Source organism: Vidua macroura, chromosome 6, assembly GCF_024509145.1.
Source record: "Vidua macroura isolate BioBank_ID:100142 chromosome 6, ASM2450914v1, whole genome shotgun sequence".
In the NCBI taxonomy this organism is placed as follows: Eukaryota; Metazoa; Chordata; class Aves; order Passeriformes; family Viduidae; genus Vidua; species Vidua macroura.
Genome location: NC_071576.1, coordinates 27,960,209 through 28,014,887, shown reverse-complemented (window position 1 = coordinate 28,014,887; position 54,679 = coordinate 27,960,209). Strand labels below are relative to the sequence as shown.

The following is a 54,679-nucleotide window of genomic DNA, read 5'->3' as shown; positions in this document are numbered from 1 at the left end:
AGTGCTAATTCCACATTGATGCAGAAGTTTAAGTTCCAAAACCTCAGTAAAATGTTTCTTTAAATTTCTTGCCAGTCCACGGTTACTGACTTACTGCTCATTTTCCACCCTTCTCAGCATTGGCAATGGCACACTGGGTGATCTGAAGGAGCAATATTGTGAGTTTGAACCACATGCAGGCAGAGGAGAGTTATATCTCTCATCTTAGGATGGGTATCTTGCATAAGGAAAATCATCTTGAGGTGCATACAGGAAAGAACTCAAAGAACCCCATATAAACTCAGCATAAGAGCAAATATTACTTTAATTTCTGTATTAAAAGACTAAAGATTAAAGACTATAGATGGGTTGATTCCATCTAATTTCCGTCTCTGCGTGGAGATCCTCAGAGGAATTTGGGAAACGTCTAGACAGTCAGGCATGGTTGCACCGACATTGTGTGTTGCAGGGAGCCCCCCAAGGTTTCACCAACATTTGCCTTGTTCCTGGATTTGCCTGGTAAGGAAAAGTGAGCATGCAGCAGGGAAACACAGGGACATCCAGCCCAGCCACTAGTCTGTATAAAACCAAGACCTTGGGGCATCTCACAGTGTCCACCTACAATTTAGACATAGCTGCTACACTTCCTCTAGTCTTCCTCCATGGTCGAGAAAGACAGAGAGGAGTATCTGGAAGACAGATTCTGATCTAACCTATCTCTGGTCCAGCTCTGAAAATTTGGAAGAGTGAAGGGAATTTGTCTTTTGCCTTTCAAAAGTGCTTGTTAACACTCATATTAGAACCAGAGCTTCTTTTGTCATAAAATAAATCTGGATAGCAACAATTTTTGTTTACTTATTTTAATTATTTTGTTTTAATGTACCCTGAAAAGTATGAATGCATATGTGTGTATGTATATCTGTACAGATAGATAGATTTATATGTAGATCTAAATGTATCTACCTGTGTAATATCTTGTTTCTATATATACAGTGTCTTAAATACAATATTGAAGACTGTTCAGATATAATTATCTTTTAGCTAAAAATATGAGGAAGAAATTGTAGTCATTTTAACGGAAAACAATGCCTTTGGAAAATATGGTAATATATTCTTTGACATTGAATATCTAGTTCATGTAGGCAAAACATTTATATTTTTAATATAAAATCAAGATTATGTTTTAAAATATTTTTAATCATTCTAAGTCCTGGTTTTGAATGGAACACAGATAATTTTCATCTCAGTGGCTGGTATGCTGTTTTTTGGATTTATGCTGAAAACAAGGTTGATAATATAGAGAAGTTTTTGCTACAGCTGAGGGGCACTTACGCAGACCCAAGGCCTTTTCTACATCTCATACCACCCTGCCAGTGAGCAGGCTGGGGGTGCTCAAGATATTGAGAGAAGACACAGCCAGACTGACTGGCCACAGCTGACTCCAACTGGCCACAGGGAGAGCCCATGCCAAACAGCATCATGCTGAGCATACAAAGCTGAGGGGAGAAGAAGAAAGGGGGAGACATTCAAAGTAATGGCATTTTTATTCCCAGATAAGAGTTACACATGATAAATCCCTGCTTTCCTGGGGATGGCTGAGCACCTGTCTGCATTTGAGAAGCAGTGACTTACTTCCTTGTTTTGTTTTGCTTGCATGTACAGCTTTTACTTTACCTATAAAACCATCTTTATCTCAACCCAAAAGTTTTCTCACTTTTCCTATTCCCTCTCCCATCCCACTGGTGGTGGGGTGAGCAAGAGTTCCCTAGGGCTTGGTTGACACCTGGAGTTAAACCACGACTTTTTAATAAGAATTTAGATATTCAACTTTGTGGGAAACTAACCAGCCTGAATATCCAAGGCTAGGTGCAACATAAACTGTGATTCTAAAGGTGCAGTGTCTGAAATGTAGCAATGGCAACTGGAGCTTAATTTCAGCAAAGTATTGATTTTTTTTTTCTCACTTCTTGCTACAAACTGGCAAAGTACCCTGTCTTGCCATGGACAGCAGTAAACATGGAAAAAATCTGAGATATTCCTAAAAACTGAAATTTAAGTGCAGTCAGATCAGAGGGGAAAAAATTTAACCCTAACTAATTTCATCTGAGTTTATTCCATGCCTGAATATTCAACTTAGTCCAGTCTCTATTGCTGTGATAGGGCTTTTATTGTAGCCACCTGTACACCCCTACAAGGTCAAACAGAGAATAATCTATTGGGAGCATCCTGCATTCTCGCTGCTCAAGACGGCATGTGCCAGAACAGAGATCTGCTCTGCAATAAAGGCTCTTAAAGACTGAGGTGAGGAAGAGCAAAAAAAGAAATAAAATCAACCCACAATCACTCATTATCTAATCTGTTTTGCTTTATTATTTTTAATTCGTATGTTTTTAACCTCTCTGTATTTTCCCCTTCCCCCTTATTTCTGAGAAGTGTTTTCTTCTAAAACATTGTGTAACACATGAGCATTGGAGAAATCTGGATTTGTTTTTCAGAGCTAGATCTTCTGAGGATTCAGAAATTGCTGCAAAACAAATCATTATTAATTGATCTGTATAATACTACAAGCTTTGGTACTTTCCTTTATAACAAGTTCTCTTGTTCTCTTTTTCTGCACCTACGGTTTAGTATTTTAAGGTCTCAACACCTACACCTTTTAATTCTGCCGTGAAATGTTCTGCAACTTCATTTTTCTGTTATCTCTTTGTGTTTTGCAGGCAGAGTATTGATTTAATTTGCAAGCATTCCAGCTTTCTATAGCTATAGTTCTTCATTTTGTAACCTTTTTATATGAATATGTCTAAATCTCTAGAAAATTGAAATGTCACTAATAATACCTGCTTCTACTTAATATGTCAAAAATGTAGCTTTACCACGAGGTATAAAAACGACATTCTGATTATTGATATTTAACTGTAAAGAATATGAGACTGCCATTATTTACAAGTGCTTTATTACATTCTTTTATGAATAGATTTAAAGAACTTTGTTAATTATATGCTGTACGAGTGCAAAAAAAAGCCTCTACTTATACATTTTAAATGCCCCTTTTTCTATATAATTACCTTTAAAGTAAGATGAGCATTGCTGTATTGCATTAAATTTATATTCTGATATGTCTTCTGAATGTGCTGTAAATGCAGAGGTTCTTTCTTTCTTAATAGAATTTCACTTTTCTCATCTAGAGTTTCAATATTTCAGAGGTCTTTTCATTTGATTATACATGCAAATCACTTGGGAAACCTAATATCCTTAGCTAAAAATTACTCATTTCTGTATAACAATCTCATCTACAGTGAAAAAGACTTTCAAAAGTGTTTCCAGTTCTCCACAGATTTGCTCTGTTTCCCTTGAATACAGACCCTGCCACCCAGCCAAACTGTAACCAGAGCACTCCAAGGCCACAGGCAGATTAATGTTTATGTGAAATACAAAGTTTAAACCACCTTTGAATATTTCACTCTTTCTGATTTGGGGGCAGTCATCTGTATGAGGCATGACTGACATAGATTATGCTGCAAAACGTACCACCAGGAGAATATTCCTATTGGGGTGTTGTGAGTTGATGCTGGCTGGATGCCAGGCACCCACGAAAGCCACTTGCTCACTCCTCTCTGCAGCTGGACAGAGGAGACAAAATTTAGCAAAGGGCTCATGACTTGAGGTAAGGACCATGAGAGATCGCTCAGTAAATGCCATCAAGGGCAAAACAGGCTTGACTGAGAGATACAAACTTATTACTAAAGAAATTATATCAGGATAATTAGAAACAAAATAAGCCCTTAAAAAAACACCTTCACCCCCCCACCCCTCCTTCCCAGCTCTACCTCTTGCCCCAGCAGAGCATGGAGGCGGGGATTAGGGTTTATGGTCAGTTCATCACTCGAGGCTTCTCCTGCTGCTCAGGGAGAGGAGTTGCTGCACTTGGTGTCCTTCCACAGGAGACAGTTTTCCATGAACTTCTCCAACATGTGTCCATCTCATGAGCAACAGCTCCCTGTGAACTGCTGCAGTGTGAGTCCATCCCATGGGGAATAATCCTCCCAAAACTGCCACAGCATGGGTCATTCTTCCATGGAGTGCAGCTCTCCAAGGACTGACTGCTCCAGCTTGGAAACAGGGCCCTTCTCTCCACAGATCTCTCATGGGGTAACATCCTCCTCTCAAGCATCCACCCACTCCAGCATGGAGCTCTTCTTCCACAGGCTTCAGGTTGATCTCTGCATCACCATGGACCTCCACAGGCTACAGGGGCACAGCTGCTTCATCATGGTCATCACCATGGCCTGCAGAGGAATCTCAGCTCTGGCACCTGGAGCACCTCTTGCCCCTCCTTCTGTACTGACCTTGGTGTCTGCATGTTGTTCTGCTCACATATTCTCACTCCTGCTCTTCCCTGTGCAATGTTTGTTATGATTTGATCTTAAATGTGTTATCACAGAGACGTTGCCACCATCTCTGACTGGCCAGCCTTGGCCAGCGGCATGTCCATCCTCAGAGCCATAAGGGATTGGCTCTGCCGGACATGGCAGAAGCTTCTGGCAGTTTCTCACAGAAGCCCCCACTGTGGCCCCCGCTGCTGCCAAAAAGCCAGGCCGTGCAAAACCAATACATGGGGTGTCTGTGGTGTCAGGTAGCCACAGCCATGCTCCTTTATTGCGCCTATGCTAAAGAGACTTTCTCTTGGATGAGATACACCAGTCTTGCTCTTGTAGCAAGATGCAAAGAATAGGCAGGCAATGAGCAATATGATACCCAGCAGGTACTGGGAACATCATAAATTTAGGCAACCTTCTAGTAGGATTGCAAAAAACTCCAGACAACTAAGGCACAAAGCAGTTTTATTAAAGTTCTGGAAAACTGATACTTCAGAGTAAAAGTAGGAAGTATAATCATTACACAGCTGTCTTAGGACCAGTTTTTAATTGGCCAGGTAGATGTAGACTCATTTTTTTCCATCCTTCTTTTTGAGAAATATTTCCTATCCTCAGCAGTAGTGAGCCTACATGCCAAGATACTCACATAGTAAGCAGAATTATGTCAAAAACCAATGAAAGTCAAACTGCGAGGGAACCATGGGTAGATATAGTTAAGGTTTGCAAATGCTGGAATAGAAAACTAAAAGCCAGGTGCTGAGGAATAAAAATACTCCTGAATAACAAACAAACTGAATCTTCCAATATTTCCCACTGGAAAATAATAAGAAATACAAAAGCTTTTCAAATTAGTCTAATCCAATAGAAATATAGTTTTAAGGAGGAGATACAGCTATTTTAATTGTATTTCATGATTCATAATTTTGGAAAAGGCTAGTTGATCATGCTGACATTTTAAAGTCAATAGGATATTTTTTTACATATTAACCCATTTGCCTCATACACAAATACCACTACAAAAGTATATAAATAAGAAAGTATCCATTCCTGACTTCAGGAACTATATGCATTAATAAAAAGATATAGCATGAGGAATATGTGTATTCCATATTTCCAAAATAGAAATCATCACTTAGAACATGACATTGTACAGAATGGGAAAACCAGCTTTGGACAGGGAGTTGGTTTCCTCACTGAGAAGCATCAGAGAGAACTGGAGGGAAAATGATCCATCTCTAAACCACACTTCAGCAAACTTCAACTGTAGCTCTTCTTTCACCTAAAGAACACCAAGACACACTACCCCCTTCCAATTTTTACAGGAGCTGATTTTTAATTATTTTCAAATTGAAAAAATATTTGTTCTATTTCCTTCCAGAATTTGGAAGTCTTCTTTATCTGGAGAGTTAATTTTCCTGTTCTGAAAAAATAAAGATCTTGCAAATGAATGAAGAGAGCAAAAATATGCCTCAAAATAAAGTATGTCAAAATTATTGGTCTATATTAGACACTCTTGGATAGAGCTATAACCTGAAAAAGCATATCGTTTTCCCAAGGAAGTGGCTGACAATCATCTGACAATTTTTTAATCGTTCCTTTCCTCCCTTTTTGAAAAATTCTGATATCAAAAATATGCAACATTTTACATTGAGAAATATTTAATTGCACTTGTTTATTTCACATTATTCTGAGAGTTTCAGGGAGTTTTCTAAGTAGAAAAAGTTCTTTCTTGGGTAGCTCTGGATAGGAAACAAGGGACTATTAACGGGTGAATTAATATAATTTTGTTGAGGACAAAACAAATGATCCAATCATTTCTAAATGGACTACTTTCTGTTCTGAGAAAATGCTAACATAACTGAATAGAGATGATCAGAAAAATGAAAGAAGAGTACATATTGGATACTTTCAACTTTCCCACTACAGCACAATGTACTTTTGAATTTATGACAATTTGTGATAAACTAACATCCCTTAACATAAAAAAAAAGTTAAAATTATCAGTATATTCTAGAAGATATACTGGAAATTTCAACAAATGAGCTGCAATCAGCAAGTAGTATAGTATATAAAAGCTGTTGATATTAGAGGAAATGGTTCTATAAAAGGTAGAGAAATAGATATACCAAAGGTGTTCAGAAAAGGAAAAAAGTTTGAAAGTACATGAGAACTTCTGAAATGAAAATGACAAATTCTAACAGAAAAGGGCTAAAATAATTGGAAAATAATTTTTAAAAGCCTAAAACACTGCAGTTGCATTTAAAGGACTTAAAATAAAAAATACAAGTACAAAGATCTGACATTTATTAATTCAATACACTATACATGCCTTATTTGTGCTTTGTTTATAACATAAAATTGCTCACCTCTGCCTATTTGTAAGTAAGAGCTCCAAAGACCTGGGTGATAGATTATATTCAGTTAACAAGCTTCCAGGACCTTCTGCAGCCAGCCATGATCCCTTTCACTCTCGAGCTCCATCCCACTGCATATGATTTACATGGGTAGTAGCCAAACTATTTCTGTCCAAGAAGGTGACCATGCCCAGGGCACAGTACCTGGACCATCTTTGTTTTCCAGTCTCAGTGGTTGCACAGCTGACATATGGAAGACTGTTGTTCAGATGCTCATACTGACCCTGCAGACCTTCCAAAGGTAGGCAATAGAAGTGTCTCTGGTGTTGAAGAATCTGTACTGTCTATCAAAAACAAGTTTATGCCTATACGATACCAAGCAGCTTTATGCCCTATTTTCTACAGAGTTGTCATGAAATGTACACTGAGTTAATAAATTAATTCAAAGTATCTATTTTAATAAGACAATCTGATGAACACCAAATTAGTAGCTGCATTCAGTAGTAAAACACTGTAAGAACTGAGGTGCATAAGCACCTCATCAGTTTTCCTTGTGGTCATTTTGATGCTATCATTAGTTAGAAAATCTATTTTTCATAGGATATTTGCTGGCCAATATACAGGACAGAAAAAACGGTAAGACATCACTGTCTATAAAAAACTTTTCCCTTGGCAACTGTAACTCAGCGGCTGAAAGAAGAGGAAGAAGAAAAGGAAGGATTTCTGAGCTGATGCCACCAAATATTGCCATAGGAAATTGCAAGCTCCCTTCCCTGCAGGCTCAGGAAACAGAAGAATCATGCCTTCTCATGCATCTTTATGGATGTACAGATAGTCTTTCACTATTAGTGGATTAATATATGCAAATATATCTGCACTGTGCAAGCAATGGTGTTTGGTGCACGGGTACACCTTGGTTTTGGAAAGCTCCACACTGTCACAGACTGTGGTAACACCCAGCATATGCTTGCTGTTGCTTCCCTAAGCTCGTAAATCCCTACAGGCCTGAATGCGTTCTTGTGCTGAAGAGCTTTGTTGTGCACAAAAGGAATTGAAGGCTCACCCTCCCTGTGGCTACAGCACAACAAGAAGAAGCAATGGTGTCTCTAAGGCTTCAGTGTTTTTGTGTACTTCTGCCAAGGTTTCTGAAGGAAAAGCAAGCCCCTCTTTAGTGATAATTTGGTGTTCTGGTTTCTACTGTTGTTGTTGTTGTTGTTGTTGTTGTTGTTGTTGCTGTTGTTGTAGTAGTATTATTATTAATTATTAAAAAGCACTGTTTGGATCCTATTAAGGATTAAACACTCCAGGGAAAGCATACTTGATGTTAAGAAATTGTAGGATTTTTTCATTGTAGGATCATTTCAATTGTAGGATCTTTTCTCATTTTAAGTATTGCTGTACTTCAGTGATATATTTTAATCTAAATCACTTGAAAAACTGTCAACAGTACCACTAATGGATTTAATTACAAATAATACTGTTCTGACCTTTCTCCATCTAGATGTAGACATTTCACCCTCCAAAAATGCATTTTTAAAATTCACTGATAACATATTGTTATTAATAGTCAAAAGACCATTGATGATCTCCACAGATCTCTAGCTTTTGATTTAATCATCATGTTCGCTTGATTAAAGAAACTGCTATTCTTTGGTCAATTATTTCTGCTATTATCTTGATTTCATTTTCATGGGCCATTGTAAAAATGTGAGAGAGACAAATTCTAATAAAATTGGCACATACATGTGTTATTTGAAAATGTTGATTTACCATTATTTGAGCTGGAAAAATAAAACATTCAATAAGGAACAGCTCTCCAAATCAAATACAGAGACCTGGGAATCTCTGTTTTTCCAGTTTGGCAGAATCCTGTGTTTCAGCAGAGGTTAATGGTACCTTGGGGTTGCTGTAAATCATGCCAAGTGTCTTCTGGAAGAGCTATACATTAGATGAACACCATTGAGCACTGTTTATACTAAGAGTCTGTGCTGTGACTGATGGCAGGGGTCTGTCAGAAAACAGCTGGAGCTTTATCTCTGTAAAAGGTCTTTCCACTTGAACTAGGCACTATGTAGGAAGTCCTGGGTGTGTCTCCCAAAACTCTCAGTGCAGCAGCCTAGCACACTTGAAAGGAAAAGATTTTACCCTCCCTTCACAGCAGCTCATCTGGGTCTTTCAGGACCAAGAGACCCTATGCACAACACAGAAAGTGGCCTGTGCTTGATCAAACCTACTAGTTTTCCTTAATGCCTTAAATGCCATAGGCCAAAACACAGTAAAAAAAATCTTATTGGTGGATTTCAGAAAATTTCTAAAGAGCACCCATGAGACTTTGTGCCATCTAAGAGAGTGACAAATCCAAATGACAGAAATGAAACCAGAATATTTTCTGCAACGACTTATATGACATTATGCCAAGCAAACTTCAGGTCATAATCCCAGAGGAAAGCTACATTTGCATCCTATCTGTTTACATGAGCATATTTGCCAGTGAATTCTCTGACAATGCAAATATGTTATTTTGCTTTTACAAGCTCAGTAAGACCTTACAAGCTTACTCACTTACTGAGTTAAACTACATCTGATTCAAAAATCTTGTTCTTCCTGTTATGAGCTGACACTCTTTTTCATGTATCTTGAAAACATCTCTAAATCAAGTGACTTTAGTCATGTGGAAGTTTAGTCATGTGGATGTATTTAATATATTGCACATTTATAAATCTGCAGCTTTGTTCTTGCTGATTTTGTTCCTACATCCTGCAACTGACCCCATATCTTTCCAAAGAGAAATTATTTACTTTCAGTTATGCTAAAACATGATCTATAATTGCAATTCTTCATTAAAGGAGATATCTATCCATATACAAGGTGGGTGGGTGTGTAGGTGGGAGGGAGCATGTGTATGAACTTTGTTCTTGAGGAGAGATTCCTGAAGTAGTTGTGTTCTTGCAGTATTCCCTTGGAGATAATAACACCATTTCAGAACATAATAGTCACCAGCTGGAGTTCAACCTACTTTAAATAGAGAATTTGAAAGAAATTTACAGACCGTTGTCCTAACAGCAAAAATACTTTGTGGCCATGCTATGCAAAAGCTAACCTGACCGCTTATTTGCTATTATATACATGCTTATTTTATCTGCTAGCTAGCTCCAGGAGAGGAAAGGTACCTCAACAGGAGATTCAGTCATAGAATAATAGAAATTAAAACTGTGAGTGAACAATGAGGCAATCTAAGTTTCTCACTCCAAAGTTAGAATATTTCTCATTACATACATTTGATAATGCAGCCAAACTTTTCCACTTCTTCCAGATAATGAAATCTTTGCTGACATTTTTCAAGTTACTTCTCTGTCTAATAAATTTTAGCTTTTAGGAGTGTTTAAACACATGATTTATTTCTTTCCATTATTTATTTCTTTCTTCTCATGACTATGTACCCTAAAACTGGTGTTTTAAAACTGTTTCTCTTCTACATATGTGAAAACTGTTACCATGTTGCTCTTACTCACAATTTAATAAACTCTATGTTTTCAGCTTCTAAATTAGTCCAATATTATTTTTCCCATTGATAAAAGTGAATTATATCTTCTAGGGCTGGCTTAAAAACTTGAAAGTTTTACACACATTTTTCTTTGCTGAATTTGCCACTTGTTTCCCTATGAAAAACGCTTATCCAACTCAGTAGTGAGTGAAATTCATTATCATATAATGACAGCTGGTTTTATTACATATTTCTTTCCCCTGTGGCATATGTTTTCAATACTGCTATTTATGATACAGCTTGAATGCTCTAACAGATAGTCAAAATCACACAACAAAAGTGCAAGATTCTGAGCCAGGTGAAAATTCAAAATAAAAAAAGCATTTCAGTGTCAATGCCACAATTCAAATGTTCTTTTCTCAGCCTAGATGGACTCATAACTAGCATATTTTGTTATCATGCCTTTAAAAGATGTGTTTTTCTCTCACTCAAACTCTTATCAAATATCTTTCCTAGTGAAATATGCAAAGTCCTTGTATGAATTAGTAATACAAGCCACAATAATGTAACAGCTACTTTGTTTATGAGAGACAATTTGGTTTGGAAATTTAACTTTTTATTTTAAATTAGCCCTTATAAATACTGTATTATTGATCTACCTGAGATATATTGTCTGTCTGTGCTTGTACTCCTCATAACCTCCAAAACTCCTGGCCAAATTCAGAAAAAGATAAGAATGGGGTCAAAGCGTTAAAGAGAAGTCTCACAAGTTCCATTGAAATAGATGTCTAGATAGAGGACACAGAGCCAGATTGCTGTCCCACTAGGAATAAAACATCAGTGACAGCTCAGCAGTTACCTTTTTTGATTGACCTCTTGCTACCCAGTCAGCAAGTATTCTGCCAGCATGTCAGTGCAAAAGTAGCTCTGAGCTATGGAGAGCATATAATGTCCTCTGCACAGCTGATATCTGCAGACTTGAAAGGCAGCTGAGCAGACTGGAAAGGGGCAAGTCTAATAGAGTTGGGCATAAACCTCAGTTTAAATAGTCAAAGCTGCTGTAATGGGACAAAGGAAGGGATATAAGACTGTCAAATACAAATCCTCAAAACATGACTTCAATAGCTCTGCTGTTCTCAGAACCATTTGTTTCATTGTTTTTATTAAGACAACAGAAACCAAAACACAACCAAGGAGCCACAACAATAAAATTACTCCTCATTACATTTTCCTTTTAAATTGTTTAGCTTGTACACAGCCAATAAAGTGATCTCATTATAGAATTTGGCAGAGGAGCTTGATGGGACATAGAGCTACATGATACTGCAGTTACAGTGATAGCATCTGAGGAGTCTATCTCAGCACCCTGCTGCACTCAGCGCAATGCAAATATATGAAGGAAATAAATATTTTCTTCTTTCCATCTGATTTTGTTTTCACCCATCTTCTTTTATGTCTCCATCTGTATATAGGATAATCCCAAGGGCTGAAAAGGAAAACCTCATTCATAACAAACACCTAAAAACACACACTACTGTTAAATCAGTTCCCTATGACAGCTACTCTGGTGGCATAGTTGTTGGATTTTTAGTGAGCTTGTTCAGTGGCATAGGGATAAAATGACTCTGAGATGGACCCCTGAGGAATAGTCCTAGTAGAATTCTGTCAGCTTGCCGTCAATTTTCACTCCTTCTCATGCCACCACTGTCAAGCCAGTGAAACTGGACACTCTGTTACCAATGCAGTGAGATCAAGTTGCACTGATCTTGCAGAGGTAGGTTTGTGAGTCGCTAGAGAACACTGGGCTACTGGGCTTCTGATTGGTACTATCTTGTGTAGTAAATTTATCTCAGAGCAGAACTAAAAAAAATAAAGTTTGTTAGGCTAGTTGTTTTGTTGGCTGGTTCAAAAGAAAAAGGGAAAAGGAATGAAGAGGGGGGAAAAAAGAAAAAAAAAAAACAAGGAAGGGAAAGAGAGAGGGAGAGGGAGAGGGAGAGGGAAAGAGAAAGGGAAAGGGAAAGGGAAAGGGAAAGGGAAAGGGAAAGGGAAAGGGGAAGATTGTGTCAGTCCAGAAAATAAAACTGAAAAATAATTCAGGGACAAGACCCCTTAAAACCCCTAGCTAATTCTTACTAGACATTATTGATTTTTTTAAACAGAGTAAGACCTAACAAAATCACTCAGTAATGGAAATATTTCAAGAGATGCTTTTCAATTTTTTTTTTTTTTTGTTATTCAGGATAAGTATGGGGGAAAATTATACAAACACCAAAAAATAATAAGCCAAATATTTTCCCTCTCCTCCCTAAATATCAAGAGATTGCTTAGAAAAAAGTGATTTTCAGAAAACAGCCTAATCTGAATTTTAATTTATGTTTTCTGAGAGTTTGGGTAAGCTTTTTACTAGCAACCTAGAAATTTTCTTTTATAATGCCACTTCATAAAAGGCATGGAGCTGAGTTTTTATGACAATGGGGACCAGAATTGCATCCAGCACCAAATATCCCTCCAGCTTGTGGTGAGGTGGTGAGAGCTCCATTCTTAGGAATTTTTCGCTGCTGTATTGGTTCACAAATATCTCGTTCGCTTCTCTTTGTCCTCTCTGTTTCAAGGGTATCAATAATTCACTAGGAACCCATACCAGCAAGACAGTATTCCTGACCCAAAAGGCTACAAAAGTCAACTGTAAGGGACCAGCCTCCATCTAACCTCCTCCAGCTGCTTTTGTAAGGTACACTGTGAGCACCAAACAGGATCTTTTCCCCAGAACTGGGGATATAGGCAGACCTCCTTCCCTTCAGTCACGGGATAACAGCATGGACAGTACAGGTGTGGGGTGGTACAAAGCCTTGTCCTTACCTGACAGAGAGGAAAATTTTTATCCATTTTGTGTCACTTCACTGTTACATGGAAAGAAAAGAAATGGCAGACTACTGTCAGAGAGCATTGAAAAATCAGCACTGTAGAATCTTATTCAAAGTATTTCCCTTTAAAATTTTCCAGGAATAAGAATGCTCCACACTCAATAGAAAATAGCCACAGCTTGGTCATAACTGAGGAAATACAGCAGAGAACTGTTTGCAATAAAGCTAAAGATATCCTTTTTTCACCTTTTAATGACCCCTTCCTTTTGTGCTCTAGAGGTTCTTAATGAAAAATGTGCACTCAGAAGATATATATCTACTTTTCACAATCTAGCATGTGCAAAGAAGAAGCTATTCATAGAGGCAAATGCCCAGCATCTTATTTGAAATACTGTTCCTGCTGATAGCAGAGTGGCACTCAGAACAGGGAGCTTGTATTTGGACAAAACATTTTTTACAGTTACTATGTGATATGGCAAGAAGAGAGTACAAAGAAAAGCAATGAGAGGAAGGCAAGGACAAAGCTGATGTGGTTTCATTAAAATTACTGTAATTACAAAAGTTTTCAGCAGTAGCGTGTACGTGGGTGCACAGTTCTTATTGAATACTTGAAATATATCACCTGCTTCCCCGAGAATGATGACTCCAAGTTCAGTACTGGCAGGAAGATATGGGGGATCTGATGCCATTTCTAGTCAGGCAGTTATATTCCCCAATCATCATGGTTTCTTCCCCTGCTCTTGTGCATCAAGTTCCAACTCTCTAAGTGGAGTTAAACCACTCAAAGTCACTTTCAGAAATGGTCCAGAGCACAGCATTTAGATCTCAGGAACAGTTTTGTTGGCTCCAGAAGACTTTAAGCTGGGTAGGTGTTTTACTGCTCTCTGGAGCCAGACACAGTTCTCATACTCAGGCTTAAAGATGCCACAAAACATTTCCAGAGAATACTTCTTTGTTTTTTAAGAAATGTGTTTCGCCAAAGAAACACAATTAAGACAGCATGTTTGGACTTCATTTATTTTTTTTTTTTTATCAGATTTCAAGGAAAAGCAAGCAAAAGAATTTTTCCATCACACAAAGTGATAGAGCCAGGAGAGACCATGTCATGACATTCTCACATTTTGATACTGTCCATAAACACTAAGGGGCAACTCCATTTGCTAAAATGTTCTTTCTGACTTAAAGAAGAATTTTTTTAAGGGTAATGAAAAGTATTTTGCTGGTGTGGCTTTATTTGCTTTCTCTTTTTTGCAATGGAGCCACTTTCATGTCACAGCAGCTAACAGAGGAATCATCCTTACCATCAACTCACTTGATTCTGTCTTTGTCATAAAATATGCTAGTAACATGATAAGTCATAGAATAAGCTAGTAACATGTCAACTGACTGATGTGCTATGGAATATTTTTTTTAAATAATTATAATTTGGGGAATTTTTTTCTCTGTCCAAGCCCAAAGGGTCTTGTATGCTGCTTCCACTAATGTAGCTACTTATGTCATAAAATACTGCTGAAATCAATGGGACTATTTATGGAGTCATTTTCATTCAAAGGGCTTCATTCTCTGATTATTTATTCTGTTTTTTCACAAGTGTTACTCTGCTTACTTGAACAGAGTTACTTCTATTTTAGCTGATGCAAAAGAAACTACAGTCAAAGGTGACAGAGTCTGGCACTAAATGTCTTTGAAAATAGTTGCTTCAAAATAAAGAAAATAATATCTTTGGATAAGAGCAAATCACAATTTAACAAAAAACCCAACCTGGACTTTGTATGTTCAGTTGGATATTCCAAACAAAAATGAATGCTCAAAGGTAGCATTATTTTTGCAGTTCAAATGCTCCCTATATGCGTGATAAATAGCATCTGTCTAGAATTAAATCTTGCCTTGCTGATGTCATTAAGAGACCTTAAACAGAGATTAGATTTCATCCTGCAGAAACAGGCATACAAAGGCTTTTGTTAAGAAAGTTCTTCATTTCATAATGCTTAGATGCCCAATTTATGGGCCACATTTCAATTATTTAATTGAGTCCACAATCTGCTTCCCACTACCTCCTTTCCCAAGCACCTCAAAGATGTGGATGGAGACCAAGCCCTTGGTGAGATGGATAATCCTGATAGCTGCAACTTCCTATTTCACAGCTGTCTTCATGGTATGGTCCCAACACAGGTATCCTGAATGCCTGACATGTACAAAGCTTATCCTCTTGTAGGGTAACATTCAAAAGCTCCCTTTTTTCACATTTCCAAGGCAGGCAGGGAGAAAGAAATTTTCTACAACTGCTTGTGTATGAGCTATTGCGGGAAATAAAAAGGCTTCTAAGAAGCAGCAGACTTATTGTGCCTGCTTTGCATGGCTTCTGAGTAAATGTGTGCATACTTTCAGATTTTATGCACATGTGAAGATCAGCTGTCCCAGTTATGCATGGTGGGTGGCATGCTGTGGCAAGAAGAATGGGCTCCACAGTCATAATTGGTAAGCTTCTGATTGAGCTGAGCTGACTGAGCACAGTACACATCATGTAGCACTTTTCACATTGCCAAGTTAACAGCTATCACCAGAGGTAGAATTTAAACTGCTGGAATAAACAAAGTCAAGGGGAAGTATCTTGCTGAAATGTCACCTCCCACAGAGCTTGTGGAAAGGCATTACTATTGTAAAGGTGCATATATAAGATTTCAAAATTGATATTATGTCTCAAAATATATACTTCAAGAAAGCAAAGCATACATCAAGGGCAAACAATTATCTTTCCCAGAGATTAAATAAGATTGGCATTTTTTTATATGTTGAAAACTTCCTGGTAGGTTCCAGATGATATTTTATTATCCAGTGTGATCTATCTAAATCAACTAAAATAGTTCACTTGAGGAAAAAATGTAAGCAATTTGTGGTTATATAGTTTTAACTTACCTGCCTTGCTTTGTCTGAAATACAGGGCTATAATCTTGGACAGCTACCAGGAGAATTAACTGGCTCACAAACTGGAAGAACCTTATTTAAGTGGGAAGTGTACTGTAGTTGGAGGTAGAGCTGCTCAAGCAGTAACACTGTGCCAAAGTAGCACCAGAACTGTGGGTCTAAAGACCAAATGTCTTCCTCTTTTATTCTGTCCCATCTATCAGGACTATAAACATAAAGGTACCTGAGAGAACAGAGGAACTCTCCAGCTGGAGCTGCTGCAGAGCAGGGCTTTGAAAATGTGGACTGAAGAGCAGGGTCAGAAACAAAGCAATCTTTGTAATGTCAGCCCTATAGGTTTTCTTGGGAATGTCTGATGCTGGAGTCCTGAGAAGACTGTGCTGCAAAAGGGAGGGCTGTGCTGCATGGAGGGATCTGCAGGGCTGAGACAATGGTCCAGCTGACTGCTGAGTTTCATCTTTGGCCCTATTCTTTGTACTTCAGGATCAGGGCACAAGGCAAGGGTCCTGAAGTGCAGTGACAGTGGGTATCTCTCAGTGCTGGTGGGACTTTATCTAGGGGCAGCCCCACCAACAGAACAGGAAGATGTTGAAGGCTCTGATTTCAGCTAATACTGTCTGATATATTGTTTATGGACGCTGCATACAGACTAGGTATCTAGGGAAAAGGGCAGAATGTTGCTGCCCCCAAAGGAGACAACAGACTGGAGACTGCATATGTCACAGAGGCTGATATAAAAAACACATTTCCAAATTGATTTCTGTAAGTATTGGTGAGGTGCCCTGCCCTCTCCAGAATTTCTTGCTCTTGCCCCGGCAGATCCCACAGCAAGGTGCCATGGTCCATTAAAACTGTCAGTTTTGACCGTGGAGCAAATAGAAAGAGTGGGAATGAATGGAGGACGGGATGGTGTCATAAGCATGGGTTGTTGGTCAGAGAGCTCCTCAAGATCCGGAGCAGACCAGCAGGCGCTGTGGCCAGGTGGTGGGGAAGGTGGCAGTGACTGCTCCATGTGAGAGGGACCAACTGGGCTGTCACACAACTCACTGCAGAGCGTTTGCGGGAAACCAGGATAATTTTTTGTTTGCCAGTGGCTATACGTGTCACCCAGTCTGGGGCACTGCCACACACAATCGCTGGTGATAAAATAAATAGCTAAAATATGAGAATTGAAGCAATTCAAAGACCAAGAGCCCTCAACAAGGAAGTGTTGCTTGGAATAATTCACTATTCTACTTTAAATCCTTGACATACACAGTAGAACTGCATCTTTTTGAAATTCTTCCCTCCCCAGCCCTTCCCTGTCCCCCTCGCTGAGGTCACCCTGATGTCAGCGATGTATGAAACATGTGCATGTGCAAGCATTATTACTAAGACTGTGAAATCCCAGAGTGGTGTCTATTTCCCTGCCTCTGTCATCATTCCCCTCCTTGAGCTGGGGACAGTCGAAGTCCTGCTAACAAATTAGAGAATCTATAAAGCTTCAAAAGGGACAAAGCCTGGTGAGGAGGTGTTAAAGATGCCTGCGCCCAGGGGGGAAGGCGATCTCCGGCAATTCTTGAAGGGAGCGAGAATAAGGGAGTCCGCAGGACTAAGCAGAGAGCAGGAGTACCCTGGCCATACCCTCGAGAGACCCAAAAGGGCTCCTGCCCTCCTGGCTGCTTTGGTTTTTGATTGTTCTTCATCCGTAATTTGAAGAAAGGGGGAAAAATTAGTCTTTTATGAAGGGGGCAGACAAGTAAATTATTATTTTGCTTCTTGCTTGACTTGAGGGCTAGAGATTAATCTATGTAGCCCTTTCGCTGGTTTGAATTAATGTCAGGAGCGAGAAACGCACCCGGGAAAATTAGACAGGAGAAGGATCACCTTTAGCTAAAACCGTACTTTGCGTGTATTAGTTTATTTGTGCTTATTTTTCCCACGTCAGTTCTCCGATTGTAAGGAAATATACCAAGTGCGAAATAAACGTTTCGACAAAGTAAATAACTGTTATTACTACTACACGTCCATAAATATGGTCTAAAACTAATAATTGATCACAGTACTTTTCATTTCTCTGCTTCCACTCACTGAAGGACACCGTGCAACGAAAACCGCGGAGGGCACGGAGCGAAGGAGCTGGGGAGAGAGGGCAGCCCTGCTCGAGGGCGGTGGTCCCGCCGGGAGGAGATGACACGAGACTTCTTCCGCGCAAGAGAGCTCGGAAGGGCCGTCTGAGGAGTGTGGCAAAGAAGAAGCTGGTAAAAAAAAAAAAAAAAGGGGGGGGGGGGGGCTGGGGAGATGCTGTCTAGGTGGATGGCAAGGACGGAGCTTACACCTGCGGTCGCAAGGTCTGTCCCCCCGGCTTGCAGGATCCCATTTTTCCCCAGAGCCCGGGGGTCAGCCGCCGCTTGACGTGGCAGCGGCACCCGGGACGGCGGTGGCTCTTGCAGGACATGCCGAGGGGCGCGGGCGGAGGAGGGGGACCCGAGCGCAGGGCCAGGGCTGCCGCCGAGGAGCCGGGGCTCCGTCCTGGCTTGGGCGAGCTCCGCCTCCGCTCCCCACACGTCGAGGGGCACTGCCTCAGGCGGCGGCGGGGCCGGGCGAGGCCCGAGGCTGCTCGCCGAGGCCAGCGGGCCAGTGCCGGGGCAGGCAGGCTTCCCGACAGCTCCGCAGCCCTCCCCGCTCGGCCCGGCCTGCTGGGGCGGCGGGGCCTGGGAAAGGGGCCTGCAGGGTTTGCTCATTCCCGTGGAAGCAGGGCATCTAAGGCGAGATACATGGGAATGCTCCCAGGTATGCCTTAGAGACCTCCTGTGGCGGCCTCGGAGTGTTTTAACCTCGTCTCCAAAGGAGTCGAGAGCAAGGACTCACTTCGTGATAGCCCTGCTAACACCAAGCATACTGGCGGGCACCTAAGAACCCCCGGAAAGGGAGGCTGGCATGACTGCTCGGACCTAGCATGACGCTAGCGGACACCTTTCCCTCTTAAGGGAACGGTGCTCTCGTTTTCTTTCACACCGCGGTTGCCGTGCGGGGCTGCCGAAGTGCGTTATCACCTGGGAAATTAGATAGTCAAACCTAACTTCTTCTTCCTGCTTCTGCGGGAATCGCAAAAACACAAGGAACCAAAAAGAGAAAAAAAAAAAAAAAAAAAAAAGAAAGAAGGGGGAAAAAAAAAGGGAGGGAAATTATAGGTTTCAAATATTCTTTCATTTATCTGCCCAGGCTTCCAAGCAGGAGGGAAAACGAGCTCTTATCTTTTTTTGCTAAAGTAATTTCTGTGCAATCCCGATCGGAGCCACATCTCTCCACTGCCAAGCAGCTCTCTTTCGAGTATGTTCACATTAGGTATGATGTTCATAATAATAACAACAACCCCGAAAATTATGAGACAAGAGCACGTTTGACAGTGTTTGAGAAATTCAAATACAGCTGCATCGGCTTTGTCTCTGGTTCAGTCACATTTATTTCCCTAAGCTAGGCAGACAGCCTGAGTGAAGCATGACAATGAGGTTTGTAAATAGCAAATGGAAGGGTTTGCAGGGTTGTTGGGTTTATGTTGGTTTTTTTTTTCTTCCTCCCCTCCCTGTTTGATTTTACTCTCAATCCAAATAACCTTCCTTAGTGAATGTTTCAGACAAGAGAATGTGAGCGGGAGGGGACGAGGGGGGCTTATAATTGCAGGTTCCCTTTGGAGCTGGAATTAAAACGCTGACGGCGTGTGTTGCAGAGGAAAGGTGCAGAGGCAGACTCCACTCTGACTGCAGGACGTCTGTGTTGTCATTGCTATAGCGTTTATTTACAGCTAAGCGCTTGAGAGCAAACGATGCTTCAAAAGCGCTAAAGCTGGGTGCCCTACTCTCTATGCCGAGATGCCAGGAGCACCCCAGGCGGGAAAGGGACCCAGGCCCAGAAACCCGCTCCCTCCGTTGGGACCTCGCAGCCGCCCAAGGAGAGCTCTGGGATCGGTGCTACCTCTGGGCAATTTCACATTCGCATCCTTCCTGGGCGTCCCGAAGTGGGGCTGGGGGTAGGGGGGAGATCAGCTGGAGATGGCTTTAAAATGTCTTAGTAGAGCGAATAGGTGGACATTAGGACAGCTAATTTCGATCAGTTACTCTTGCTAGGTTCAAGTGCCCTGTGCTTGGCACTGCGCACAGACCTGTACCTCAACGAAAGCACTGGGGATGGGGTGAAATTAATAATTTCTTTTCCTTATTCAAGTCAGGTCCTCACTTCAACAGACCTCTCCTGCTTTCTCTGGTTGAGAAATGTATTCCTGTCTTTTATCAAGCTCTTACTCTCCCCTTCCCGTGACCTTGTCTCAAGGAAAAAAAAAAAAAAAAAACCAACAAAACAAGCCAACAACCACCCAATTTACTTCAGCTACTTAGATCAGTTAAAATACATTTGCAAAAATGTCTGCAGCTCTTCAAAACTTTCTCTGCTTCCTTATCAAAGGCATCTTCCCAGTGGAAGATTAGGAGAGCTTGTTTATTTGTTTTGGGTTGTCTCAAAACTCTCTCAGTCTGTCGCTTGTTACTGCCTAGCGTGCCCATCTCCTCACGACCGGCTGAGAGATGCTGTGGTCCTGGCAGCTGGATCCGAGCGGAGAACTTCACTTGCTGCACACATAACCCCCAAAGATTCCCGCAGAGACTATTGTGCCTTGCTAAGTGTTACTGAACATACCAGTAACTATTTTTCTTGGGCTCTTTTTAGCCACCGCGGCTTCAGCGAAGGCCTTTTCTTATGACTGCCATTGCAGTCCCTATTCATGAGAAAGGGCAGGAGACGGACGTCGGAATCCTCATCTTTTCCTGGGAGGGCAGGAGGGAGGAACGAGTGGAAACCTTTGTCGCTTCGGGAAGCCTGTCACTAAGCGGACGAATCCTGTCCCTGCTCTCCGTAAGGCAAGGAACGAGACTGCAATAATAGAATACAAACATGTGTTTTGTTTTCCATTAAGTCGATAGACCGGACAAGGTCTACCCCGGGGAAAAGATGACTTGAACTGTTAATGAGAGCTGACACTAGGATTTAAATAGTGAAGCTCCTTTCGCCAGCAGTGTCCCCGCAGTATTGCTTTTTTTTTTTTTTTTTTCTCCTCTCTTCTTCACAGGTCTGGGAGGTGCCCCAGCAGTGCTCGCCGGGACGGTGCCTGCCAGTGGGGACATCTCTCAGGGTGAAAGTGGCAGGAGCTGACACTTCGGCGCGTCTGTTTTTTTTTTTTTTTTCATGGAAGTCCTTTGGAAGCGAGAGGGGGAGACGAAGGTGCGCATAATTCTCTTCTCGGTGCCCGGTGTAGGTAAACGTAAAACTGACCCGTTTTGTACTGGTACCAACACTGCACAGAAAACTTTAGGCCGTTTGAAGGGCAGCACAGCGGTGCCTAACGCTTAGAAAAGCGCCGGCGCGGCCCGTGCGGACGGGCCGGGGCTGCGGGACGAGTTCCCCGCTCTGGGGCCGGCCGGGCAGTGCCGCTGCCGCGGGCGCTGGCTGTTCCCCGGCCGGAGCGGCGCGGCGGGCGCTGGCGGCCCGTGGCCACTAGATGTCGCCGGCGCCGTTCGGATAGCGCTCGCTCCCCGCCGCAGCCGCCCGCTCCGGTCCGGGCGCGGCCAGCGGGCACCGCTCCGCTCCGCTCCACGCGGGCCTGCCCGGGAGGAATCGCACACGGCCCCCGCCTTCCCCGCGGGCACCGGGTCCCGCGGGGAAACCTCGGAGTCCCAGGGGCGGCAAGCCTTTCTGCGGCCCCGGCCGCGGCTGTCTCGGTTAGCCATACGGTGGCCTGCTGGGTGAGGGGCTTTATGGTGTGAAATTCGACGATGAAAGGGTCTCTGCGGAAGACACACAGGAGGTTCGAGCCGGGAACCTGGGTAGCGTGTTCCCGTGGAGATGTACGGAGTTTGTGCTTCGGCCGGTTTGCAGGGGCCAGAGCACTGCGGGTGCTTGGCTCCCACGGGAATACGGTCCCATCGGTAAAGGCTACTGCGCACACTGGGATCCCCCACATGAAGCTCCGGTGCCGCCAGAGGCAGATGCGAAGCACGAAGTCGGCGGCTGGCCCTGGGAAAAGCTCCCAAGCTGAGCATTTCTGTTGTGTGAAGTGCCCGCATTAGCAGCCCGAACACGTAGGGAAAGGCTGACATCTGCGATTTGGTACGAGGCACCCGAGAAATGACAGACCTCCCGGTGCAGAGGGGCGCCCCCGCCTCGGCTCCCGGCGGGGGAGGGACCCACCGAGCCCCGGTGGCGCCTGCGGGAGCGGCTTGCCCCAGGGAAGGAAACCTCCTCTCCTGAGATTTCCTCAAATCTGAAAACAGCTATACGACAGTATATAGTCCAAATCTAGAGATTCAGAACGTTCACGGTCAATGCGTCAATGCCCAGAAGTGAAAAGATAGAAGGGGACCTTAGGTATAAACTTTGAGCCTGATTCCAGTGGAAGTACAAATAACAATAGTTTCCAGGCTTTTGTCCCCGGTTTACAAAATAACACGTAAAATAGAGGTTGCACCGTGGGTCATTTTCCTCAGCCTTTATGCCAACGCACCTCTGCCTTTTGACTCCTCATTGTATAGTTTATACACCACTCCTCTACCACCCTCCCGAATTTTTCAAAGCCCATTCATATCACTGATCTGAAGTAGAAAGAAACCAGAGCTACTTTATTTCACAAGTGCTGGCGAAAGCCGCCTGGGCAGGAGAGACCCTTGGGAGCCGGCAGTGAAGGCGCAGTCGGACCGAGCTGCGCTCGCCTCACGGCAGGAGGGACCCGCTCGGATCGGTGTGGGGTCCACCCCGCTGTGAGCACGCACACACACACCAGGTGCAGAAATTTGGAGACTTGATGGGGCGGGGGAGTAAAGAAAAATTGAAAATAAGAAAAGAAAAAAACAAAAAGTCGTTCGGGGTTAAACCCGAAAATAGTAATTTTAAAAAGCCCCCTGGCAGAGGAGTCCTGAAAGTTTCTTCTAAGTCTCTTCGTATTTTCCGTAGTCTGTAGTTTGTACTGGGCTGTTGGAGTAGCGTCACGGAGGACATGTGCCATTCCCACTGATCTGTGTTTGTGTGGTCAAAACAGTAAAGGGCACTCTTGTTACTTCGATAGGTTTCCGAGCCCTTGCTGGGCTACGGCTACATGGCACCTCTAAGCACCAAGACACGGGGCATAGGATGTATTGTAAGAACGCATGGGAGTATGCTTGGCATAGCTGACATTTATTGAATTATCCAAAATTAAATAAATTAGTTACAGATAAAGAAATGCTAGGTATTCCATGACACAATTGTTGCACGAACTGCCTTCAACTAAGTTGTTTTGTTTTCAGGGCTGCTCTGCAAGCATCTTCCACACGGTTGGTGGAAATGAGAGATCCCATGGGCTGTTCTGCATTTTCAGAGACGATCAAATCAATCCTGAGAGGGGGAAAAAAAAGTCGCTTTAGAAGGAGAAAAACTGCTGCTTTGGAGAGTTCAATGAATTATTTTAAATGCCGTATATCAGAGAAAAGGCCTCCTATAACAGATTCCTAGATCGTGTCGAATTATAATGAATTGAAGCACAAGAAGCAATTACAAAGCAAATATTGTGATCGGTGTTGTGGGTAAAATCGGAGCCGGATTTATAGAGGAATATTAACTCAGATTTTTTTTTTTTTTTAATCAACATTGATTAGAACGGTGTTAAGCCTAGAGACCTCTTCCTGTAGATGGCGTCCTTTGGGTACTGAGTAATCAATAATAGTACAATCATACTCAGGAGACTTTATTAAGCTTTGGATAGTAAAATAATTAATATATTTTTAGTCATATTTTTTATTGAAAGTGAAAACCCCTGGATTTATCGTAAGCAAAAGTGTGTTTCTCCTTCACGCGGATGCAAATAAAAACTGTTTGAATAAATAAGTTCTTTCTGAACATTTTGTTGTCAAAGTGTTAAATGTCCCCGTCATTTTTATTCAAACACTAACATGATTACAGCCAATTATATATTCACCACTGTTCTTTATTTTAGAGTAATTGTACTTGTCACTAATAAAACAGAGACATAATGGATCGCTACTGTTCTGAATTTTAAAGCAATTTTCTGTAATTTGATTGAATTATACATCATCTCCACTACTTTTTTATTTCTATATTTTGAAATCCTATTTTCTTGAAAATTGCAGTTCTATTCCTGTTTTGTTGATCCTGAAGTAACGAAACCTTCTGTAACATTTATAAATAGAGCCTCGTCCCTTTTGAAATGTGGAAAATCATTATTTCAGTCCCAACATACTGAAAGCTTTAGATTGAAAATATGAAAGTCCAGAGAAGTGCCCAAACCAGATCGTTGGCTCAACACGCGGTCCTTGGAAATGAGAAGCAGAACAAGCAGTGAGGAAAAAATCTCCAGTGTGCATAGGAAGGATTGATGACTTTACTGCAATGATTTGAGGAGTTTCTTGGGGCTCAAACATAGAAAGACGTCAATACAAGCAGTTCAGTTGCTAGTATTTACCACGGAAGAAAAAAGACACGGGGAAAATACATGCCAATTACATTCCTCCAAGAATTTAGAGCCACTATACTGTCCATATGTTCTTTTAGTTAGGCGATTATAGGTGAGAAGCCTAGAATTGACTTGGCTATCTTTAGGAACAGACAATAGAGACGCAGAATGATACAGAAGTATATGGAGAGACCGTAAACACATACAAAATACTGCGGTGAGTTATTCTACTGCTCCTCATGTTGTTTCTCTGAGAATGAGCTCTCAGAGGGCTGGAGTTTTGTTGTTGTTTTCCGAAGCCGAAAGCATGCCTTTAATTTAGCAATTGTATCAACCATCAGCGCAGAGAGGTATGATCTGCCTTGTCGACAAACACAAATCAAAAAAATTATACAAAGGCTTTCACAAGTTAATTTCATATGACAAAACACGTGCCCACCACAGCAGATAAAGTTGAACTATCGTTTGCAAACCGTGGGATTGTGTAAAAAGATGTTTTTAAGTACAGTCAAACACGAATGTTTTCTCCATTATTCTGTAAGGTAAAATTAAGGGAAGGCGCAGGAACGAGCGAGTGGCTCGCTGTGAGATGCTTTCAGTGAAGCTTTAGCGGGACACGATACCGACCTTCAGTGAGAACCACGCTTGTTGTTTTGCAGATTCCCTCTCTAGTATAGCCACAGAAATTAGCTTGAAGTCGCCTTGGAAGGCAGGAAAAAAATAATAAAAAAGAATTATTTTTCGTTTAATTAATTCCAAAGTGTACAACGACTTGAGAGACTTTTCTTTGCCCTTTCATTGGTGTTTTGAAATGAATACGAAAATATAGTGTAATGTCATCCTCTGCAATATTCTGCTAGAAGACAAATGGAAATTACTTATTTGTTGGAGTTTCCGTAGCTACGGCATGATTTCATTACTTGGTAGCGTGCATAGCTCGTTTATAATAAACATTGTTTTCTAAAAACTCCTAGGAAACATAACCTCAGTGTGTGTGAGCGTCTATGTGAGTGCCTCATCTAAAAGACGGAGAGAAGAAACCACACCAGGGGGATGCATTCCGGGAGAAATCTTTCTACGTTTTTCCTCTCCGCATTGTCAATGCCGGGAGAGTCTGTCTGCAGCCACTTCATTTTCTTGGTCATATTATTAGCGAGGCAAAACTACAAGCCCCAGGCTTTAGCGAGTCATGGTCCGTGCTCGGTGGGAGGGACACAAATGGGATTTAACTTGTTGCCAGTCATTTTTGTGTGTTTGTTTGTTTGTGCTGGTGCTTTAAAAGCGAAACAAATTCCAGAAACAAAGCGGGGGGGAGGGGGAGGCCGGGGAGAGAGGGAGGGGGAAAACAAGCTCTATATAAAAGGCATATCATATTAAAATAATACATGGACACACCCACTGATATCAAGGGTACGATATCAGCCCTTCCCCAAGAAACTTATTTCTAAGTGGTAGCGGTTATAATCATCCAACAAGCCCCTTGCCATCACTCCCCCCTCCCTCCGCTAAAGAAAGGAAGAATGAAAGAAAGAAAACATGGAGACCACCCTGCCCGACATAAAAAGTATTCAGAACAAGCTACACAAAGAGGCAGATCCTGCGAGCCATACTTGTGCCAGGACACCAAGGAGCGGGCAGGGTCCACTTCCCGAGCAGCCTCTTGGCGCTAGCGCCAGCCCCATCATCCCGACACCCGCCAAGCTCGGGTGTCGGCCGCGAGCGAGGAACGAGGAACGGTACCTCGCTCCGGCACCTCCTCACGCCTGAGCCCTGACACGGGGAAAGTCAACAGCATCCTCACTCCGAGGCTGCCGAACGCCTTCTCCTAGAGTGGTGTACAGTCGATTGTGTCTTTCTTTGTACACCAGGCATTTTGCTGTGGTTACAAGGGGACCCCGGGGCGGGGGAAGATAGAAGGATAGGGGAGAATGATGCGCTTTTGTAGGCCCGCAGCTGACCCAGCCAAGTCCGAGACCCCGCCGAGCCGAGGGCTGCGGTGGAGGCGCGGTGCGGGGACTGGGCCGCGACGCACGGAGCAGCGGCGAGCGGGCAGCGGCGGGCGCGGCCCGGCCAGGTAGGACGGGCGGATGGGCACCCCCGGGCACCGGCGCCCCCCCGTGCCCGGATGCCTTTGGCGGAGCGACGAAATGGGAACAGCGCTAGGAGAAAGAGACAGACGCTATCTGTCCTTCTGCTGAGGAAGGGGTGGAAGCCGGGGAGGGGGGCGGGTGGAGCGGGGGAAAGGGCGTCTTTTCTCTCGAATCACCGAAAAACTGCAAAGCCAGACTCATGTGTCATTTGCCAAAGATTACGTTTATAGGAGGCTGAAGAGCTTTAGAACAACACCATGAAAATATTCCAGCAACAGTTTCTTAGGAGTCAAAGAGCAGCTAGAGGTCTTCTTCAAGCACTACTTGGGGTTTGTTTTGTTGTTTTTCTTTTTTCTCCCCAGGTTTTTCTTTCCCCCCCGTATTTTATTTCACATTCTTTGCTTCAATATCACAACGCCGACAAAGCACCGGCCTAGAACGTTTTAACAGTAAATTCAACAGAATATAAAACTATGTATTTAAATCTGGAGAACAGAACATGGTTTTTAACTTATTCATTTCTCCCTTGCATTTTATTATCGTCGTCTGCATAACGCTGTGGATAATTCTTAAAGGATATTTTATATTTTTGTTTCTGAATTAAGGAGAGCTTTTGTTACACAGATAGACCTATTGCCTATGCAGGTGCAATGGCTCTTTTCTGCACGCTGGCATATAAAAAAAAGCGATATATAGGATCTAAAAACCCGCAGGTCTTCAAGTTGGCAGTGAGTATAAAAAAAGTATTCTGTTCTGAAAAATTGCGGCAGTGGAAGCTGAACACAATAAATCTAGTGGATGCTCTACTAGCCTAGATAGGCTTTCTGTGGATGGCATTCTATAGCTACGGGAATAAATAAATAAAATCTTCAGCTTTTAATTAAGGCGATTTAATTCAGACCTCTCCACTCCGCGTAGTCGCCGTGGGAAATGTATACTCCAATGTTTACTCGGATCTCTTTCTGTCACTATTCTGTCTTGTTTTACGCTTACGACATCAGCAAAGCTTTCTGGCCCCTACAGCCATTGTTTCCCATTTCGACGTTCTCCGTTGAACCTCTGCTCGCCCAAGAAACTCCCTAAAGTTCAACAGGATGGAACTCAGTGCACTTAGTTTATTAATGTCATTGTTTTAAACGCTACCTCTCCCCTAGTTGCTCAGGCTTCTCTAAGGTATACAGTGCCCCGGTGGCGGTTCCTTATGGTACAGTGCAGCTTCTCAAAAGATCATCGGATGGAGAAATTTAGCTCTTTTTGAAACATTTAAGTAACTGAGCAATTAATTCTGAATGGGGTGGGGGGAGGGAAGACTAGAGACCTTAAATAAGGTGGGGGCAGCGGGGAGAGACACAATACAGCTAGCCCAAAAACAACAGGGATGTGTATGCATGGGAGGGAAACTTAAAAGGTTTGTATTTAAAGTGTGCTTGCAAGGTCTTCGGCACAATATGTGCTGCTCTCCTTAAAGGGGCACCGAGTGCCAATAACCATTAGTCATCCAGTAAGGACCTTTCATTACAGATTTATCTTTAGGGGGAGTTCCCCGAAGGGAACATAGCTGCGGATTTCAAACCCGGTCCAGTTCCAGTTACACAGTGCGTACACGCTGCAATAGAAGGTAGAGATACTTACCAGAGTTTCGGGAATGCGCGGATAGCACCAAGGTCTCTGCAGTGCTCCTTTCCTCTGCGGAATACTATCTTGCATCCGAGGCAGATCCCAGTCTATATTTGATATTAACAGCCTCAAATACGAGGCTCTCCCATAGACATTTTTTTCCAGGGTTTTCAAGCAAATTTCTCGGTGCCACAATGTTATGATGGAAGGATGCTGAAATGACAGGCCTTGTAGACGCTTGTCTTAATCATCGGCTTCTTAATTTAGTTTTAGTGCTGTGGTTTTGTGTGTGTGCGCGTGTGTGTCTGCGCTTGTGTGCGCGCAAGAGAAGCCTCTGACAACCTGCAGCTTCCTAATGACTGACGAGGCAGGGCTGCTGCAGCAAAGTAACACTTCCCTGGTGTGAAGACCTCTTACTGGGAAGTTTAGTTCACTACTGTTCTCGCAATCCTAATCGTATAACTTGTAACTAAAACCTATGGAAGAAGGATATAGCATGCTAAATAGACTAACTTCTAATCACTAGAAGCTGTTGAGGATTAACTGGAAGCTGGCTAGAGGCGGACACCTAAACTTAAATCTACAAATGCAGAGAGAAGTCTGGACCATTGAATGCTTCTTCCTCTCCCTCTTTGCCTCCATTCATCCATCCACCTTCAGTCCCATTCACCCCTCTTCAAAATGTTTGACTAACTCTCTCTCTTTGTTAGCGCACTGCTCTGTCCCCATTCGCCATGCCTTAGCAGCAGGGTATCAGTATCTGCTGAGCAGTCCTTACCTTAATTGCCCAGGTAACCTGGAATAAATAAGGCAAGCTTATAGTCAAGGGGGAATAGAATTATATAAGCGTATATGGAAGCATTTACTGTACCGAATGTGATATTACTGATTGTTAAACCGAAGTGTCCGGACTCGTTTCATGGAAGCATGATGCCATCGAAGCGTGGTTACTAAATACCCTTTCTTCATGGCTGAAAAAAAAATTCTCATTCATTTCTTAAGCTGTCAGTACATTTTAGCAGCTTAACCGCCATGAAAGAGCTCATGAGTACAGAGCCACTATACCCGTGTGAAGGGGGATTGAAGGCTGAAGCTGAGGCGGGGGGTGGTGCAAGGGAAGTACGTTATATCCATTAAGTGTACATTGGAGAGGGTCTTTTCTTCCTTTGGCCTTTAATTTAAACACGAAATAAAAATTAAAATTAAAAAAAAAAAAAAAAAAAGTACGGGGGAGGGCGTGGGCAGAAAAGTATGTGGTTGAAACACTATCCCTACGAGTTATACCCAAGAGCTGCACGGAGATCGCTGCTGAATGGCACTCCAGCCAGGACGTTTCAACTCAGCTATTCAGCCCCATCCTGACCCCGGAGTAGATACTCTCAGTCTATCCCCGCCGCTCGGTTCGGTGGATCCGCAGCGTCGAACGTGCAGGTGAGGCATCATTCACACTCTGCAAAGAGCCGGCTCCCCTCTGCAGACCCACCCGTATTTCACAGGGCTGGGGCTGTGTGCCTCCGTTCCACGCACAAGCTTCTATTCCAAACACTCCACAAAACCTGCCCTGTTAGAAAATGCTGCCATGAGGGACTTTCTTAAAAGAATTGGGGTTTAGACAGAGTTGAGCGGTCAAACCTGCTGCTCGTGCAGTGCCCCGATGCACAAAGGTACCACTGAAGTGGAGTTGTGTTCTGGGCAGAGCTCAGGAAGGAACTGGCGTTAGAGTAAGACTCTTGCATTTCCAAAGTAAATAGTTTTATATAGAATGCCTTTCCTGCCGAAGGAAAAAAAAAAAAAAAAAAAAGACTCGAAAGTTAAAGTCCAGCAGAAATTATAATTGACGTGGCTTCTCTCCCGTAAATAATGAATTAATCTTCATGGACGTAAAAAGATATGTACTGCATATTGGACAAAACATTTCCTTTTTTGGTAGAACTGTATATCTACAGCATTAAATATATATATATATATAAATCCTAAGTTTGTGCACAGAGTTTTATTCCGCACCCATGACAAATGACCAAATGTTAAATCTAGATCATCAAATGTTTTTAAAGTGTGCTTCTTGTGGTGTTAGCCTTTTGCTCAGAAATGCAAAAAAGATAAAACTTCTATTTTCTTCCCTGCTACATTTTCATCTCTGATCACAACAGAAAGTAAACTCAGCTTTGACCTAAGAAACACCTCAAGGCATTAAAATTTCAACAGGCAATGTCAGTGTTACATTAAACAAGAACTCCTCCAGTTCGCTACAGAGCTGGGATTTGAATAAAACGTTCAATGTTAACAAACAATACACACGTTTGGCACTTCGTGTATTAAATGGATCAAAGAGATTTGATAAGGCACAATACACCATTTGTACAGACCTGATTGAGTTAATATAATATCAGCAAATTTTACAACGAAATGAATCTGTTTCTTTTCTTTGTGTTTAAAACCAGCACAGATTACAAATTTTAATGATCTGAAAATGTTTGGTATACAAAATCATGCTTATTTCAGTATTAGCAAAAACACAAGAAATTTTTCAACACAAACACCCAGCTGTGTCTATTTTAAAAGCAGTTCAATGACAGCTTGCACTTATGAGCATGCAATCAGCTAATTTCGCTTTTTTTTTCTTCTGTGTTAATCAACACTTTCCTTCCTGCATATCAGAGTACAAATAGTATAGTTACTCCACATCAGTAAATGTTTACGTAACCTGTCCTTTCTCAAGAATCTGGTTACACCGAATCATTACATGCTAGACCGAGTAGGAAAACGCACTGGGCCCAACCACCCTAATGGGATCCTAGTGCACCATAATGACACATATTAGTTAATGATCATCATAATCATAATAATATGCAGGAAGCTTACCTTTCTTCTTACCCCTTGCCATGGTAGAGTCAGATAATATCCTCCTCATTGCACTCTTTGTCAAGAAATCCCATACATTGACTTCAGTGTTGAGAAATGAATTGTCATGATAAAAAAAAAAAAACCCAAACCAAACAACCTGAATTTCTAAAACAAAAAAAAAAAAAAATCCAAAACTAAACAACAAAGGAAAAAAGAGTGGTTGTTGATCAATAACTTGTGTGTGTGTCAGTAGCAACCTGTTATGAAATTGGTTAAATAAATACAATTGTGGTAAGGTCATTCGAGGTTAATCCAATGCCCAGAGTTCATGCCATCCCCAATTGCAATTGTTTATTACTGGTCCATTTTACTTGTCCTCGTTATTTACTCTCTCTTTCCCACACTCGCTTTTCCTCCCTCCCTCGTACACAGACATACACAAACACATATAGAAAACGCACGTCTGCACAGAACTACATTCACTGCATTATGCTCTAACCTGAATTTCCTTGGGATAAGTTGTTTTAGCTGGGGTTGAGCTGCACGTATTGTTTCTACGGAGCATCTTTTCCTCCAGCACAAACGTGAAGCGGCTTAACGCGGTGCTAGAGGTTTACCACAGCTTTGGTCTGAATGCGATCAGCACGCTCTCTGTCCATTACATTTCCCCTTCTCCTTTCCGAGTTAAGAAAGCTGCGCGATGTATTTCACTTTGTTTTCCGCTTGATTTTTTTTTTTTTTTTTTTTTTTTTTTTGTTCCCGTGTTGACAGTAAAAAACGATATGCTGTGGACGATTAATACCCAACCCTTTGGTCCCGGCAAAGCGCAGCCGTAAGCCCGAGCCTGTATCACCGCGTCTACTTGTGGAAAGCGGCGGTACCAGATCCTTTCCCTGCCCCAGGAGAACCCGGCCTGCTGCCGCCCGCCCTATCCCTTCTCCTAGCAAAACGAAACCCCGCGGAACTCAGACCCCGTGGCGGGGCCCACGGCCCGGGCGGGCAGGAAACCGCAGGGTCGATTTCATGGGCTACCAATACCAAGGTTTATTTTGTACGCCTGGCGCGCGGCCTGTGCGCGGCTGGCTCAGTCAGCCCGGCAGCGCGAAGGAGGAGGCGGCCGGAGCCCGACGCTTCTCGCGTGGCTCTGGCGGCCGCGCAAGGGAAACGGCGTCCGAGCGGGAGCTGCGTGGGGCTGAGGGGCGGCGGCGGGCAGGGAAGCGCGAAGCCCGGCTCCGGCCGCCGGTGACACGGGGCGAGAGCAGTGGAGGAGAAGGGCCGCTCGTTCCCGAGCCTCCCAACTCACAGTCCGGAGAGCGGCGGGCACGGCCCGAGCGGGCCGGAGCAGACCCCGTCTTCCCCCGGCAGGCCGCGGGCAGCGGCGTCCGGCCCCCAGCCGCTGCCGCAGCCCGAGCCCATCCCGCCGCCTGCGTCCCCTCCGGACGATTGTTTTGTTTTCTGCCTCGGCAAAATAACAAACAGAAATAACCGGGCCTGGGAAAAGAAATTCGCCGAGCGACTTCGGCGGGATCCGCGAAGTAGTACCTCCGCCGCCACCGGTGTGCCGCGGACGCTTCACCCACCCGACCTCCCACCGCGCCTCCTCCCGCCAGAGGAAGGGGCAAAGCGGATGGTGGCAACTTGAGTCCGCCGGAGGAACTAGGGGAACGGGCGGGCGGGCGGCCGGGCCGGGCCGGGCCGGGCCCGCCGCCGCGGGACGGGCGCGAGTTGTTCGGTGCGGGGGGGATTTGTGCTCGCGGCGGCGGCCGGGGGGGCACGGGGCGGAGGGCGCGCGCACCGCGCGGTGATGCGCCTCTGCGCCGGTATCCCTGCGCCGCGGGAGCCGCGGCGGCGGCGGGGGCGGGGCGCGCGGGGCGGGACGGGGCGGGGCGGCGCGCCGCCATTGGCCGGCGGGCGGGCAGACGCGCGGGCACGCCGCCGGCCCTGATTGGGCGGCCGGTGGGAAAGGTTAAACCAAAAAATGTTTTACAGCCCCGGTGCGTGCCGGCAGCTCTGAAATTAATTGCGGCCGGGGCGGGCTGTATCGCCCGTCTGCCTCGCTCCGCGCCGGCCCGCGGCGGCTGCTGCTCCCTCCTGCCTCCCCCTGCGCTGCCGTGCCGGGGGAACCGGGCACCATGAAGTAGCTTTTTTTTTTTTTTGGTGTGTCTGTGTTTGTGTGTTGTTGCCTTTTTTTTTTTTTTTTCTTTTAGGTTTCAGAAGGTTTTTTTCCTTTTTTACCTTTTTTTTTTTTTCTCCGCTCCGACTCGGTTTGATTTTTCTCTGATCGGTGATTATTATTACTATTATTTTTTCCCTCCCCGGCGGTTCCTGTCCGTGCTACATGACTTGCCAGCGCTTGAGACTGCGGTCCAACTGCGCTGCCGCCGCCGCCGCCACCGCCGCCGGTGGTGCCGCCGCCGCCTCGGCCACCGCCACCGCTTCGGCCGCCGCCTCCGCCGCCGCCCCGCGCGCAGCTCCCTCAGCCGCCGCAACTTTCCCCCTCAGACTAGTGTGTGATGTTGGACATGGGAGATAGGAAGGAAGTGAAAATGCTGCCGAAATCCTCCTTTAGCATAAACAGCCTGGTGCCCGAAGCCGTCCAGAGCGACAACAACCACAGCAGCCACAGCCACCACAACAGCCACCACCCCCATCACCACCACCATCACCACCACCACCACCACCACCCGCCGCCGCAGCAGCCCCAGCGAGCGGCCGCAGCCGAGGAGGAGGACGAGGAGAAGGGGCAGCACCTCCTGCCGCCCCCCACCGCCACCGCCTCTGGCGCCCTGGAGGTGGCCAAGGCGGACATGCTGGCGGGCAAAGGCGAAGCGGGCGCGGCAGCGGCGGCGGCAGCGGAGCTGGAGGAGAAGGAGAAAGCGGCCGAGGAGAAGAAGGGGGCGGCGGAGGGGACCAAGGACGGGGAGAGCGGGAAGGAGGGGGAGAAAAAGAACGGCAAGTACGAGAAGCCGCCGTTCAGCTACAACGCGCTCATCATGATGGCCATCCGGCAGAGCCCCGAGAAGCGCCTCACGCTCAATGGCATCTACGAGTTCATCATGAAGAACTTCCCCTACTACCGGGAGAACAAGCAGGGCTGGCAGAACTCCATTCGGCACAACCTCTCGCTCAATAAGTGCTTCGTCAAGGTGCCCCGCCACTACGACGACCCGGGCAAAGGGAACTACTGGATGCTGGACCCCTCCAGCGACGACGTCTTCATCGGGGGCACCACCGGCAAGCTCCGCCGGCGCTCCACCACCTCTCGGGCCAAGCTGGCCTTTAAGCGGGGCGCCCGGCTCACCTCTACCGGACTGACATTCATGGATAGGGCAGGATCTTTGTACTGGCCTATGTCCCCCTTCCTCTCCCTGCACCACCCCCGGGCCAGCAGCACTTTGAGTTACAATGGGACCACGTCCGCCTACCCCAGCCACCCCATGCCCTACAGCTCAGTGTTGACTCAAAACTCCTTGGGAAACAACCACTCCTTTTCCACGTCTAATGGGTTAAGTGTTGATAGACTAGTCAATGGAGAGATACCTTATGCCACTCATCACCTCACAGCAGCAGCTCTGGCCGCCTCAGTGCCGTGTGGCTTGTCAGTTCCCTGCTCCGGCACCTATTCCCTAAATCCCTGCTCTGTAAATCTCCTAGCAGGACAGACGAGTTACTTTTTCCCCCATGTTCCTCACCCTTCAATGACTTCTCAAAGCAGCACTTCAATGACGGCCAGGGCAGCCTCCTCCTCCACGTCGCCACAGGCGCCCTCCACTCTCCCCTGTGAGTCCTTAAGACCTTCTTTGCCAAGTTTTACAACGGGACTTTCCGGAGGACTTTCTGATTATTTCACACATCAAAATCAGGGGTCTTCTTCAAACCCTTTAATACATTAACATCCATGGGATCAGACTGTAAGTGAACATTTTACACACATTTGCATTGTAAATGATAATTAAAAGGAAAAAAAAAAGCAAAACAAAAAAGTCCAGGTATTTTTTATTAAGTCCCCCATTTTCTGTACGTTTGTTCAGTCTTTAGGGTTGTTTATTATTCCACCAAGGTGAGGAGTGTCAGCAAGGTGCAATGTGGGGAGATTGCATTGTAGACTATGAAGTTTGGAAGACAAAATTATAGTAGAATGTGTATCTAAATAGTGACTGCTTTTGCAATTTTTTTACTCAAATATGATAAGTCTATCACTAAAAGCCGCCCGATTCTCCATGTTTGCAGTATTATAAGTTATCATGGATATGTCGGTGGGTGCAGACCTTGAAAGAAAAAAAAAAAAACAAACCACTAAATTTATGAAAACTATAAAAATACCTTAAAACATAATTTGTATTTAAGCAGAATTAATACTGAAAAAATGCCCAAGATCTAGTTTTGGCCATTTATTATTTTATTCTCTTCTTTACCGAATTGCTTTTTTTTTTTTTTTTTTTTTTTGTTCATTTGTTTGTTTGTTTACTTTTAGACCAAAGATTGGGTTTTAGAAAATGCACTCAGTGTACGAAGTAATTTAAAAAACAGCAACATTATTTCAGTTTTCAGCACTGCCCATTCAAATGAATCAGAAGGGGACAAAATTAATGATTGCCTTCAGTTTGTGTTGTGTATATTTTGATGTATGTGGTCACTAACAGGTCACCTTTATTTTTTTTCTAAATGTAGTGAAATGTTAATACCTATTGTACTTATAGGTAAACCTTGCAAATATGTAACCTGTGTTGCGCAAAAGCCGCATAAATTTGAGTGATTGTTAATGTCGTCTTAAAATTTCTTGATTGTGATACTGTGGTCATATGCCCGTGTTTGTCACTTACAAAAATGTTTACTATGAACACACAGAAATAAAAAAATAGGCTAAATTCATATATACTTGATAGTTTTTTGTCTCTTTTATTAACCCTAATGTGGCAGAGGCTTTAAAGTTACAGTGAGATTAGAGTGCTGCTTATTGCATAGTCCACCATTTTTCACATGCTCCTTTCTTTCTCCCCCCGCCCCCTCCCATGCTGTCTTTAACTGCAGTATTTTCAAATGTAAAAGATCAGGATATTTAGTCAAACACCATGGCCACTATTTTGATGTCCATTTTGGAGCAGAACTCTTATAAAGTCTGCTTTAAAATTGTTAGTAGGAGGTAGGGTGTTTCACTAAAATCTGACTTAGGCTGAAAATGCTTAGCATTGCATATGTATGCAAATATACATGCATACATATACAATTTAAGTATATAAGCACACATTGGGAAAAAGGCCAAGGTGCATTATTGTATAGGTACGTGTTCTTCCTGCAATCTCTGAAATGCATTCAAAGACTTATTGTGCTGAAAGAAATTAATTTCGTCTCTATGATGACTCGAGATATATTAGCGAAGGATGTGTATGTGTGCATATATACATACACATATCAGCTATCATATGATTGTTTGACCAAATTTAGCAAGCCATGATATGTGTGTGTATAAAATATAACCCTTATCTTAAAGGAGGGCTCTTCCGGAAGTATCTAGGCTGTATGTATTTATATACTTTTCGTGCTGCAGACACTTTGGCTTTAGGAATTGTGAAAGTAGCGGTATTTTTTGGCAACCGGCTCTCTGCTGTGCCCCTTCGGCCGGGCGAGGGGGGGGCAGGAGCCGAGCACGGTGAGGTGAAGGCGCAGTCCATGGCAGGGAGGCAGGGCGCCGGGGGCTCACGTGACACCCTGCCTTGCATACCGATGTTTAAACGTTTTAGGGGGGTAAAAACAACCAACCAAACAAACAACCAAAGAAAAAGAATCAACAAATCAAACCTGTATGGATGCACTTACATGTAAAGTTTTGAAAACTCGTCTCTTTTTCTCTCAGTGCCTGCTGAAGCCCAGTAACTCACGCAGGCGTCCCTAAGAAAGCTGCGTTGCCCGACGAATCGATCCCTTAGTTTCGAGGGGGCAACGCTGCTAGTAATTTTAAGAAGCATTTAATCCTTGAAAGAATTGGTGTCTTGATGAGTTTAGGGAAGCCTGTAAAGGCCACAACTCTTGAAAATAATTAGAAAACTTGTGCAAAAGGTTTAGGAACTAATTGGATCCCGCGGCGAGTCCGCAGAGGACAAGTTGTTCATTTGTTACGTTTGTAGCCCAAACTGAGCTCTGCAGCAGTGCAATAAATCGGCGACTGCTCACAATAGGCCGAATGAAAAATAATCTCTAGGTCGGAGATGTTATCGCAAACGCTTTAAAGAGCTTATCTTAGAAAGACAGAAAAGAGGAAGAAAAAGGGGGGGAAAAAGCCAGAGGGTGAATAATGAAGCAGTAGAAAATCTGAATTCTTGCAAACAGTGTATTTGTCGTGCTGAAAGAATAAGGGGAGGAAGAGGGTATCTCCCAAAAATAAGTAATATATAAACAGATGCAAACAGATCTGCAGGAAAGAGAGAGAAGTGAAAGGTTATGGATGAGAGATGGGACACCCAGCTTTGCACTGTGTGGGGGAGAAGGAGAGAACTCTCTGATATTCTTAGCTTTCACTCTCACTCCTGCAATTCAAAATTAATCATCACTATGAGAAAACGATTGCTTTGTTTGGGGATGGAGAGATGATACCACCACTTGGAAGCTCCTACCCTCCCCCATTTTCTTGACTCTATTGTCATTAAAACAAGTGATGCAAAAATACAAAAAAAAAATAAAACTCTTTTTCAACAAAACTATCGGAAATAATAAAATACCATAGGTGTGATTTAAATTATTGAAGCCTAGAGTCCCCATTCTGTGTACTAGTGCCTAAACAACTTAAAAGAGCAGCATCTGCTGCAGCTGACAAAGAAAATGATTTATTATTTACCACTTGCAACTGATTGTATGCTGTAGGAAATCAAATAGCACATACGTAAAGTATTATTTTATTTGCAATGTAAAAAAACAACAAAAAAAAATCTGCAGTCAGTGTACTGAAGGGAGGAAAGAGACAGATCAGGTTGGAGGAAAACACAATCTCACCATGTCAGAGTTTGAGGTTGGCTAATAAGCATTAATTAGATAAGCATGATGCATAATAATTCCTGAAAAGGGTAGCCTGGATGTATGTCTCTCTAGACGTAGTTTAAGCCAGCACTCGCTCCCAGAGCTCTCCTTTAGGCTCGGTGTTGCAAAGTACTGCCTAAGGAGTTCAGGTGCCACAGACTTTTCCCTCTTTCTCTTACACCAGGCGCAGGGGTGATTGCTGAGCTGGTAATTTATTCACATTTCCATACACGTTACCAGGAATCAGACTATTTTTGTAAAGGAAAAAAACAAAAAAGTACAACCCAAAACAAAAATAAAATAACACCAGTAAATCGCTAAAGTTGTCCTGGGTTGTGTCAGGACTGCTAAGGCCCCAAATATGTCTTTACCTCTGCCTGCTCCTCAGAGAAACCCTTTTGTTCGCTGAGGCTGATCTTTGCCCAGGCTCGTTCGGCACTGAATTTGAGGTGGTGGTTTGTTTGTTTTTCTTTTTGTTGTTGCTTTATTGTTGGGGGAGGGGGGGGGGGTTTGGTGGTGATGGGTTTTTTGTGGTTTGATTGGGGTTTTTTTAGGGGGGGTGGTTTAGCATACAGTATTTCTGTTATCTGAGAGTTGTTTCCGTGGTGATTTATATGTCAAATCCTCAAGCTAAGCTTTTAGGATTTTTTAAATATGTACATTTCTAAGATGATGCAGTGTCTTAGCGTCGTTTCTTTAGCGTTTCCTAATTTAGAGTGTTTATGGGGGACGGGCGGTCTTTATGGAATTAAGGAGCTATTGTTATATTCTTAGTTGATGTTTGAGGTGATTAACTTTGCTCGCGTAGATCGTAGGAGAAGAAATCTGCTCATCAAGAAACATCCAATTACGACTTTAAGACTGCCTTCGCAAACATGTTTGAAGCATAATAAACAGTAACTCGAATTTTCAACGCGATATTTGGCCAACAAATTTTTGTCATATTTTAGATATCTTTCTTTTGTTACAGTAAAATATCATCCCTTATGTGGAATGTATCCTTCCGAAAGGGTTTCAAGAAAGTGAACAAAAATGTAATTTGGCTTAAATGGCACAAACCTTCTGCTTGGGGGAGTGACATTTTTTAAATCTGATACTTGAAAAAAATAGTTTAACCGGGACGTCATTTTGCTCTTTATAACTTCTTCTGATGTTTATTAAGATTTATGTCAGAAATTATGATTCAGGTACACACCCCCTCACCACTTGTGTTAATATGAGGTCTCAATCACCATGTATTCAGTACTCACTCAAGCAAAACTCCCACTGAACTCCAGTTACGTTTTGACTGAACTACATCAGAGTTTTGCTTAAGAAAAAACACTGAGCAAGACTCCTTTTATTAGCGACTTTATTCTCTAATTGTTGTATTTTCCCTTAGGATGGGAGATAAACAAACAAACAAACAAAAAAGTCTGCCTGTAGATAATCACCGCTATTGCACTTAATTGTGTGATCGCGAATAATACACCCGCCCGAGAAAGTATATGCGCATACATGTTACGCTACTACAAAATCAGCGATTGGCAATAAATATGTATACACACATATAGACACACACAGACTGCAGAAGTGTCTATCCATTGCACTAATGTCTGTAGTAGCTTCTCTGCTTTTCTTTGCACTGAAGTGTTCTTGTTTTTAATACCCGCCCCCCCCACACCCCTTTCCGCCCCGTGGTGAAGGTGCCTGGGTAAATAGGTCAGAAACTGGTGGGCAAATGGGTTAGGAAGAGGTGAAGGTGAAGATCAATAGAGGTTTTAGGGCTGGCTGTATCTGTTGTGCTGGGTTTATGTGACTGTGCCCAGAGGGCGGAGTTCCTGCACATTCCTACCTCACCGGAGAACCTGCCCTCAACTCCACTTCAGCTACTCCAGAGAGATGGGACCCTCCAGAAGAAACCTGCCCAGCAATCCTTCCCGCCAGAAGGGTAGGTGCACTTCAAGAAAATCTTCTCTACCTCTTATCCCCACAGGCAGACCCATGTGATACGAATGAATAGAGATGACAGATTTCTGTCTAAACGTACAGTTTCCCCGTGGCCCCCGATAAGCAGGTCGCCCGTGCAACCGAAGCACAGTTTCAAAGCACCGGTTACACCAAAACTGCGTTTGCCTAATGTCAGGATTTTCGCTCTCTCTCTTCTTTTTTTTTCTTTTCGGTCTCTTCCCCAAAGTGTTTCCTCCCCCGGCCTTCCCCCTCCCCCTCGGGCTCTTTCGTTTCAGTCGGTAAGTTGGAAGTTTCTTCGCCGATTTAGCAGTTCTTGTGGTTAATCTGTAGATATTTTAGCTTGGTTTGTTAACGTGCTCTTTGTTTGCTTGTTTGCCACCAATGTCAAAGAAAGTCACACGGGTGCAATGTTGTGTTTGCCTTTTTTAAGATGCCAGGAGAAACTGCCTCTACCTGCAAGAAAGGCGCACGATGGCACTTGGGGATAGGAGTCCTCCGACGGCACCGGGTGAGTGCGGATTTTACTCCTCTTTTACACTCAGGAATCAAGTAACTTCACGCGCGATTTTTGTCCTTTGGTACCAAAATGGGAGAGAGCGCCATTCCCGCAGATCCCTGAGCATGCTCTGCCTTTTTGGTCACAGCACAGAAATATTACGGGGGCTAGGCAAAACTCCCCTCCACCACTCATGTCGGGAGGAAATTTGGTCCTTTATCCATCTCCGCTATATGAAAGACGATTTTAGCATGGCGAGTATAGGCGGACTCTGTAATGAATTATTTCTAAAAATTCTGAGCTTGTCATTTGAGAAAAAGCTACAGGCTTATTGCACCTTTCAGGTTGTGTAAAGTGTGCTAATATCCCTAAATTTCCAGGAAAGCGACTAAATGCCAAAAATTTTGGGAGATCGAGGAAAGAGACCTTGCAAAGAGCCGTACTGAGCTGGGTTTTGCTTTGAGTGCTGCAGTGGAGAAAATGCGCCCTTAAAAGGGATCACGGGCAACGTTCATCTCCATGAGAGAGCTGCAGGCACTCTCCCTTTGTCTTCCCACTCCCCAAATTCCGTGACTGAGTTCTGTATACGTTGAGATTCATGTGCCGAAATCTCGGAATAGGGGCAGAAGTTTAAACGACTGATAAAAGTGATGTGCTCATTGCGCTCATCCTTGCGGGTGGGGGCAGGCGCGCTGCTGCGTGGGCAGGACCCGGGATAGGGCCCTCCGTGGACTGTCTTGTTCTTCTTTTGCTGTCCTGATGTGGTGGAGGGGAAGAGCCACGTCTGGTGTCCCACCCGACGAATGACTTTGACCCCTTTGTCCTGCCATTTTTGACCTCATGAAAATAATTAATTTTTTAATATACAGCAAGTTGAATTTTCCGCGACGCTGTGCTTGGGACACCTCAGCGCAGGGGGCAGCGGTACTGAGCGCCTGTCTTTTTCGCATCGCAGAAACCGACGCAGGTGCAGGGAGATGAGCGCTCGCACACGCACAGCACACGCCAGCGGTGACTTGTGACATATCCGCCGGCGTGTTGTGTGCGCGGTGCAAACCCGTCCGGGGATGGCCCCGTGGGTGCCGCGGGGCACCGGTGGAGCCGCCCACGCCCTGCGCTGCGGAGGGCGGCATCCGCACTCGCGTATCCTCGGGACGGCAGGGACGGGCGCCGCCAGCCCCCGGCGCCTTCTCGGCGCGAGCGAGCCGCTGTGCCCGCACACGCGTGTCCGCGGGGCGCGGCGGGGCCCGGCGCGGCGGCGGCGGCGGCGGCGGCGCTGCGCCTTCGGCGGGCTGGGGGCGCTCTTGGCCCGCGCGAGAGCCGCCCCGCCGGGCCGCGGGCACCGGCCGCGCTGCGCCCGGCAAACCGCGGCGTCCGCTCGGGGCCTCTCCCACGGCCCGACAACCTCCGCCCGGCGGTAAAACGGCGGCTTGCAGGCGGCGTTTGTACTCGCAGGGCCTGAGTCCGTGCCACCTCCCTCCCCTCAGAAAGGAGGAAAGATCTGAGGTGTCCTTCTCCACGCAGACTTAGCGTTGCGTTCTTCTAGCTACCAAGAGACAGATGTTGCCCTAGGGAAAGGCGTGTAAAGTCTTCTTCCCAAGAACTAGTCCAGGATGCTTCGATGCAGGAATGGGATTGTTAAATTCACCTCTCGCTTCACTGGAGCAAAACAAACCAGGGAAAACTTGGAAAACAAAAAACAAACAAAAAAAATTTAAACTGCCAAAATAAAAAAATAACCAAAGCAACTACCAGCAGCCTCCCCTCCTCCCCCACTTCAATACCATGTAACAGAATACAGTATCAGGCTAGCGAATTAGACTCAAAGCGAGCGGATTTGCTGCTCTCAGTCGGGTAAATGAATGCAAAGTCCATTTCAAAGAATTATCTCTAGGGAGTCCTCCAAGTGTATTTGGGGTTATCCGTGATTTGAGAGGAAAGACTAAACGAAAGGGGGTCTGAGAAAAGCCTGCCATTGTCACCCTACCCTAAGGTGAGTAAAGCATCCCTGTAAAGCTAGCTGCAAAGAACTGCTTAACCTAAGCCCGAGAGGTGAAACCTCTCCTCGCCCGGAGCCGCCTGACCAGGGAGCCTGAATTTCGGACTACAAAGGCGGCGCGAAGCCTGGGCACTCTTGGGTTGATTTTTTTTTTTTTTTTTTTTTTTTTTTCCCGCGGTGGGGAATTCAGAGCTCTTTACAAATGGTTTCGCAGGGCCATCTTTTACAGGAAAGTAGAAATATGTGAAAGGAGCTCTTCCCCTTCGGAGCGCTCCCGGCGGCTCTCTCTTGACGGTGGCGGAGGAGCCGGGTTTGCAGCGGCCGGCCCGCGGGGGAGACCTGGCCGAGATCCCCATTAACTTGGAGACCCTCCAGGCTAAGTGTTTGCCCTGCACTGTTCGCTAGTGGAAGGAAGAGAACCCCCTCTCCGTCGCCTCTCGACCCCACACCCCCACCTTGCTTGCTTTTACTCAGAAATTGTCTCATCTCAAGTATTTAATATTAGCTAGACTACTAAGTTAGTTATATCCAAGAGGAGACATATACCTGCCAAAAAATCTGACCGAAGCCTGGCTATAGAGTAAAGAAGAGGAACCCTTTCTCAGCCTCAGAACACAATAATCAGGGAAGACAAAAAAAAAAAAAAAAAAAAAAAAAAAAAAAAAAAAAAAGCATAATCTCATTGCTCATTGAGAAGTGTGGCATGTCCCAAAAGGATGCAATCCTTTTCTAAATTAAGGAAGGGTAACATTCACTGGTTACCAAACTGTTCTTTTGAATCAAAAATCTTGATTTTTGCGTTTCAAATTTTTCTATGATGCTTGCATGCCCAAACACACTTTCATCCACACACCAATATATTTTCTAATGGGGATGATGGCTCCGATTAGAGTTTTCACTAGACCCCGAACAAAACAAAGCTAGGACAGATTATTAGATAGGTCTATGGTTGAGCACATCACCTAGTCATTTATATATTTAATGCTGTGGCTCACAGGTAACTTCACAACACGCTGGTGATAAGTAAATCTCCTTTTAGATTTCTGAACTGCACTTCTGATGGCGAGTGCGTCTAGAGGGCTCTAAATGCAGTCTAGATTTTGTACCACAGTGGTACAAAATGCCAAGTGTATTTTTATTAGCATATAGTATATACACACTCTTATGGGTTTATGAGAAAACAGATGAGAATTCTGTAAATAAAAATGGCATTGTTGTTTCATCAATGAACCTTTCCCTCTATATTTATCTTTCTGTAGCTATACATATAGACGTGCATACACGTGTGTGTATATGCATGTATATATTTGTCCGATCTTTTCTGACTCTGAAGGTGTCATCTAGCATTCATCAGAAAAGGCAGCTCTTTTCTTGCTTGCTTGTTTATTCTGTTTGAGCAAAGTTGTTTGTTTTGCTGGGAAGCGTAAGTTGCCTTTAGTTATGTCATCACTATCATTTGTATTTAGATGGAAGGGTAGGACTTATTACCTCTATTTTTATTACTAAATCAGTGGAGGTAAAAGTACTAATAATTAAATACAGATCTCTGATTGCGGGTTGGAACAGCAAAATCGATTGTCTCTTCATCAATAAGACAAGTGTTGAGTAGCTTGCTATTGATTAGTATGTTTATTTATGCAGATCTTTAGGTATTTGCTTACATATTTCGGGTTCTTTGTCTGCTAATTATTATACCAGATTGGTTTGAAAGAAAGAGCTTAGACTGGGAAACACACTTGACAGATCCATTCTTAGCTAACCTGATAGTGGATTATTGCAATCCAATAAGTTTAACAAATTACTTATACGTGCTTGCCTTTTGAGCAATTAGGAAACCGTTTCAGATTAAAATCCCTTGTTGCATTCGGGGTCGGTTCATTTAAATAAAGGGGCATTATGTTTAGATATTTTCCAAATGAAAAATGGGTTACTGGATCCGCAGAGGCTGAACAGGAGTTGATGTGCGCTTCGCACATCAGGCCCTTAGGTTACTTTGTAAGCGAAAAACACCTTCCCAGCAACAGAGTGGCCCCTGGGGTTTCCTCATAGATAGAAGGTAATCTGAATATCGAAATCAGAAATCGATGTATTAAAAGAAAAAAGCATACCAAACCAAACCAAACAAAACAGAGGGTTCCGCATCCAAATATCAGAGCGCTCAAAGCTGGCGGTATTTTGTGTTGCTTTTTTGGCTTAATGATTTAATCGGTGCAAAAGGAATCGCCCCAGCCTCTCTGCTAAACGGTCTATTTTCCAGCCATCCCTTCTCAGGACCCCAGAAGACTGACATTTGGATCTATTTCTTAAACACACGTTTCCAGCCGACACCCGCATTTTCTTTCCCAGCCGTTCCGGGGAGGGCTCTGCTTTAGCAATACCTTCCCCGCGCCGCTTCGACTGTGCCGACACAGGCACCTCGGCGGCGGACAGCGAGCTCGGGACCAGGGATAGCAGGCGGAGGCCGGTGTGAGAGCCAGGTGCAGGGAGGGAAGGCCGCCTCCGCAGGCCCCGCGCTGCCCCGCGGGGCGCAGCCCCCGCCGCCCTGGCCGCCGCTTGCCCGGGGAGCGGCGCGGCGGGAGTCCGAGCCACGGGCTGGGGAACGGGAACAGGACCCGCGCGCGGTGCTGAGCGAGTGTTGAGCCCTTCTTCACTTATGTTCCTCATCTTTTGCTTTCGGCAAGTTTCGTTGGCGGGGGAGGGAGGGGGGGAGGATTTTTTCCTCTTTCTTTTACCTCCAGGAACTGCTGCTTTACAACCTGTAGAGATAAGACAGCCTCGCATCAGATGATCACAGAGATAAGTAATCTCTCCCCTCGGCCAGTGGTATAGCTGACCGTATGCTCTTGAATCTTAGAGCGCTAAGTCTTTCCTGTGAATGAACGAGAAAACACTCGACAGGTCGTGAATAATCGTTTTAATGAGTGTGTAAAAGCGTGCGACGGGGTGCACGGAGCTGTCGGGTTAAACAAACAACTTGTACCCTGACGAAATCCGATTGTTAAAGTGCAAAGTGGTGTCAGTCCAATTTCCATCCCAGTTCTAAAAACCACAGATCTAAGTCGCGGGAGTCCAATTTTCCCCATTAAGAAAAATAACAATATTTTCTGAACGTAAGTGCGATCGTCCCTAATGTTAGCCTTTGGCGAAAAAAGACCAGTTGCATATTAGAGGTACCGAAGCTATTTTTATTATTTTTTGTTATTTTTAAAGACGATAGTTAAAAAGTGTGTATTTGACATTTTCCTATATATTATCAGATCAATGCGGTAAATATTTTCCTTTTTTGTGTGTCCGTCGCCTCCCTCTCCGTATGTTTTTTTTTTTTTTTTTTTTTTTTTTTTTTTTTTTTTTTTTTTTTTCACAGATCACTGGAGGCAAACATCGAATTAATTGGATCTCAATGACTGAGGTTGGTAACTTTGTATTGAACTAAGGTTATCTCTGTCATAGTGTTTAGGTGTTTACTAGACATTTTAGGACTTTCTTTTAGGACTTAGAAAAGGTAAATCCAGACAATATACACGATAAAATTAAAAGGGCGTTACAATATTGTTTGCTTCAAATCCAAGTTATACTGCCCATATGTAGGGAGATAATACTCTATGGGTCTGTAATAATCTATCTAGAGATTATAAAGTTTAAAAAAATGGAGGTGTTTTTGGTTTTTCTTTTTTTTTAATTTTTTTTTTTATTTTTAAGCCTGACATCGGAATAGCCATGTCTGTTTCCTGTACAACTAGAGGGCCTTCCTTGCACTATTTTGTAAACTCAAATACCACTCTTCTAAGCCCAGTGATTATTTTTTCAAGGTTAGTAATGACGCATATTCCTAATGTTTATTGTTGCTAAAGACTTTCAGACCGACTGCAGGTCTGGCACTTTCTATGAAGAGTCATTTTCAGATGTGTCCTCCCTTTCTTTGAAAGTACCGGCTTGAGCAAAGTGAGGTGAGGAAAGGCAACCCCCAGCTGGAAACCAACGCTTTTTAAAGTTTCTCTGCTCTTCCGATTAATACTCGATTTTTTCACGAATAATATGACATTGGAAAATGAACGATATGATAAGATGCATTATTATGCTATAGACATAATGGGGACCCAATGCAGTGGCATGAATGTGAAATTTACTTTTGATACTTGTGGAAGTCGAATCTGGCCATTCATGAACTAGATAGTAGTGTCCATATGGCATTGGTCTCAAACTGATTCCCAGCGTTCATAGCATTTTGAGTTAAAAGATAGTTTTTGAGTTTGGTTTGTGGTTGGGTGTTTGGGTTTTGTTTTGGCTTTGATTTTTTTGGCTGGGTGTTTTGTTTTGATTTTTTTTTGTTGTTGTTGGTTGGTAGTTTTGGGGTTTTTTTTCCTCACAAAGACAGTTTTGTTTTGTGCTTTAAAAACGACGTAGGCATTGAGAACAGATATCAGTGATTTTCAAGTTCCCAAGCGTGACAGAATCGTCTTTGCATACCTTCCTCTGAAACCAGCGATAGAAAGCAAAGAGAAAAAGAAGTAAAGAGAGGGAGAGAGGGGAAGAAGGGGAAAAAAGACAATTCAGCCCCACTGAATTAGGTAGCAGATCTATAACTAATGAACCATACAATCATACAGTATTTAACAAGCATCTGATGAATGTTCTGGGCAATTTCAAACATGGCTTTGTTCAGACTATATGACTTGAAACACATCATTGCCCGGACCAGTGTGAACTCTGGAGACTCAAAACCAAAATGTTCCCACCGTTTTCCTTAACTCCTTACGTGAGAAGAAAAGGGACATAGGGTCAGTACCACGGAGGAAAGAGAGAGGAGAACGAAAGACAAAGCACAAGGACATATGCCTCTGGAGCACAACAGCACAGAAGTCTGCACTCTGAGAACCAGGGAACATTTCTCATCCCCCTGAAAGACTAATGCCCTCCTCCTGCCACTGCAATTTCCTTTGCAACAAAGCCGTGCATTAAATGGGCATGGTGGATAGTAAGGACGTACCAGTTTCTTGCTGTAGTTCTACTAATAAATAAAATTCTCAATGTTCAAAACACTCTATCTGTCACATTCACAAGATAGGTACTGTAAATTCCTGTTGAAAATATACAAACAGAGATCCAAGAGGTTGCCTCTGTTTTTGTATCTCTCTCTCACAAGAAATGCACTATCAAAACATTAATTATATTTGAAAGGGAACAGATTATTTGTTTGAGAAAGAATTACATTCTTGAATTTATATTCCACGCAGACCTCTCCTCCTGTCTGCTGAGAGGGTTGAACTGTAAATCTGTCTCAAATTATTTACCCCTAAAATGTAAGTAGGTGTGTCACATTAGAGTAGTAGAGAGATGAGAGATAATCTGTAGGTGCTTTTAGACACCTCTGTGGGATGGGTCGTTAGGGAATGTCGAAATGAACACGAAATTGCAAATCTAACATGTGAAGAACATACACGCTTATTCTTTGACAATGAAAATACAAACGCACATAGAGATGCAGAGTTGAACCTAGTTAGTTATTAAACATGATGACTCACGGGAGTTTGGGCCCACAGTTCCTTTTTGTTTAGCTGGTTTTACTTTGGTGTTCCTTTTTGTTGTTGTTGTTTTTTGGGTTTTGGTTTTTTTGTTTGTTTGTTTGTTTGTTTTGTTTTTTTTTTTTAATGCTTTCATGCACATCTTGTGGTAGCCGATAGTTGAAAAGCTACTAACCGTGTGGTGAGTCATCACTTAAGTCAAGAGAAATCTCTTAAAGATTGTACCTTCTTTCATGCTTTTAAAAACACTAATAAAAGGGTTAATAGGTGCCCTCATACTTTTACCTTTTTTCTGAGAAAAATAGTGATTTAGTGGGACTTTATTAGAAGCTCTTGAAAAACTCTCCTTCATGTCTGTTTTTTGCACTCTCTGCTAACCAGACCTTCAGCATTTCTTAACCTACCTCCAGACAAATATTTTGGCAGGAATTGATGCTAACAGTGCGGTCAGAAAGTTTTTTGGTGCTGTTGCGTCATGCTGGGGAAATTCGTTACTGGATCGGTGCCCTTAGTTTGGGACCCGGAGAAGTCGTGTTAGCACCAGGTCCTGCAGAGCTGAGCCCTTTTCTCTATTCCTCTATTTTTTGAGCCCTGGGAAACCAAAGCCATGGGGCCTGAAGGGCAGTCACAGGGAGCACGGGAAGGTGGGGGTGGGCGGACTTTTCTGCCTTGGATGTGCCTGGGATGTGCTCTCTCCCTGATTAGGTATCTGCGGAGGAAGAAGGTGACGTGACGAGAAAAGCCTGACAGCCAAAGTGGGAACTGTCCGGGAGAAGGATCCGTGATGAATGAGGTCTGCGAAGTCATGATGCACAAGCAGCCCAGGACAGTGTGCTGTTATCAAATGCCGGTTTTTGTTCTCTAGAACCATAAAGAAAAGTGGGGAGGGAGCGGGGGGGGGGGGTGGGGGGGGGGGGGGGTGGGGGAGATGAAGGTGAGGTGGGGGAGGGGGATCCTGGAGAGGGGGTCAGTGAGGACTGGCAGTGAGAGATCGGAGAAATCAGTGGCTGTAATGTTAGCATGAGTTCATCGTCTCCCCGGGAGAAGGAGAAGCTGCGTTTGTCAAATGGGCTAGAGCCCTGACGGAAGGTAGAGGCGCCATCGGAGCGCTCCGAGATGCGGCTGTGAAATGTGGATCCTGACCGACTCGAGGGACAGTACATTATAACATAATCTATCCCAAAATCTTCCAGGCAGGTGTATGAGGTTAAGTCAGGTTCTTCAATAATCACCGACTCATCGTAGGGAATAAGTTCTGCCCCGGGGCAGGGGATAGTATGGAAAAGCAGTTGTGAAGTCGGAGATACATTACTACATAAACTAAAATCCTACTAAAATTGCAAACATTGTTTTATTCCTGGAATAATTTCGTGCGGAACTGGAGCTTCTTCCTCAGGTTAGGCGGGAAGGGCTGCCGTGGACAAGCCTGTAACTTCTTGAATTGTTTTTTGACCGTGCACTGTATTGCCGTAATGCCAATAAACGCTTTAAACGCGTCCTGCTAGCGGCCACCAGACGCTCCGGCCCCTCAGGCCCGGTCTAAAGGAGATCTGGCCCGGTTCGGGACTTCTGGGTCACTCCCTACCTTCGGGCGCTCTTGGTGCTCTGGGAAAATGTGGCTGGGTGGGCGGGGGTCTGTTACACTGACCTCCGGGTTTTCTTTCCTCGGAGGGGCCTGTCTTGGCTTGCAAGCGGTCGCTTCGTGTCAGTGGGTTCAGGATTTCAGGACTTTGAGTTTAGCGGTCGGAGACAACCCTGCCTGATTTGTACCGGACTTGGTGTCTGCCTGCGAGGAGACACAGCTCCCCCAGGCACGGATTCCCTGGTGGGTAGCATGGCCCATATCGCTCACCCTTTCAGTGAATGCCAGCAGATGGATGCAATTAAACCTCGGCGGTGCTCCCTGGCTGGACACCGATCCAGGATGTGAGAGGGTTAGCCATTATGCAGCGCCTATGGGCTGGTGTTCACCGCCGACAGCTGTAATAGGGAGGAGGACCGAATCATGGATGCTCCCAACTTTCCCGTCTCACGACAGCGGCGGGAGCACTGCAGGACCCCAAAGGCTCATGACAGAAAAAGCCAGAAAAAAAAAGAAAAAAAAGGAAAAAGAAAGCACTACACACGTACTAGGAAAATTCAAATATCTATGTAATGTTATTAAAAATAATAAAATCCCAGCTAAACAAGGGCTCTCTTTTAAAGGAAATCTGAGGAGCGCAGCGAGCTAAGTGAAAGCTCTGTTTTCAAGGCAAGGCAGGATTAGTTCCCTGCACATAATAGCCAGTGTGTAGGAATTGCAAATGAACATCACCAGCAGTGCTGGAGCTACCCTCTTTAAATTAATATCGAGCTGGCTTTCCAGCACAACGTGTAAATGACAGACATTTCTCAGCTTTCGAGGCGAATGAAGATTGAAATAAACATATATTTATATTTCCCTGTAGTTTAATCCAAGAAACTCCTTTCCCGGGGTAGCCAGTCAGCACTGGAGGAATTCGGGGCAACGCCCCCCCGACCTGTTTTGCGGGTTAAAAAACCTATCAACAAAGCAGCACCAGAGCCCCGAGCCGTAGCGACGGCCGTACAGACAGGGGTAAGCCCGATCTCCGGCTCAGCGGCGGCGGGCTCCGCTGCCTCAGGCGGCCCCGCCGCGGGGAAGCTCCGCGCCGGCAGCGGGGCCGGGCGCCGCTGCCCCGCACGGGGCTCGCCCCGCTGAGCGGGGCCCCCTCGGCTGCGCTCCGTGCGCCAACCGCGGGCCGGGCCCCAACACCCGGCTGAAGCCATTCCTCCATCCCGTCATCAGGCGTGCGAAAGGGGAAGGTAATACATCTGATCTCCCGCCGTAAAGAGGGGAGAGAGAGAATGCTGTGAGCTCTTTCAGACACTTCAGAAATTAATGGGGGAGGGGAAGGGGCTAGGAAGGATAGATGCATTGGAAACGGTAAAATAAAAACATGATGTGAAGATATATTTACTGTCAGTTCAGAGCCAAAACATTTATGCTCCCACGCCTTTTTTTTTCTTTTTCTTTTCTTTTTTTTTTTTTTTTTTAGCAAATCGGAACTTAAGTTATGCATTTTAATTATTTTAGGAAAATAAGCAAGAAGGCTCTTTTTCAGAGTCTAAATAAATAGCAGAGTGTTCTGCACTGATGATGTCTCTGGCTCGTGATGGCCTCATCTATCCAGCCACTACTGTGAGCTCTGAAAACCTGGGAAGAACGGGGTGTTACTGGCAATTTCTGAAAGGAACTATCCATTATTTTTTAGGGTTTTCTGAAACAGAAAATGCAAAGAATTTTCTGATTGTCTGAGAGGTGAAAAAGGACCAATATTTTCCTAAAGCTTCAGCTCAGTATTGCTTAGGCCTTATGGGAATAACAATTTTCCTTATTTTTCAAATAGTTATTTCAACTCCTTGCTAGTAGTGGGAAAAGGTACACATTGCCCTAAAAGAGAAGGCGCTGGATGCCCTGCAGTCTCTGAGATCAGCTTAGTGATTTCTTTTTCTCCCCACTCCCCTGTCCCTCACCAATCCCCAACTCTGATCTAAGCCCTGACAACTTTCTTCCTGCATACGTGTCCCTAATCTTCAAGAGATTGCACAGACCTAAAGGAGAGAGATACTCCAAAGAGCCATATTTTATTCTGGGGAGAGGGGAGGAGGATAACCCTACTTCACCTAGAAGTAGTTCCCATTTGATTATAATTGGAAAAAAATCCAAACCCCAAAACCCACTCCCCAAATCCCAAAGAAAAAACCAAGCACAAAACAAATCCCAAAGCAAGTGAGAATACAGTAAAAGAGAGCCTCCTTATGTTAACATTTAAAGAAAATAATGAATCAGTGTAGTACAATTGTAGGGAACATCAAACCACATACACACAAGCAGCAGAAAATATCAGTCATAATTTCTGTGGTTAAAAAAATTGAATCAATGATAGGTTTCAGTTCTCTGCAGGAACACCTAAAATATTTATGACCAGCAGGGCTTATTCCACAGTCTTCTTCTCAAACAGGATATCTTTTCTCATCTTTAGTAAAGATTTTAATAATGTTTCTCTTGCTCCTCTCCTCTACACTGACTTCCATTTAGGGCAAATGCTGTCACTCAAACATAGCATCCTGCTCCTGTCAGCTCAAATGAACTCAGTGAAAAGTTCAGTGTACCTACAGGCAAACTCCTTTTTTTTTTTTTTTCTCTTTGTGGGTATTTGCACTGCATCTTCAAAATTCATCTATGGAAAGCCCAAAGTTGTGACTTTGGACTCTGTGCCATCACTCCAAGTGGTGCAAAAACTGTAAAACAAGGGGAGAGCTAGGAAAGTCACACGTTTTTGGTTCCCGATTCAAGCAGAACAGCAGCATCAGCAACAGCAACATTAAGACTTTATCAAGGAAAAAAAAGATAGAAGGAAGAAGAAAGAAAGCTTAACAGCAGTGAAAGAAAGCAAGTGGAAGTGTTTTGCAGAACAGAATGGTGCTACTGAATTCCAGCCTACATGGTTCTTACCCCAAAAATGGCACAGACCACAGCTTGCAGTACCTAGAAAGGTGACAAGAGAAAGTAGTGTAGGTCTTTGGGTGTCTGATCAGTCTGTTTTGCAGCACATGAACCCACCTTTGTTAATGTCTCTAAGAGTGTTTTTGACATGTGCCCCTACAAGCAAAGCAGAAAGGTGCTCGCTGCCTTGTTTTCATGTAGATCCTAAGGTTATCCAGACTTTCTTTGTAAAATTCCACCATGATCCCTATTGAAACTATGAAATAGTGTTGTTGGTTTACAGGAGGAAACTTGGGCATCAGGACTTGTGTAAGCAGCTTACACAAGTAAGCATGTGTGAGACCTAGCTGCCTTATTCACTCAGAAGAACCACCTCTATCTCTCTCTTCCTACAACACAATAGAATTCCTGACACTTCCATTTTCACTCCTGTTCCGCCAGAGTCCATCGAATCTTGGCCTCCTTGCCTGATGACCCTGAAGTATCACTGGAAGAAGCAGACTAACAATGAAAAGCTGTAAAAAAAAAAAGGTTTAAATGTATTTGAAATGCTCCTGATTGATGGAAACAGGTGGAAAAGATTTTTGAGATTATTTACATAAATGTTGGAAGCCCCATGGATCTAATCATTCAATGCCAAGTTTGCAAAAATCCCCCAGAGATTAATGTAATCTGAGCAATGTCCTTTCATTGAAAGGAAATAGATTAACTTCTGTAGATCTTTCTTCTGTAAATTTTTAGAATTGATACTTTCACAAAAACATAAGCCAAGTTATATACTACCTTGGTATGTTCATTTAAAAAATCAAATATTTCAGATTTTTTGGTGGAGCTGAAGCTGAAAAAGAAGTATCAAAACCAATGTTGACAATGCTGAACAATGTTGATTTACAGTGTTATCATTGCACTTCAGAAATAACAGAGTACTGCCAAGGAAAGGAGATTTTCAATCTTCCTTTATGTCTATTGATCAGGAGTGACTTTGAAACTTCCTTCTGGCACCTAGAATTCATTCACTACTATTGAAAACCTGCTTGAAGTTTGGAGGAGCTAAAAATCTCACAATTAATTAATTAATTAGTAATGAAGCGGTAGGAACTGCATAAATTACTGAAGTCACGAGACAAAAAGATCTGTTCTCTTTCTTTTGTTGATCTAGTATTGAAATATGATGAAAAGCACTGCTCCCTTTGCTCATACCAATCTTCACAAAAATAATCCTCCAGTCTGGATGTATGTATTTGGGTTTTATTTATTAGGGATGGGAACTTTTCTCCAATTCTATTATTTGTTTTGGTTACTTGCTCATTGATAACAGTAAGTCTTCTGGGGCAGTTTTTGCAAGATACTTGGAACTCAGCGCCTTGTAGGAATTTCAGATATTCTCTGGGTAGATTATGTGCCCGGTGGGAACTGGGTTATGTACTGATTAAGTACACTTAAATAACTTGGCCAATGATCTAGAGAATGTGCTGCATAACTTTGTATTTTTCTATAAGTGGGACCACCCTCCATGCCATGTAAAGACTTGATTTCCACACCTGCAGTATGGAACAGGAAGTCTGATGTAAGAATCTATGACACTCCTGTACACAGAAAGAGGAAGAAAATCTGCTCCTGATGTGTGGCAGTCCCTTAAGAGATATACTTTTTGAGGATGAGGAAGATGATCCTGATTCACTCCTCTGCACTGAAGTAAAGCCAGTGCTACCAGCATGTGGGCTCCATGCCAAGCCTGATCTCAGGCTTGCAGCTTTGCTTTTCTGCTCTGCTATTGCAAAGTTAAGTTCCTCTGCTCTGGCACTGAGTGTGAAGAAGCAGCCATGTTGAGGCCAATTCTCTTGGAACATGGGTCTGAATTAGCTTTCAGAGCTATTTCAGAAGCCACATGTCAGGCTAGAGTTTCCAATGCTGAGTTTTACTAATGCTTTTTTTCATGAAGGCATAATTAGGAAAAGACAATTGAAATATTTTACATCCAGAATGCTGCAGAATGTTGCAGCCTAGAAAGCCAACCATTTCAAATCTTCTAAAGCAGAATGAGAAGGTTGAGGGAAGTGATACTGCCGCTCTACCCCGCTTTGGTGAGACCTCACCTTGAGTACTGCATCCATCTCTGGGGTCCCCAGTCCAGGAAAGACATTGGCCTTCAGGAGCAGGCTCACAGGAGTGCCAGCAAGGTGATTAG

At 43.9% G+C, this 54,679-nt stretch overlaps 2 protein-coding genes and 1 long non-coding RNA gene across 3 annotated transcripts; 2 read left to right on the top strand and 1 right to left on the bottom strand.

Moving 5' to 3' along the window:
* Positions 1 to 23,163: 23,163 nt before the first annotated feature.
* Positions 23,164 to 29,314, bottom strand: LOC128809410 (uncharacterized). The gene is made up of 3 exons (XR_008437713.1): positions 28,178 to 29,314; positions 25,083 to 25,156; positions 23,164 to 23,380 (listed from the first exon to the last, which is right to left on the bottom strand). It is a non-coding gene; the product is annotated as an uncharacterized LOC128809410 (long non-coding RNA).
* Positions 29,315 to 33,206: 3,892 nt separating this feature from the next.
* On the top strand, positions 33,207 to 35,884 carry FOXG1 (forkhead box G1). Its single transcript, XM_053980443.1, has one exon. It carries the CDS (start codon positions 33,520 to 33,522, stop codon positions 34,897 to 34,899), a length of 1,380 nt encoding a protein of 459 aa, XP_053836418.1. The 5' UTR covers positions 33,207 to 33,519; the 3' UTR covers positions 34,900 to 35,884.
* Positions 35,885 to 36,457: 573 nt separating this feature from the next.
* On the top strand, positions 36,458 to 48,866 carry LOC128808988 (uncharacterized). The gene is made up of 7 exons (XM_053980681.1): positions 36,458 to 36,751; positions 39,826 to 39,947; positions 39,993 to 40,245; positions 40,398 to 40,475; positions 45,827 to 45,871; positions 46,162 to 46,271; positions 48,690 to 48,866. Exons 1-7 carry the CDS (start codon positions 36,458 to 36,460, stop codon positions 48,715 to 48,717), a joined length of 930 nt encoding a protein of 309 aa, XP_053836656.1. The 3' UTR covers positions 48,718 to 48,866.
* The last annotated feature ends 5,813 nt before the right edge of the window (positions 48,867 to 54,679 follow it).

Excerpts from the sequence above, each read along its gene's own strand:
- FOXG1 (XM_053980443.1), top strand. The coding sequence starts at position 33,520 with ATGTTGGACATGGGAGATAGGAAGGAAGTGAAAATGCTGCCGAAATCC.
- LOC128808988 (XM_053980681.1), top strand. The coding sequence starts at position 36,458 with ATGATATGTGTGTGTATAAAATATAACCCTTATCTTAAAGGAGGGCTC. Across the intron at positions 39,948-39,992 it reads CAATCCTTCCCGCCAGAAGG|GCAGACCCATGTGATACGAA; the intron begins GTAGGTGCACTT and ends TTATCCCCACAG. Across the intron at positions 40,476-45,826 it reads GAGTCCTCCGACGGCACCGG|ATCACTGGAGGCAAACATCG; the intron begins GTGAGTGCGGAT and ends TTTTTTTCACAG.